The sequence below is a fragment of the Myiozetetes cayanensis genome, unplaced genomic scaffold, assembly GCF_022539395.1.
Source record: "Myiozetetes cayanensis isolate MyiCay16 unplaced genomic scaffold, myiCay2020 scf10, whole genome shotgun sequence".
Lineage (NCBI taxonomy): Eukaryota > Metazoa > Chordata > Aves > Passeriformes > Tyrannidae > Myiozetetes > Myiozetetes cayanensis.
Genome location: NW_026086605.1, coordinates 13,854,613 through 13,912,885, shown reverse-complemented (window position 1 = coordinate 13,912,885; position 58,273 = coordinate 13,854,613). Strand labels below are relative to the sequence as shown.

General features: G+C 48.9%; 3 protein-coding genes across 3 annotated transcripts; all 3 read left to right on the top strand.

Annotated features, from left to right (window-relative positions):
* The first annotated feature begins 596 nt into the window (after positions 1-596).
* OGA (O-GlcNAcase) lies at positions 597-22,492 on the top strand. Its single transcript, XM_050338408.1, has 16 exons — positions 597-1,021; positions 4,640-4,691; positions 5,014-5,111; positions 6,303-6,433; positions 7,119-7,290; positions 8,259-8,357; positions 8,516-8,800; positions 9,244-9,402; positions 10,007-10,617; positions 11,009-11,183; positions 14,712-14,797; positions 15,666-15,770; positions 17,376-17,461; positions 18,354-18,546; positions 19,298-19,457; positions 20,212-22,492. Exons 1-16 carry the CDS (start codon positions 832-834, stop codon positions 20,346-20,348), a joined length of 2,739 nt encoding a protein of 912 aa, XP_050194365.1. The 5' UTR covers positions 597-831; the 3' UTR covers positions 20,349-22,492.
* A 1,758-nt stretch (positions 22,493-24,250) lies between these two features.
* Positions 24,251-28,499, top strand: NPM3 (nucleophosmin/nucleoplasmin 3). The gene is made up of 6 exons (XM_050339451.1): positions 24,251-24,332; positions 25,999-26,084; positions 26,800-26,919; positions 27,159-27,252; positions 27,673-27,795; positions 27,912-28,499. Exons 1-5 carry the CDS (start codon positions 24,290-24,292, stop codon positions 27,762-27,764), a joined length of 435 nt encoding a protein of 144 aa, XP_050195408.1. The 5' UTR covers positions 24,251-24,289; the 3' UTR covers positions 27,765-27,795; positions 27,912-28,499.
* Positions 28,500-40,794: 12,295 nt separating this feature from the next.
* FGF8 (fibroblast growth factor 8) lies at positions 40,795-49,023 on the top strand. Its single transcript, XM_050339950.1, has 5 exons — positions 40,795-40,996; positions 41,081-41,117; positions 43,152-43,332; positions 47,593-47,699; positions 48,732-49,023. The coding sequence occupies exons 1-5, from the start codon at positions 40,965-40,967 to the stop codon at positions 49,017-49,019; spliced, it is 645 nt and encodes a 214-aa protein (XP_050195907.1). The 5' UTR covers positions 40,795-40,964; the 3' UTR covers positions 49,020-49,023.
* The last annotated feature ends 9,250 nt before the right edge of the window (positions 49,024-58,273 follow it).

The following is a 58,273-nucleotide window of genomic DNA, read 5'->3' as shown; positions in this document are numbered from 1 at the left end:
AAGGATGACCCCCGCTGGCTTCTTTCCACAGCCACGTGGGAGGTTCACCTCCTCGGCCCTGGGGTCTCCCGGGGGAGACACCCTCTGACCTCACACCCCTTCCTCTGACTGACTGCGATCCGCCTCAGCTTCGCAACCCCTTCTTCCAGCACCCTCGCAAGCCTCTTCCAGGCGCAGAAACACCTCCGACCGTGCTGTGTGTACGGGGGAGGAGGGAGGGGGCGGCCGTGGAGGCTCTCCTTCCCCCCACCCCGCAGCAGCAGCAGCTCGGTCTCCCATCCGCGCCGCGGCCCCGGCGGACCCTGCTGAGCTTCCGCAAGTAGGTCACGCCTCAGGGGTAAACCCGAGCGTACCCCCCCCGCCTCGCCGCCCTCACCCTCGGCCCTGCGCGAGCGCGGGCACGCCCACACGCCGCCGGACGGCGGCGTGTGGGCGTGCCCGCGCGCGCGCAGGGCCGAGCAGCCGCGCCGCCCGCCCCGTCCCCCGGAGGAACCTCCCGCGCCCCCGTCCTGCTGTTTCCCGCTCCGCCGCCGCCGTCCCAGCCGCCCTCCTCCACCCCCCCCTTTTCTCTCCCTCCCTTCCCGCCCAGCCGGGCGCTCTCCCGGCCCTCGCAGCGGACTCCCCTCCCCGGTCGGAGCGCGGCGGCTTTGCGGGCGAGGCGGCGCGGACCGGTTGGGGCCGGTTCGCCGCGCAGGCGCAGCGGCCCGTAAACAGGAAGCGGCGGCGGCGGCCCCGGAGCGGCGCAGACAAAGGGGCTGCGGAGCGGCACGGAGCGGACCCGGTCGGCTCGGCCCGGCCCGGCGAGCGGCGGCGCTGGCGGCGGGCGGCAGGATGGTGCAGAAGGAGGGGCAGGCGGCGCTGGAGGAGCCGCAGGGCAGCCCCAGCCCGGCCGGGGTGCCCGGAGCCCCTCTGGAGCCGCCGGGCGCCGGCCCCGCGGGGCCCGTGCCGGGCGGGGAGGAGACCGACACCGAGACGGAGACGGCGCTGGGATCCCGCCGCTTCCTCTGCGGCGTTGTCGAAGGTGGGAGCTCCGGGAGAGGGGGGTGTCCCCTGGGGGACGGGGGCTGTGGGGGGACGGGGAAGGGGGGGCGGCTCGGTGTCCGCGGGAGGCCGGGGGTGGGCCGGTCCCAGCTGGCGCTGCTGTGCCCGTCTCCTCCCCCGCCCGGAGGAGCCCGCTCGGCGGGGAGGTGCCGCGCGGTTCTTGGCCGGGACTCCGCCGGGAGGGGGGGGGGAGGAGGAGCCGCGGCTCCCGGGCGGGGCTGCTGCCCGCGGGGCTTGTGCCGGAGCGGGGAGCGCCCTTCGACGGCAGCTGCGCGGCGCGGGGAGCGCAGGCCTGGCTCCCCAGCGCGCCCGTGATTCCTCGGAGAGGACGAGGCACTGCCGTGTCTCGCCTGCTGGTCTGAAGGAGGTAGGATTGAGAGAGAGAGAGCACACGCGCGATTATCGCGGCTGTACGTGCTCTTTCTGCGCGTCAGAGGCTCAGAGTCAGTTTCCCGAGTAGGGAATATGTGATTCCACAGGCATCTGCTCTGTAATTAATATTAAATGCCCCTTGTTCTCCAAAGTGTTCTAGCTTGTCATTTTAATTCGGCTGTGGGACAGTCCTCTGACTTTTGACATAGTTGGCATCAGTAAAAGGTTTAAATTGTTGCTGAAGCTGCAGAATAAAGTGATTCTTTTTGCGTTTCTCACTAATGATGGAATTTGTCTGCATTTCTGGCAGGTTGGTTGAGGTAGGTGGTTGAAAGCCAGCAAGAAAAATGGTTTATTCCTAGCATAATAGTTGGTTTGAAATTGTACTCATTCCTATGATCTCTTATTATTTCTGTACCTATAATGGCTTTCCAGTAGAAGAACAAAATGATTAAGGGATGGAATGGAGAGGGAAACAGGCAGTTTATCAAAGTCAGTATCTGCATTGCTTTGCAGAACGTCTTTTGTTTGTATCTTAAAAAGAAAAGACTGTTCGGCTTATGCAAATATTGCTGTGTGAGGTGTATTAGGCCCAGTTAAGCCTTTATTTTTTAGCATCTACTAGGGCTTAAAGACAGTCAGCGTGGACAAAGATGTCTTTACTTGGTTAATAGGTTAAAATTCTGCGAAGATAAAGACTAAATTGAAAGCTTTGGAGACAGGTATCAGTGAAGAGAAACACATGTTGTAACAACACGTTTTCTCATGTTCCTGCTGATACACCTGGATCACCTGTTCATCCAGGTTTATGTTGGAACTACTGAGTATACCACAGTCATTTTTCTGGTGGTGGTAGTTACTTTGTTGGTCACCTCTGCATATTTTTTGTTGCAGGTGTTCTTGAGTTTACTGTACATAAAACAAAGTAAGAAAATGGCCTCTGCCCAATGAAGCCATCAAAAACTGGTTAGGAGTTACCAGTCTAACAATAATCAGTGTACAGGAAAAAAAGGAATAGGGGAGTGTTTAAAAAAAAAAGGCAAACAAAAAACCACCACCGACAGAAAAACAAACCTGTGGTGAATGAGGTTAATGGTAGCGAGTGAAAACGTCGTTAGTGACTCAGGGGAATTATAGGGTTAAGAGTAAAGCAGCAATTAACTTCAGAAGTGTAGGTAAATACTTAAAACACAGAGTAGTGGTTAACACAGACTAGAGGGATGGTGAAGTTAAAGTGCTGAGGTGGAGAATTTGGATCTTTTGTAGAAAAGGCAGAGGAGAATTGGCCAAATACTGGTTGTACACTCTGAGAGTGGGAAGGGCTTATGACAGATATCAAATTCAGAGTTTTGCAGAGTAATAAGATCTAAGATTACTGAGTGCAAAGCTTTCATTCTCAGCCTCTAGGATGTCCTGGCTTTTAGTGATGGAGAGTGTGGTAACTGGGATGAGGTATTTGGCATGATCTGTTGACTTTGTATCAACCTGACACACAGTCCTGATGGAGTAATACAAAACCAGGTCGATTTTCAGTTGGACAGAAAGATCCAAGAGTCATCACCAGCTGGTGACAGTAGTAACCTAAGAAATGTGGAGACAGATGGAAAAGTATCACTTCAGATTAGCCTCTTCTCTTCAGCCTTATTTAATTAGTTTTTGTTAGCTGAATGTCCTTTTGTTATAGTGGTCCCTGCTCTGCTTCAGGCTTGTGGGTCTGAAACAGAAGTATATGTAAAGCAAAAAATGTGCTGAATGAGTTATGAGACATGGGTGGTATTCATTGGGTCCCACAAGTTTTTGTTCCTTTTTTGGGTTCTTGAGCTTCTTCAGGGCAGCATCAGTCAAGATGAGGAAACTGTGGTGAGAATGAGAAATTCGTTCTGGGTTAAATAGACCTGGAGGTTTACAGGCCTCACAACTGCTCTCTTGTTGTTCCCCTGTTTAACTCCTGTGTTTGCCACTGGGCAGTTGTGAGGAGCCGTAGTATCTCAGCTTTGCCACGTCGTGGTGCCAGGCAGTCTGAGATTGCTCTTTGAGAGACTAATTCTTAAAACTTGAACCTGCTTTAAGCTGCTTAAAAAAGCATTGTACACTTAACATGTAACTGAAATACCTGTTAATGTGTAGGAAGTGCTTCAGTTGAGTCAGTTTGGAGTTTTGAAAGGTGATAGGAGGGTGTTTGTGGCCTCAGTGAGACCAAATACTTACGGATTTACAGCAGTGAATAGCTCTGGAAATGAAGATACTGTCTGCCTTTTGAACTGGTGTTCTGTGGGAACTTGTGAGCTTTGTGTTTTAGGAGCATCATTCACCACTGATTGGCCATGCTATATGAAAATAAAAGCTTATTAAATTTCATGTTATTTTAGTCCCTGGTCTTTGCAAGGACTGCCAAGCTGAAGCTTTGTTTTGAAGTGCCCACTTGTGGTTGAACTGTTTGCACATAGGTCTAAGTGAATTGGCTTGACTAAGAGTGCACTGAGGGTGCTTTTTAAAATTGTTTCTAGAATGGGAGGATTAGATTTAAAACCAGAAGCAATTACAATTTCTGTGAAATTCCAAGACTTTCAGTACAATCTGTTCTAAAATGACTTGTGTAGAGGCTTTTATATATGGTTATTCACAGGCATAGTATTAGCTTATAAAATGTGGGAACTGTAAAGATACCAGCTTGCAAGTTAATTTTGACAAGGAGCCTATTAAATGGGATAAAAAAAATGAAATTGTAAGCATTTTGTTGAGTCACTTGCACATATTTTTTTAATTGCACATCATCTCCCCTAGTATGTATTTATATACTCTATGTATATAAATTCTAATCTGTGCCACCAGTTTTGAGCTAGTAAATATTTTCAAGTGTCTTCAGTATTCACCTTACAATTAAATCTATTTTGTAGGTGTCTGGAGTGATAGTTTAATTAGGTTATGACTGTTTGGTCTGCTGCTATAATAACGCTGACTTGACTTGTCAAGGGCATATGCTCAGGAACACAGTTTGTATTCTACTAATTGCTTCACTGGCCAAAACTATATGACCTTAGATCATAAGAAATGAAACAAGTTATAATTGCATTTTAAATTTAGATCAGTTTAGGTTATTACACTTCCCTAATGCTAACTAATTTTTTTTCCTTTCTGCTTTGGGAAGCTTTCTGATGAGTGTAACCGAAGAGTTTCATGGAGCAGGCATAATCTAACTGGATAATTTTAATCTTGTGTCCCATAGGATTTTATGGAAGACCTTGGGTGATGGAGCAGAGGAAAGAACTTTTTAGAAGGCAAGTCATGCTTCCTCTTACTGCAGCACATTCCATCGCAATGAAATCATAATCTTCCACTTAAGCCTGGAAAGAATTATCGTTCTAAGCTAGAGAAACTTTTTGCCTAATATCTGTATTCCTAGGGACTCATATTCACCTTTTCATCTTACATGAACCAAATTTGTCCACTATAATTCCTGCTATAAGTTATCGTGACTTAATAGTATAACACAATGTTCAATAAAGAAAACAATTAGATCAAGTAAAAGAAAAAGATGAAGTGAAACTTAGAATTCCTGAATTTGTAGGCTATTTGAAGGCTTTTTTCCTATGTTTGTAGACTTCAGAAGTGGGGACTGAATACATACCTGTATGCTCCAAAGGATGACTACAAGCACAGGATGTTTTGGCGAGAAATGTACTCTGTGGAGGAAGCAGGTAATTGCCTTTATTTCTCCTCTGTGTTTTCTGTAAAAGACTTTAGAATTAATTGGTTATTGCCGTGTATATTTGTGTGTGTATAATCACAGTAGCCATTCCCAAAGGTAACTGGAGACCTCTTTCTTAATATTCTGCAGGTGTATTTATTGCAGCTTTGGAACAGGCATGGTTTTCTTCTTTTAACTATAACTGCAGATAATTTCTGAAATTGCTTTAAGGCTTTGTCTTAGGAGATTTACTTTTTTTCAAGGGAAATTATTCCTCTGGCTCTTGAACATCTGCACCATATTTGAAGTAGAAATTATTCGCTTCAGAAAAGAGAAAAAAGATTGAGCAAATAGCCTGTCCCTTTATGTAATTCATTAAGCCCTTGTCTCAACGAAGAAAGTATCTATTAGAAAAACAACTCCTGACTAGTTAGTTAGAACATAAGACCTGTTCATGCTGGTATGAGGCTTTTTATCCACCTCTGGCATTTATGAGATCTGTGGTGTTTTATTAGACCGAGGGGATTGTAGTTTTCCTTGGTGGGGGGTAAAATTATACTCTTGAAATTAAATAATCCTTCTTGGAGGCCACTTTGAATCACTGCAGAAACATAATCTAAAGGATACTGCGAGGTAATTGCCAATAACAGCAAAGATTGTTAAATATTCTAAAAATAATTCTCTTTATTCATTGCGTGGAAGATGAAATTTCAAGTTTACTTCTTAAAGCAACTGCTTCTGCACAGTGATGTTAAAACCCACGTTTTCTGTGTGCTCCAGGCTTCAGTGATATGAGTGGTACGTGAGCCACTGTCACACAGGGTGATATTACTGCACTGAGTTGTCTGTTAGTAGGTGTGGGGGAAGTGAGTAATAATTCTAGAACTGTTGGTGTGCATACTGTGGAAACAGACTATATCTATATTTGTCTCACAGTACTGAGATGATCTTAAAAATATTTATAAAAATTTAACATGGAAAATAAGAATACAAGGACAGTTGTTACATTCCTTTTGGCATAATTTCTGAGAACTCTCCCAAATAACTTGGTGTTCCTTGCTGTGTTAGTTTCAAGAAATTTAATCAGTTTTTTAAAAATTATGATAAAAGAGGCATCTGAACTTCATAATTTACTTATAATGATGCCCAAGAATTTTTTAAATTGTTGAATCCCTCTGAAATATTTCAATTTGATTTCCAGAGCAGCTAATGACTCTAATATCAGCTGCACGAGAACACGAAATAGAGTTCATCTATGCAATTTCACCTGGACTTGATATCACTTTCTCCAATCCTAAAGAGGTATCCACATTGAAACGTAAGCTGGACCAGGTAAGCGTGACACAAACAGCACAGCTGCAACATGCTTGGTTTGGAAACTCCAATACCCTGCTTACTCTTTCGGCTTTTCACCAGGTTCAAAAGGTCGAACCTTTTCAACACTGGTGTAGTTTTGGTGCCTTTGAACAATTCCGATGGATGTGTTTGGGTTGCATTGCAGAAGTGGCTGGCGATCACCTAGATTTTTAAAGAAGAACAAGTCTCATATGGGATTCTGAAGGCTATCTTTGTTTTCAGAGTATTTTGGAATCCTGAAACCAAAGATGCATTGCTAAAGCAAGAACTCTTGCCCACAACAAACGCCTTTGCAGGCAGACCTGACATGCACATCTTCTTTGTTCTCTTAATTGACTCCTCTCCTTTCTCCAAGAGCTATTACAGAATTAGCTTTTTTCCCAGCTGTCTGTTCTGTGAGATCAGCTTTGGGTTGTTAAAACTGGAACAGATTGCAGGTCTTTAGAGGTCTAATCTTTGAGAGAAGCAGAGCTATGGGCCAGAGATAGACATTCATTGTGAATAGAAAACAAAGTCTGTCTTGCCTCCACTACCTTCTCTCCTCCATTCCTATAGCTTTCCCTTTAAGATTAAGGTTAGATTTAAAATTTTTAGTTTGATTAAAAAAAAAAATGAAAATAATTTAACAAACTAAATCTTTTGCTCTTGTCTCCTGTATTAGGTTTCCCAGTTTGGCTGCAGATCTTTTGCACTGCTGTTTGATGATATCGATCATAACATGTGTGCAGCAGACAAAGAAGTTTTCAGTTCTTTTGCTCATGCTCAAGTCTCAATCACAAATGAAATTTATCAATACCTAGGAGAACCCGACACATTCCTTTTCTGTCCTACAGGTAAAACTAGAGCAATCATTTGGTTCAGCCTCAGTCTTATTTGCTGCAAAGCCGATTTAGCATTTAGTAACTGCCTTAAGAAGTATTTTGGGGTTGATTGAAGAAATTGACTTACAAAGACAGGTTTGATTATTCAAATATGTGCAAAGTTTTTGCCAAATCTATGCAGCTCTGAAAGGGTTAATGCCAAGCAAAGAAGGCAGCTTGATAGAATGGTTAAAGGAAGTTTTTTGGGTTTTTTTTACTTAAACCAAAATCTTTTTGCCTCTTGAATTGACTGGCTGTTAGTTTCTTAGAATTTTCTTAGAGATACAGCCTGTGCTCACTGCTGTCACTGGTTCCTGTTTTTAGTAAGATTACCCACTTCATTAGTCACGGGGTTGCTTTAGTTATTAAAAAATGACTTGCACTTGGGTCCAGTCATTGCTTTTTGAATTGCAAACTTCCTCTAATACCTGTGAGGTACTGGAGAGAAAATCATTATGTTCAGAGGATGGTTGCAAGGAAGAGTCAATTTAGTAGCAATATTGTTATTGTTAATTAGTTTATCCTCTTACACTGTAGTAGTTTGGTCCTGTTGCAGACTTCCACTTTAAAGAGACATGTATTCCAGTGTTAATATTTTTAGATATTTGCACTTCATAATCAGCCTTGGGGTTTTCCAGTTTTCTTGCATATTGTCTCCTGTAGCCTGGCCTTCTGTTTATGGACTTTATTAGTTTTTTCTAATTTTGACATTTGAGCAATTTTAAATAAATTCTCTACCTTTTGTTTCTGATCTTTATGTGAAGTTATCATTCATAATGTCCCTTTTATTTATACTTTAGACTTTTGTGCCTTAGCTGATTAATTTTATGGATGTTTCTCTTTTCAAATGGTATTCTCTCAGTGTGTTTATGGGACAGTTGGGTATGTTGTCACACCTGTGCATTCTTCTAACAACAGTGACATTCTCTTTTCCTGTGCAGAGTACTGTGGAACCTTCTGTTACCCGAATGTTGCCCAATCACCGTATTTACGAACTGTAGGAGAAAAGCTGCTCCCTGGCATTGAGGTGTTATGGACAGGTAAAAAATGTTCGGTTTGGTGGCTTGTTTCTTTTAATTCACTGTTGTTGTTACAAGAATTTCTCGTAAGTATTAGTATAAAATAAACTTTCCAGCTACTTGAGGATTGAATCTTCAAGTATGTGCAAAGCCCTCTGATTATCCTGTTTCCCTCTTAGGTCCAAAAGTTGTATCCAAAGACATTCCAGTAGAGTCCATAGAAGAAGTTTCTAAAATCATCAGGAGAGCACCAGTTATCTGGGATAACATTCATGCTAATGATTATGATCAGAAGAGGCTTTTTCTCGGGCCTTACAAGGGTCGGTCAACTGAGCTCATCCCTCGACTAAAGGGAGTTCTGACCAATCCAAACTGTGAATTTGAAGCCAATTATGTTGCCATTCACACGCTTGCGACCTGGTACAAGTCTAACATGAATGGAGTGAGGAAAGATGTGGTGATGAGTAAGTATGCATAAGTGTTTGCTCTATCTGTGCTTAACCCTATGAATCATACTGGGTTTTGACTTTAATGACTTCCTGGGACATATCTGTAGCACATATTATCAGAGAATTTCTTAGTCTTGAGAAGTATCTATGGCTCTATAATTAACACTCTCAGCAAGGAGTTTTAGTGCCCAAGTTTGACATGTGTCCATGGATATGATGTCATTGGAGTAGAAGCAGTTCAGAGCAAAAGAAACCTTGAATGCCAGAGTGTCTGGTTCCTGCACACTGTTTCTGTGTCAACATTGACGGTCACTGTAATTTTCCATTTTGGCTAATAATTTGTGCTTCTTTGTAAAGAAGACCTGTCAGAGTTATTGAATGCCCTGTCTGACACAACTTTTTTTTTATTATTGTTTTAAGTTAAACTTGCATGATAACTTTAAAAAATTTGTCTCTAGCTGATACTGAAGACAGTACCGTTTCGATCCAGATTAAGTTGGAAAATGAGGGGAGCGATGAAGATATTGAAACGGATGTTCTCTACAGCCCACAAATGGCCCTGAAGTTGGCCTTAACAGAGTGGTTGCAGGAATTTGGGGTACCTCAGCAATACAGCAGTGAGTATGATTTGGTATCATTCTGGGGTTGATAAAAAAATGGGGTTAGATGATCAGTACTCGCATTTAAATTAAAAATATTTTATAGATCCTGGCAATTCACATACTTTTTAGCTGGGAATATCTTCTACCTTAGTAATTTGGGAAACCTTGATAAAAAAGTAAGAATGCTTGATGTTCTGCAGTGTGCCTGTAGTGCTCTGACTGATCAACAGAAGCAACCTTGATGCATGATCCTTTGGCACTTGTGATGAAAGCAACTTTAACAAGTCAGTTGATGCAGAGGGAAAAGAGTTGACTTTAAGAGCTTTTTATTCTGGTGGCATAGTCAGAAATGCTGCTGGCAGCACATAAATATTAATAATTTTCCTAACTTTTCCCCCATCCTATCTTTGCTTACTGGTTATGTGGGAGGGAAACTTGCAGAAACCAAAACCAGTAGTTAGAATTACAGTGGCAGAAGTGAACAGGCAAAGTACCGACAGGAAGCTGCACTGATTGGATGCTGCAGTAATAAAATCACACGTGATTTGTAGAAGTTGCTGATTTGAATGTTAATTAACAGATATTGAGAACTCTTAAACTTATTTCTTCTTATTTTCAGGTAGGCAAGTGGCTCACAGTGGTGCTAAAACCTCTGTAGGGGATGTAGGGCCACTGGTGGCACCATCCTCTTTAAATGCAGCTACAGTGGTTACCACGGTGTACCAAGAACCCATCATGAGTCAGGGCGCAGCGCTGAACAGCGAGTCACCGGCCTTGGCCAAGGAGGAGGAGAAGAAGCAATCTGATGAGGAACCAATGGACATGGTGGTGGAAAAACAAGATGACTCAGACAAGAATGCTAACCAGATACTGACAGATATTGCCGAAGCCAAGATGGCAGAGGAGCTGAAGCCGATGGATACAGATAAGGAGAGTATAGTTGAGTCAAAGTCTCCAGAGATGTCTATGCAGGAAGACTCCGGTAGTGACATTGCACCTATGCAGACTGATGAGCAAATTAACAAAGAACATTTTGTGCCTGGTCCGAATGAAAAGCCTCTTTACACAGTAGAACCAGTGACTTTGGAGGACTTGCAGCTTCTTGCTGACTTGTTTTACCTTCCTTATGAACATGGGCCCAAAGGTGCACAGATGCTGAGGGAATTCCAGTGGCTCAGAGCAAATAGCAGTGTTGTCAGTGTTAATTGCAAAGGAAAGGATGCTGAAAAAGTAAGTGTGAATCTTATTGCTGTCCTTCTAAATGAAAATCTTGAGCAATTTTATTAGTTGTCTGTAATACAGACTGGTGTTCTAATTCCTAGGACCTGAAGGGTAGTGTATAACCAACCACAGGTCACAGTAATTTTCATTCCTCCAGTGGAATCTACTGTTTTAAGCCCGTAGTGCCATGTTACTGTGAAGGCAGTCTGGTGTCTGCATTTGACCAATGTTCCCGGTACTGGCCTCACTTCTAACAGCCATAGAGGATATCTGTGAGTCATGTGTGGTGTGGTAGTCAATGCTGGTAAAATGAAGTAATGAATTGTATAGTCTTCCTCCATATTTAGAGGACCACTCGTCCCTAGAACCCTGTGTTTGATCCTGTGGATGTTTTTCATAGATAGAAGAATGGCGTAACCGAGCAGCCAAGTTTGAAGAGATGTGCAGCTTGGTGATGGGGATGTTCACTCGCCTCTCCAATTGTGCCAACAGGACAATCCTTTATGACATGTACTCCTACGTCTGGGATATCAAGAGTATTATGTCAATGGTGAAATCTTTTGTGCAGTGGTTAGGTAGGTGCATTGGGAGCCATTATAATCCCAGATAGCATATTTTTTATGTGTGTTTTTAATTAGCCCACGGGGAAAACTGAAGTATTAGGCAAATGTGCCTTCTTGGATGGGGGTCTGGTTTGACCCTGTTTTAAAGGTTTTCCTGTCTTGCTAGTTGAAGCAATGCTTGCAGTGAGTTTGCTTTGCTATTATAAGTGAAGTCTGCTGGATGGTTAAGATTGGAGACCTTGATTTTCTTCTTGGGCTAATGAAACTTGAATCTCATCTGACACGTAAGTGTTGACTTTAACTTACTCTTGACTGAATGCACACTGGACTATGCCGTTACCTCCTTGGATACCCCACTCTATGATTGGAAATGACACTACGAAATGTGACCACATCAGCCATCTGCTGTTTGCTCTGTCTTTATAACATTATTGCTGTCTTCAACAGACCTTTGTGGGCCTGGCCATGAGGAAGCTGATCCTCCCAGCCCTGTGCGCATGCGAGCTTTAGCATAAGGCTATTCTGGTGCAAAATAATTTCTTTTAAACACTTTACAAATTACTGATTTTTTTTTTTTTTTTTTGTAATGGGTGGAAATTGTGGAGCTCTCTAGACAGATTTAGTCTGAGACTTAAAATGATCTTGAAATATTTCTTCCTTTTCTTTTTTCGTTTGTTTTGGTTTTTTTTTTTTTCTTTTTTTTTTTTTTTGTGTGTGGCCCTTTCTTGTTTGGTTGTTTTGGTTTTTTTTCCTGAAAAATTTTTGGGGGATCCTAAATTGGCAGATAGCACCAGCATGGCCTGGGTAATTCTAGTGACCTCATTTCACTTTCAGGTTTCAGTGCAACTATAACGAATATGCTGTGGAGTTTCTTGAGATGCACAGCAGACAGCAAAGCTGATGATCTTAAGTCACACTTTCTGTAACTGTCACAAACCTCACAGTGGTTGACCATTACACAACCTTGGTCTAGTCCTAGTGTTTGGATTGTCTTTAAATTATATTCTTAAACACTGGCAGGTTCAAGTTTGGACAGAGAAGAGCTGTTAAATCATCAAGTCAGTCCATGCCCAACAACTTACTGTGTTTTGTGCTTATTGAATATCTGATCCCAATATGTATCTCTGTAAAAGAAGAAGCTGAAAAAAGAAGAGAGCTTTTAAGACTGCATTCTGCGAAGTACAGAGAAGAAAACTAGCATAGGTGGAGAACTCAGCAGCACTGTAGTATGCTAATATTTCTCTAACAACCTCATGCTGTTTAAAAGGTTTAGTTTGTGAATTTTAAGTGTAACACAACTCCCCCAACTTTACTATTCTTGCTATGTGTTGACCTTTAGCTAGACAGAATGCTCTCTTCTTGATAGCTTAATCAGCTTAAAACTCCAGGCCAAAGCTCTATAAAGAGAACAGTGATTTTTGTAATCTCTTAATGTTTAGGACCCAGGTTAAGACCGCATTTTGGAAGTATCAGACTATCTACTGATTTCATCTGAAGTTGTCTTCAGTTTTCAATGTCCCTGTAAAGTTGGGTTCAAGTCTCTAAATGCATCAAATATTTGGAGCAGTTCACAGTAGATACCAGCTCTAACACATACTCTGTTAACTTTGTCACTGTTCTGTTCCAGTACTCACACTATTATTAGATAGTTGAAAAATTCAGGTTTTTTCACATTTACAGATTAATACTCTAATGCTAGCAGTGCTTCTGTGAGAGAGGCCATTTTTGTCTTCGGCTTATGTTTTTATCACTAATGTAGATACGTGCAGAGCAAAGGTCTTTGATAAAATAGATCAAGTACACTACAAATCGAAACAAGTTAGTTTTCACAATGGTGTGCTCAATGGTCCACTGGTTGTTCACTTTCTTCACCACTCCTCCCAAGTCCAGCTAGCATTCAGTCCCTTAAATTAGTGTGGCTGTACAGTACTATGGATTACTAATGACTTCTATTGTCTTCTTCCCCATTGTGTACAGATGGGAGAATCCTCAGCACAAGTTTCTACTGCTATTGGATGGACAGCGCCAGATGTTCACAGCGCGTCGTCATTAATTAATTAAAATGGAAAGGTTTTGTCTGTGAGGCAGCTCAGATAGATTAGATATGCAACAGGCATGAACTGAAGTCACATTTGCGCAGCGACTAAGGCATTAACTATTGTTTTTCATTTATACAGCTCTTCATTCACGCAGCTCTTTACTGTAATAATTGGAAGTGCTAGTTAAGTTGTAGTCTCAAAGGAGAGACAGATACTGTCTTCCAAGTTATTGACTAAATCTCCTTGTGAAGGATATTTTCTTAAGTGAGAATTCTAAAATCTGGGAGTAAACCAAATTTGAATTCTGGTGCTTGGATTGTTTCTGAAATTTGCCATACTTAGGGTAGTTTTTATTTAATCTATCTTCCTAAACTCTCATAAATGTCAAACTTGGCACACTTTGGGACTCTCTGACTAGCACAACATACTTGTGTGTACTGATCTGAGACTGTTACTTGAACAGGAGGTAGATTGCTGTCCACAAAAGGAAAAGAGTGTTTGCGCTGCTCATCTTGTCAGAAAACTAGGCGGGTAATTGAGATCTCCACTCCAGATACCACTTGCTTTGCTTCTCTCTCCGGAGTTGTTACTTGTGTTAGTTGGTGAAGGCTGCAGTGCTGTGCTGGCGGAACAATGTTAAAATTCAAACAGCCAATGTAAAATTCTTTTCTAAAGCAAGCACAAACTAAAGCTGAGCACTGCAGTGGGCCGGCTGTGGCTGGTTGAGCAGCGGAGTCCCTGGTGCATCCGATATGCTTGTGAAGGAAAAAAGTCAAGATACTAAAAAGCAAAGCTAGTAATGACCAACAGAGCATACTAGTTAAATTGTGAGTTAATTCCAGTTAACACTACTTAGCTTTTTAATGTGCCAGCAGCACTGTGATTATACGACCTGGATTATATAAATCTGCGTAGTCTCTTGCAAGAGTGCAGTTCTGTACAACTGTTCTGGCTGCCTGAACTGTTCCAGACTGTTTGCATATGTTGCCAGTCCTAGTTTTCTGACAAGATTAGAAACAATCAGTACTAAAATGTGACTTCAGAAAGGTCCATTTTTTTTCAAAGGGCTGTGATAATGGCATTTGATCTAAAATTTACGATAGTAGCTATTGAGCCACATAGCTTCCAAGATGTCATCTTTTCATAGATGAAATTAATGTGCAAATATGCAAAAAAAAGGTACAAAATGTCTGGGAGGTTTACACAGTTGTACATGGCACCATTCTTGTGCCTCCTGGTCTAGAATGAAGTGTGTAGCTGAATTGCCTCACCTGTTCTTAGACCTGGCTGTTATAGGTAACCATAAGTTTGAAATCCTACAGCTAGTGCGCAAGCACAAAATCTTTGTAAGTCATACATTATTACAGCCCTCCCCCAAGCCCCGGTTTCTAGCTCAGTTAGAGAGCTTTTTCCACAAGTGTATGTTAGCTTTTTGGACATGTAAGACACCCAGGAAATCCCCCTTCTCGTAACATTCTCCGCTTGGATCTGATCTCAACAGGGTGTCGTAGTCAATCTTCAGCACAGTTCTTAAGTGGAGACCAAGAACCCTGGGCCTTTAGAGGTGGTCTAGCAGGAGAGTTCCAGGTATCAATATGACTTCACAACTGAATGACATTTTCTTTGTTTTATGAGAAACCTTTTGTTGCACATCAGAGGTCTGGAAGGATTGGTCTGCCGAAGGCTTTCTGGTCCAAAGCCCATTAGCCTTACAGCTTGGTTTAAAATAATTTTCCTCCCCTTTCTACAGTAATTTCTCAAGGAGATGCTGCCTGTCCCACGCGCATGCGAAGCGCAGCGGCTTTAGTTGTACATTTCACATTGTTTCTTTGCAGGTCGCACAGCATTTTTATCTGCGCCCGCAATTGCACAATGCGCGCATGCTTGTCTGCCGATGGGAATTCCATGAGCAAAAAGGGATAGTCATCCAAATTTTGGTTCCTCTATAAATAATGCTGTAACGCGCTCTGTTGCGAGGAATGCAATTGGCAAATATTCTTAAATCGCTGTTTATACCATGTTCAGATTTGTTCATGGATTTTTCTGGCGCTATACTTTTCCCCCCTCACAGGTGCTCTGCGCGCAGCAAATTGAATCAGCGCATTGCTTTTGGGATAAAGCGTCTCCTCTGGCCAGTTAACCCTCTTCAGACCAAACCTTTCCTCCTGACATTCTATGTTCTTATACAGAGACAGTGTAGATATGATTGGTAAAAAGTATTTTAAAGCAGTTAAGATTAAGAGACTCTTAATGTGCTGTTTCAATTGCATATTTTAGAACACCAATTGGATATTTTCTATTCAAATATGGTCTTTGCATTTGTAAAGCATACCAACCCCACCTTCTTCTGGGGTGCCTGCAAGTAGCAATTGTTAATTTGGGAGTCTGCAGTGCACACCCAAGAGTGATGGGTTTTGTTGTTCATACAATCATATTAAGTATTTTGTTTTCACAGCGCTTGCTGCCTATTGATGGAGCAAATGACCTGTTTTTTCAACCACCTCCATTAACACCCACTTCCAAAGTGTACACCATACGACCCTACTTTCCTAAAGATGAGGTAACTGCTTTTGACACTTGTCACTGCTGTTGGTAGTGATGGGCTTGGTTTTGTGGCAAGAGAGTTTACTGCTTGGTCCCTTCTTCCCCTAATTAAGCAGATGTCCTGATATCTTGCATGAGGCACAAATGCAAGCTCACAGGAAAACTGAGGTTAAGTGACTTGCCTGTGGTTCGGCAACATGCTGTGCAACAGTACGTGTACACCCACATCCTGATTCCCAGCCTCTCACCTCCCCCCACCTTTTTAAATCTGTGAGTGCCTTCCCTGCTTATGAAAGGCAAGTGAAATTTTTTCACAGCTGGTAGAGGAATTCTTGCAGCAGGGAGACATGCAGTGGATTAAACTTAGAGGGTGGGTATGTGTACCTGTTCACTCAGTAACTATTGTGGCACTTGCAGAGTGGTATAGGCAGAATGTTGATACTGTATCTCAAAATGGAGCTGCAAAATGTGATCATGGCTCAGCTGTTCTTACAGTTTTAAGTACAGTTATAAACTTTTTGGTCTGGTTTTGAAAGAATTGTTGTCAAATCTTTTTTGGAGTGTTTGACACTTTAAAATCAAGAATTTTTTATTACTCGTTATTGATTAGCGCTTTTTTTCCCTTTTTTTTTTTTCCTTTCTGAATACATCTGTAGAGTAGTTTCATTTCCATTGGCTTAGCAAAGAGAATACTTGAAACTGATGTAGCAACCAGTAGTTAGCTAACACTGTATGGATGGAGTTTATACAGTGTAAGGATTAATGCAACTTGAACTTTTGCCTTTGTAGGTACACTGAGGTGAAACATGAGTATCTAGGTTGTTTGCAGTAGTTAAATGAGTCCTGACTTTGAAGCCAGTCAGACAGGACTGGCACGTGAAGACTCCTTTACCTGCCACTTTTAGGGAAGCTCTGTCCTGTGCTATTCTCAGGAGCAGAGAAGCAGTCTTTTCCATACCTTAGTGCAGGACTGTATATATCTAAACTGATTTGTTCCTTTGTGGAGAATGGAATTGATATTTCTAAGCCATCTTAGCAATTGGAGATGCAGCTAAGCATGCAGTTTTAAACAGTATTTCTTCTGAGGAGTTATTTTTTAATGAAAGGGCAGAGAAGTGTCAAATGAAAAGCCTTTTTGGTTTTTTTTTCAAAAAAAAAATAGGGGTATAAAGTTTCTTATTTAAAGTGCGACTGATACAAAAGTTTACTCTGAGATTCAGCTGAAAGCCTTTTAACATGCTGGGTGTGTCTGTCCTTCCCAGAGGTTACGTTGCTGTACTGAAACATTGGAGGTTTTGTAAAGGGACTCTATATCAAGGATGTTGATCTTTACCCTCACGATTTATCTTGTGCTGTTACAACTGCAGGAGGTTGACCTCCAGCTCTGCCTTCCCAGTCATTCAACTTCACCACAATGTTTCTGAAGGCAACTTTGAGTTACTTTCGGGCAGGAGGTGTGGGGGGAAGACACATCCTTTCTCATAGATGGATACTTTTGATCTGTGTTGACTTAAACACCTCTCAGTACGAGGTTACAGTGTGGCTGTTAATGACATAGCTCTGAAACGAAGTTGTTAGCTTTTGAATGTGATTGATGAGTTGAAATCTTCTCTCCTCTTAGGCATCTGTGTATAAGATCTGCAGAGAAATGTATGCTGATGGAGCTGATCAACCCTTCCATAGTTTACCAGATTTAATTGGAGACAAGTATGTATTGGGAACGAATGACCTACAGAGGTGGTTCTGAAAGATAAAGTTCTGACATTGTATTTAATTTGAATTTTTAAAATTGTGGGAAGAATGCAAAGAACATTTGATATATATAAAACAAATAAAACTTACCTTCAGGAAATTGGGGTTTTGGTCTCCTAAAGATACCATTGGCAGTTACGTTTCAGTTTGTGCACTGGTCACCTGTTGTGAGCTGCTAGAAAATAGACTTGGCTGAAACCTGTGTGTCACAGTGCCTTTTTCAGATTTGTGAAAGTAAATCATGGGAGTGTCCATAGTCTGTAGTTACTCTCTGGTATTTTTTCCAATCTTTTGTAGTTCTTAAGATAATTGATGGGTTTTTGAGGACCAGTCTCCCAGCCAAGTGCCTCCAGCTTTTCTGAAGTACATGTACAAACTTCTAGGCAGTGACAGATGAAGTTTAAAAAAAAAAAAGGGCATTAAATCTGAGTTGTAAAATGAGCTACTGTGAGAATTTTTTTGGTCTCAGTTTAGATAGAATTTTATAGAGAGTCTGCTCTGAGTGACAGGAAGGCAGTTAAGAAGGGATGTGTAACTGGTATCAAAAAATACCCAAAGGAGAAGATAGAAGAACATGGAAGTAATGGCAGCAGAGCAACTGAGGGCAAAAGGATAAGAGCAGTGTATATGGAATTAAATTTTGGGATCCTGAGGTGCAGATGTTGCTTGCAGCTGAGTTTTGACAGCTGATCAGTCAATTAACGCTTTGTAGGAACTAATTCCACGAGTGGAGAACTCTGTCACTTCTTTAGTTGACCCTAGAGTCTTCTCCAGGGTACCTGAAGGGGTATACTTTATCCAAGTGACCTTCTTTTGATTGAATTTGGACACTTTTTTTTTCCTGCAGGTTAGTAGGAGGTCTGCTCACCCTCAGCCTGGATTACTGCTTTGTCTTAGAAGATGAGGATGGCATATGTGGCTATGCTTTGGGAACAGTTGATGTGACTCCCTTCATTAAAAAATGCAAAATGTCTTGGATCCCTTTCATGCAAGAAAAATACACAAAACCAAATAGTGACAAGGAGCTGTCTGAGGCAGAGGTTGGTATAACCTGTGAGATCAGAATTGTGTGCTGAAGTCTTTCCTTTCTAAAGCGGGTCTTTTTGTCTTGCATTTTGAGCTCACGGTGAAATTCAGTTTTGTTCCTTTCTGAAGACTTGAGCATAGTATCTGATGTATTAGAAGGTGACAGTAAAATTGTTCACTACTAATCAGTTACAGCTGTGTTTTGTAATACACCCTTGAGGTGTACTTTAGTAGTAATCAGTGCAGTAAATGTAAGGCCCCTTACTCTAGAGAAAATTACATTTTGAAAATAAAGGATTGCTTCTGATGTGTTCTACTACTAAATGCAGTAATGATTTCTCCTTGCTACAGGTAGGGCACTGGTAGTCATATCAGTTTAAGTTGGGAAAACAAATTGAAGAGCACTTGGTTTTGGTGTGAAAATATGACTGCCTGTGGAAAAATAAAAGAAACGAAAAGGAATGACTCTGCACAAACTGTTGGTTATGGGTTGAATGGTATTTTTTTCACTTGAAGTGTGGGTCACTGAGAAGGAGCTTTACATGCCTCCTTTGACACTCTGAGAAGCTTTTCTAGGCTGCCTTTTTATCTGGAGTACAAATGGAAGTTGAGCAGGTAAAGAACTAAGTGGCCATCAGAGGTGTAGCAGAAAAGCCTGCTGGTTTGGAGGTATGCTCCATGAGCAAAGCAGTCTCCCCTGATAAAGATGAGTGAAAATGAAAAGCTGTATAATGAGTAAATACCTGTTTCCCGTATTGTTTTCAGAAAATAATGCTGAGCTTCCATGAAGAACAAGAGGTATTGCCAGAATCGTTCCTTGCCAACTTCCCATCATTGATAAAGATTGATATCCACAAAAAAGTGACAGATCCAAGCGTGGCCAAAAGTATGATGGCCTGTCTGCTCTCTTCTCTAAAGGCTAATGGTAAGTTTCTCAGAATTCTTGTTTCCTAACTACATGTCAGTTCTAGGATGCAAGGCAAACTTGGGAGGGTTACGTGAACATACTATATTTGCATGTCAGCCTGAGATGTTTGATTCCTGCCATAGCTGACACTCTAGATTTGGGTAAATAATTACAAAAGCATTCAGATAGCTGACTTTTGCTGCTGTCTTGGTAAAAGGTAGCTTTTCACTTCAGCCATTACCCTGCAAATTAGAAAATAGGCAGAACTGAGGGAGCAATTTGGCGATGAGAGCATGCATTTTTACATCTTGAACAGTGCACAAACGTTTATATTTTCCCTGCTGGCATTGGTAATGATGCTTTTTTTCACACGCAGCAGTGTGCACTGGTGGGTAATTACCAAACCCTTCAGTGTGGGAAGTGCTTGGCTGCCTGCCTTACTGCACACCCGGCGTTCACAGTTCCTTTGCGCCGCTTGGTGCCCTCTTGTAGTGCTATTTTTGGAGCCAGTGTTGGCGTTTCAGGATGTTTGTATGTGCAATGAAAGGTGTGCAGAGGGTTTGTTCAGACTGATGTCTGCAGTGCACAGTTCCTTTAGGGGATGGTCAGCTATGTTGCCATAAATCTGGACTTTCTTAGCCACTGTGCTCCATGGGGAGTTGGATCACTGATTTAAATGTTAAAGCAGGTGTTAAAGCAGTAATATTTGATGTCTGCGCTTTTTACAGCAACTCTTCTCCTACAGCGTTTTGTTTCTTTCTTCCTTCTTCAGGCTCCCGTGGGGCTTTCTGTGAAGTGAGACCAGATGATAAAAGAATCCTGGAATTTTACAGCAAGCTGGGTTGTTTTGAAATTGCTAAAATGGAAGGATTTCCAAAGGATGTTGTTATCCTTGGAAGAAGCCTGTGATGTGTTTGACAGCGAACTGTTCCAGTACTGTAGACCCGTAACAGCTGGGCAGGTAGTGGTGGGGATCTTCATATGGTCTAGCTGCACAAAGCCAGCAATAAGCCAGCTTGGTAGAAAGGGCTGTGCGAAAATCACCCATCACACATTCAGACTGTAATTTGTTGGAAGGGGATAATGCTGCTGAAAACACTGTTTTAACAAAGAGAAACCTTGTCCTCTCCTGGTCCTGTGTGAAGTGCCAAGGAATCTTGCATGGGCTATAGCTCCTTGGAGGAATCCCTCTCAGTCGGTGCTGTGGTTGACGACAGTTCTCTGCATTCATGTGTCAACAGAAAAGTGGTCTCTGGCAGAAGTACTTATAAAGATGCAGGTTTTTTTCTCTGTCATAGAGCAGGATGTGCAACTGGAAGTTGCAGAAATGGGAGGGATTGCTTGTGTCAATCAGCAATTTTAGAGATAAGTAGTTACAGTTCTATTTTTTACTACTTTTGCGCTTGTTGATAAAGCAATGACCTGTTGTCAATTCTAATGACCATTGGTTCAAGCTTTGTGTTTTGTTAGGGACAAATGTGCAGTGGTCTGTGGCAGAAGTCACTTAATGACAAACCTGTAAATTTCAGTGTATATAAACTTAGCTGTATGCTGACTAACTTTTTGTTTACCAGTTTTTGTAACTTTTTCTTTTGAAAAGTGAAATGGTATAGGTCCAAGATGGCACTTTTGAATAACCTAAAACCACAATCGAGAACAAGTCTGTCCTCAGCACTGACCTTTCTTATTGTGCCTCATATCCAGGGCTAGGAACTGACCATCTCGGGAAAGGGGAGCAGATCCCAACCAACCCTTCCTTCAGATAGCAGTTTGTCGCTGCTTGAGTGTATCATTCTCCTGGGACTGAAACAGCAATTCACAGGGTGCTCTGCTGAACCTGTTAATTTTGGTAATGTTTGCAAGGGATTGTGGGTGAAAGATGGTGAGGGAGAGAGAGCTGGCCCACAACTGGGATTTGTCCTTGAAACACTCACCATGTTTCAAAGCCTGTTCATACTAGTTTGATTAAATCAGGGTCTTCAAGTCCTGCACATTTGTATCAAATAACTTTTCTACAAGAAATACCACAATAAGCACATTTTTACACATTATTTAAATGGTTACCTACTTTTAAATGTTCCAGAAGTTTAATGTTTTTACCCAGGGTGGACATGCTTGGTTATGGGATGGAACCCGTGTAGTATGGGACCTGGTAGTCAGGTAGTTGCATCATTTATGAAAATGGTATTTCACAGAAGTCCCAGTGTCCCAGGCAGGTGATTGGCCAATGGTATGCACCTTGCAGTACCTTGCTTTCACCTGCTGCCATCAGCTGTCTATATCTTCTGTTTAAATTTTCCTGGTTTTTTTTCAGTGGTACACAAAGGAAATTCAGTTCCTCTTAAAAGCCTCCAGCTACATAGAAGTTGTTATGCAACCTGTAATGAATGGCATTAAGACTGCAGTGATGCTGTCTGTGACCTGTAAGGAGATGCTGCATTTGGCCTTCTGGTGCAGTCACATGCAGGATGTCTTTTTTTTTTTTTTTTTTTTTCCTTTGCAGAATGTGAATGATTTCTAATGCGGTAGTGAAGTATTTCAGTTGAAACAAGGTCATTTCATTTTTAGAGAGAGGTACGGGGTTGTGCTGTGGGATTTCATGTAAGTCAGAGCTGAATGCCACTAGTTTATATACAGCTTTGAGTGCATGTTGAGTAGCTGATACCTTGATTTACCAGGTGGGAGAATTTTGTTTCTTCATGGATACCAGAGTCAACTTACTTTATCTGGATGCATAACATTACAGTATAGGATGCTTGTGGCCTTATTTCTTGGCTTTTAAGGAGTTGCCACATTTTCTCTTCCTATAAATTTGTTATTATTATAGAGGTTAATTGTCTAAGCCTATGGAATGTCAGGCCAATACCATCATTCTAGAATTGTAAAGTGATATGTTGACATATCTTTCATGGTTATGAATTTTCATTAAGGTTGGAATGCCACTTTCATTAATCTGTTTTAGATCAACAGTATCTGTAGCAGAAGACCTGTAAAACTGTATTTGAAGACCATGCGAGAAATAGAATAAAAATTGAGAATTGAATGTAAATAAATGTGTGTTTTGTGTGTGTGAGGTTCCAGAACTAGAAATGGTTCAGCAACATATGTTAGTTACATCATACCGTAAGTGTTGGATGCCCTTGGAATCAGCTGTCAGTCTTGTCTCTGGTTTTGGTGGCAGCAGTGTGTTGTCTGGTAGACAACTTACTGTGTTGATTGCTTGTCAGAGGCAGGTATTCTGTGACCCTGTGGAGGTCTCACCCTGAAGACTTCTGGAGTGGCAGTGCCTTTCTTGTTGGCCTGTCTGTGAGTTGTGCCTGTTGAACTTTACCTGTTCTGTAAAAAATCAGTTCTTTCACAGGTGGTCACTGGTGCCTGGCAAAGCCAGGATAAGCAGGGTTCCCTCACCCTTTCAGACACTGTTTCTTCCCTTGCTGGCTGCTCAGCATAGAGGTTTCTGAAACCCCACCAAGCTGCCAGCACAGACAAGGTGTGAGATGAAGTAACTTGGGTGTCCCACTGTGTACAGTGAGCAAACATCATAGCTGCATAATCTGGCCAGAGTTGTACATCCTTGAGGTTTAACTTGGGAAGCTAAACACTGAGGTAGCTGAAGCAAAGGGACGGGCAAAGAGTATGAAAAGCTGCTTTTTCCGCAAAATCATTTAGCAAAAATTCGTCCACCTGCTGTACAAGTGCACTGGTGGTGCAGTTCAGAAGCTGTTTCGTGTAGAGAACAGGATAACACACAAACTATGCAGGGAAGTTAGCAGTTAAAAACTTTTCTCCTGGCCCATGTAAAAGTGATAGTTTTCTTCACCAAATGGTACTGTGTTAAATATAGGCAACTTTGTTTCCTTGAAGCCTGTTTCATGAAGTTATGACAGAGTTGCCTCTCTGCAATACGTCTCGCCCTGAGAGACAGGTTTGGGTTCTGATGTTGCATCAGACTCTTTAAAGGAACATAACACAGAAATGTGCTCGTGCCTCCAGTTGCTCCAGGGTGGTGGCTGCAGACAGGTCATGTAGGGTCAGGTGGCTGTGGAGAGCAGCTGCTGAGAAGCACATGTCTGTGCTTGTGTAACCATTGCTGAGTGAGTGCTTGCCTTTTTCTGAGACCAGGTTCTGCTTTTCAAACCTCTTCAGTTGTGTTTTTCTTGAACCCAGTCCAGCTGGAGCAGAGCAAGTGGTGGGCTGGCAGAGGTCTCTGCGGTGGGAGCAGAGCCAGGTTCTGTCCCAGAATGTGATGTGAGCTCATCATTAGCGGAGTTTGTTTCAATTTAGCTGCTCCCCTTCACCCCTGCAGCATCAACCAGGCTGCTTCCCTTTCTGGTTTGAAAGGCCAGTCCCGCCCTCTGCTCCCTGCCATGGATTTTGAAGTAGGATTTTGCCTTCTGCGCTAAAGGGCTCTGATGCCACAGTCCCCAGGGTCAGGTCATGCTGCTCTAAAGGGATAGAGATGAGCAGGTCCCTCTCTCTGTGCCCCTGCCTGAGTCCTTGTCACTTTCCTGTCCCCCATACCCCTCTTTATGCCCTCCTGGCTCTGTGGGTGCCCTGTGCCTTCTCCCGAGTGCTGGGAAGGCTGATGGTGCAGGCTGCGATGGTGCCCGGGAGAAGGGCGGTGGGTGGGCAGCCGGCAGTAAAGGGCCATTTTTCCCGTGTGGCATTTCCACAGCTGGCCGTGGCGTCAGTAAGCGCTGAAGGCCCAGGACGGCCCCGAGCTGAAGGATGGGGGGCGATGCCGCAGGGCCTTTTGGTTTGGGCACGGGGGCGGGCACGGGGCGGGGCGGCTCGGCTCGGCACTGCACGGCCCGCCCCGCGGCCAGACCCGCTCCCAGCGCCGCCGCCTCATGGAGCCGCACGGGCCCGCCTGCCCCGGCAGCGTCTTCTTCGGTAAGCGGCACCGGGGGCCGGGAGGGCAGGGGGGACAGGGCGAGGGGGGAAGAGTGACACATGGGGGGTCGTAGATGGTAGAGGAGGTGAGACACGGCGCGGGGTAATAGACCGTGGGCAGGAGTTGGGGGACGACGGCAAGAGAGAGGAGTGGGTGGGTTAGAGAGCTGGGGGGCAGGAAAGACACGTTGGAGCAATGAACGGGGGGCCGGGAGAGAGACGGGCCAGAGGGAGACTGAGGAGTAATGGGGACGGCGTGGAGGCTGGAAAGACACGTGGGTAGGGAATGGGGGAGGGGGAACACGTGTGGGGGCAGTAGTGACGGTGGGGCGGCCGAAGAGGGACCTGGAGGCAGCGTAGACACACTGAGGAGGGGGCGAGAGGGCAAGAGAGATACGTGGGTCTGAAGAGACACGTGGAGGGCATTAACGTGCCGGCGGGGAGGAGAAGTGGGGAGAGACACGTATATGGCCGGGCTTGGGAGGGAACGGCCACGTGGTGGGCGTCCTGAGGCGGTCTGGGGGGGGGAACCGCGTGGGGTCATGGTGTTCTAGCGAGTGTAGAAGGTTGGGAATAATGGGGCAAGGGGTTGGCAGCCCCGGCTCCCGCTCCTCCGGTTAATCCCCCGCGCCTCCCACGTCAGCGTTTCGTGGGCGCCTGTCGCAGGGCGGAGGAGCCTTGTCCCTCCTCTCTGGGAGGGATTTCGGCTGGGCTGTGGAACCCCCCGCACACGTGGCCCTACGCTGCTCACAAACGTGTGCGGGCTGCGCAAAGCCCGTGGCGCGGCCCGAGCAGCGCAGCTCGGCACACGCCTGCACTGGGCAGGGAAACGGAGCAGCCCCCCGGGCTTTTTGTGAACCCGGGATTTGGTCCTCGCCCCAGCGAGCTGAGTATATAAGCACGGGCAGGAAGAGGTCCTGCCCCGGGCTGCCTTTTCAAGTGCTGACTCTGGTATGCAGGGCTCAGCGCTGTGTTTTTCCGATGGGTCTCCTATCGGTGAATCATCCTGCACGAAGCAAATACACCCAGGGCACTTTCCTCCCTCCCTTTCGTTGGCCGAATCCTGATCGTAAGAACTAAGGACGTAACTGTGTGTCTCCCTTGTTTTTGTAACTGAGAAGTATGTAATAAAATATGTCTCAAAACTTCTCTTGAGGGACTGCAGCTCCCTGCAGCCTGGCCCAGCATCCTCCCTTTGGGTTGTGCCTCCTCACTGAGGTCTTGCACTCTGTGTCTGTCTCTGCTTTCAGACTCTCACCCAAGAAAACATTCTGCTGGTGATGGCAAGAGCAGAGTCACCCTTCTGCCTGCTCCCTCCCCTCTTTTCTGCAGTGGTGCACCCTGGCTCTTCTGCTCTCTAGAGGGGAAGAGCCTTGCCCTGTCAGTGCTCCAGGACCTTGGGTGCCCCTGGGCATTGAGATTCAGGGCAGCCCATTGTGGGGACACCAGGTTTTGTCCCTGCATGGTGCTGAGGCAAGTGCACACACAGCTCTTGGGAACACACAGCCCTGGCCTGAGGCTGAGTGAGGCTCCTGAACATGAGAATATAAAGAGTTTTAGGGATGCCATGTGCATGCCTGACCAGAGCTTGCCCTGGGAACCCTTTGCCTGTGGTGCCTTGTGCTGTGTTATGCTTGCTACAGCTTTTTTGATCTCCTCCTTCCAGGCTGTGAGCTGACTGCCAGTACCAAATCCTACACATTTCAGGTGGATGAGGAAGATGACTCTGACCACATTTTGGCACTGTCTGTGGTAAGGGAAATGCAAATTAACTGTGCTTGCCCTCTTCTCTCCTCACCCATGCCCTTACCCCATATTTCCAGGCTCACCCCACCTTGCTTGGCTGGGCCAGAAAAGGGAACTCCCTTGGCTGAGGTCCTGACTCTGTCTGCTCTCAGGGCAGGGTGTCATGAGGGTGTCATGTTTAACCCATTGTACAGAGGTGCTTGTGCAAAGCCAGTGATCGCAGGAGACTGCTCAGCAAAGAAATACTCCAGGCATGGGGTGAAGGAAGGTATTTATTCCTTGTATTTGACCTTGCTGGAGCCTCACACTTAAATCCACACCAGCTGGGTCTGTGGCTTGTTGCTCTCCAAGCCCAGGTAGATGTAGGGCTTCATTCCTGGCTCTCCCTCGGGATATTTTCTGTCCTGGGAGCACAGGACCTGCCAGCGTGGATCAGATCAGCAAAAAACACAGCCCAGGTGCCATCCCTTGAGACGGTTGCAATAACAGCTGTCCCAGCTGGGAAAGGCACAGAACCCCTCCCTGAGGCAGTCAGGGGACAAGTGCTGTGAGGAGTCCTTGCTCTCCCTGCTTTGTGGAACAGCGTCCTCATATCTTGCCTGACATCTGGGCCTGTGGTATTGCTGTGGGAGAGCTTTTTTTCCATTTCCATGGAGAGCCCTGGCTGTCCCTGACGTGTTCCCTGGGAGAGCAGTAGTTTACAGTCTTCTCTCCCACCCAGGTCTGCCTCTCAGATGGTGCCAAGGACGAGTGCAACGTAGTGGAAGTTGTTGGGCGAAACCATGAGAACCAGGAGATTGCTGTGCCTGTGGCAAATCTGAAGTTGTCATGCCAGCCCTTGGTAAGAGGCTGTTTTGAAGATTCAGGGGGGGATGGCTGCAGGGAACTGGACAGAGCTGGATGTTTGTGGATCCTTACCTAGAACCTGCAGCTCTTGAGAGAATGCCCTGGGCAGCCTTGGCCTGACTGCAGGTGCCCTCAGAGGGACATGTTTAACTGGGCCAGGTGCTGTGCTGGGGACTGCAGGGTATTCTGCTTTTTGCCTCTGCCTCTAACTCAGCTCCACTCTGCTCTTTGCAGCTGAGTCTGGACAACTTCAAGCTGCAGCCTCCGGTGACCTTCCGCCTGGCAGCAGGCTCTGGCCCAGTGCACCTCAGTGGCTGGCACAGGATCAGTAAGCACTTGAGGATGGGGAAGGGCTTGGGAGAAGTAAGGGGTATGGAGGGTTCCCACGAGTGTGAACACTGGTCGGGGAACCTCTGGGAGATGCACAGGGTGCTGCCCAGCATGTGTGCTCAGTGCCTCCTTTGTGTTGGTTTCCCAGGGTCTCTCTCTATCAGGGATTCATTCCTGCCATAAACCCTTGCATGGGAAAAGGGGTCTGGATGTCCCACACTGTCCCTTTTTCCCCATGGCTGGCTGTCACCATTCCCCACTGAGACATCCCTCCAGCTGGGGTATAGCTTATTACCCACAAGCTGCTCTTGAAACTGCTTCAGTGCTCCTTGAGCTTCTCTGCTCCTGGGGTGTCTCAGGGGCCTGTTGTATTTGCACAGATGTAAGCTGGTGAGTAACAGTTCTTTGTGTGTCCCAGTGCACAGGGAAGATGCTTCCTTTGAGGTGGACGATGACCTGTCTGATGAAGATGAGGAGGAGCTTCCTCCTATTATGCCAGCCAAGAAGTAGAGGAGGAAGCAGTAACTTGTCTCCAGGCAAGGTGAGGGGCCAGGTAGCATCAGAGGAAGGGTCCAGGTGGCTGTGATATTGAAGTGGCAAGTGTGGGTGGGAGGTGCTGCTGGAGACTGCTGTTCTCAATCTGGTTCTTCCTCTTAGGTACTCGCTGGGACTTCTCTCCCTGGATGGCTTTTACCTCAGAGACCTCTTGCCAGGACCTCAACGTTTGCTATTTTGGTTTTATTTTTATTCTGTTGTAACTTTCTGGGGACCAGGGGCCGCTCCCAGCACTGGGGCGTCTCCTTTCACACAGCCCTGGGAGGTTGATCCTAAAACTGGATGGATGCTGCTGGTATATCCCCTCTCCCCCATCTCTGTTCTGGGAGTTGAGGAGGGAGGAGGTGATCCTTACCCTGTGCCTTCTTACTGTCCTGGACCTCTGCTCTGTGCACCCCCTTTCCCTAGCTGTGAAACACCCAGTCCTGGCCCCTTCCCCAGCACATGGATGTAAAGTCAGGTGTGGGACAGGCACTTTCACTGACTCTAGTGTGTTTGCTTTTATTTACTCACAATTTGATAGTTTTTATACACTTGGAATTATGAAACTGGGGCCTAGGCTCTGTCCTTGACTGCAGTTATGATGGGGCGGGAGCTCACAGCCTGCCTGTGATTTGGAGGGAAGTTCTGGGTCAATGTGTTTTGTAAAGAATTGCTCTTACATTCTAAATAAAGGTCTCTCAGACATGAGGTCTGGAGAGGGGTCACTGCTGGCTGGCAGGTTCCTCCCATGCACACTGCAGTGGGGCAAGTTTGAGCTCTGACCTTTGTTGAGGAGTCATGTCACCCCACACCTGGGTACCTGGAGAGGGTTTGATCCTTTCTGTGCTTCAGTCAGGTGGCACTTCTCACCCACATGTGCTGGTTCTGCCCTTAAATGTTTCTCTGGTGATTTCCCTGCAACCAATCTTGCATCCTTGGCCCATGTGTCGATGCCTGTCCCAGCCCTTCTTGCTTGAGACACTGGCTGTTGTCTCTGAGAAGCACCATGGACTTTTTCTGCTGTGCTGGCTCTGTTGATGCCATGGGACAGCAAGTTTCTCAGTTGCCTGGATTTATGTAGGAAATCCAGGGTGGATCCTCAGCTCAGTCTCCATTCTAGATTATGTTTCTCTCCTCTGGGACCTGTGCAGCTCCTCTCCACCTACCCACTGTTTCCTTTGGCCCCAAACATCCCTTGCTCAGGTCCCAGAGGGAGGCTGCAATGCCCCTTGCAGCAAGGGAAAAAGGATTGATCAAGAGAAGGTTCTGGGGAGACCTTGCTGCGGCCTTTCAGTACTTAAAGGGGCTTATAAGACAGATGGGGCCACACTTTTTAGCAGTACCTGTTGTGATAGGACAAGGGGTAATAATTATAAACCAAAAGAGGGTCAATTTAGATTGGATATAAGGAAGGGTTTTTTTACAATGAGCTTGCTGAAACACTGGCAGGGGTTGCCCAGAGAGCTGGTAAATGACCTGCCCCAGAAAACATTCAAGATCGGGTTGGACCAGGCTCTGAGCAACCTGATCTAGTGGAAGATGTCCCTACCCAGGGCAGAGGGGTTGGACTAGACGGCCTCAAAGTCCCTTCTAACCGGACCAATTCCATGACTCTTTAGACTGCTGGCATCCCAGCCCCAGGGTAGGTGACTGCGCCTGCCTGGGGGGCACAAAGCCGGTCCGGGGGAGATGAAGCCCATGTTTTGTGCACGACCCCGTAGCAGCGAGGGGAGAGGATAGGGACGGGCCTGGAGAGGCGGCGGCACTACCCCGGTACCGGGGGCGGGCGCGGCACCGCCAGGGGGCAGGCGGGCTCTGCGGCCCCGCTCCCGGCCCGCCCGGGGCACCGGGAGCCGCCAGACCCGGCTGCAAACAGCATCCCGCTCTGCTCCTCCTCCTGCGGGAGGGCGGGGGCCGGCCGGCAGAGGTCCTGTCTCCGGGAAGATGCTTTTCCTCCCACTGTCCCGTGTGTTCGGGACTGGCGGTCGGTGCCCGTACCCACGGGCGCTGTCAGATCTCCCGGCAAATCCCGTTGCCTGGAGAAGTTCGTGGCACTCCGCAGCTGAGCCGGGTGAAGGGCACTGGTGTGCTGATGGTGCGAGTGGGGATTCCAGGGCTGCGGGTGGCGCTGTGGCTGTGCTGGTACCGCGACAGTGCCCGGCCCCTACCAGGGCTGGCACCCCCAGCACCTCGCAGATCTCCCTGGCTGTGTGCACCTGGAAGTGGTCAGGGACTAATCTATCTGCTGGACCCTGATCCTTCTTGCGCTTCCCCAGCATTGCAGCTTGGCTCCAGGGAGACAAGAGCCAGTAGATCCTTTTTAACCAGGTGTTCTTAGAAGAGAGGGTTAGGGGAGGCAGCTGGCTCAGAACCTGGTGGGGAGTGATGAGTGGAGGGAGTGGGCACAGCTTGGCCCTTGTAGGGTGGTACATTTGCTTCCCACGGGGTGGGAGAGGCAGTGCTAGCTAATATGAAGGAGCATTTGGCCTCTTCAATGGTAGAAGGAAATGGTTTCAGGGTACTGGTTTCTTTAGGGGTGTCTGGACAGCTGGGACAGTCCTGTCAGGGGCAAAGGTGGCACCGTGGGGGACATGGTGAAGGTGGCAGAAGGCTTGAGGAGACCAAGCATGTCCAACTCACTGTGGGACCAGCCCAACCCAATACTTTATTGTGAGTGCTACCTGGTCCCCAATACTGCTGCAGGGCAATGCCCAGGGACAAGGGATGCCCCAAACCGAGAGGGGGTAATGGAGGGGTTAGGGGGTGTTGGCACTGCCAAGCCCCCGTCTGAGTGACTTGGGGAGGTTTGCTCCCTACTCCCTAGCAATGTCACAGCCTTGATATGCTCAGCCTGGGGAGGGGGAGATAAATGCTGAGGTGGCAGGAGGCTGGGAGGGGGATGCGCTCACACAGCACTTAACGGGGAAGGATGGGATTACAGGGGTCACGCTAGGTGAGCAGCTTCCTTCGTGGAGCTGATGGTATCAAAGCAGGTGCCCCCGGCTGCAAATACCTTGGGCAAACAAACAGGGCTGTCTAAGAGCAGGTGAGCTTGGGCATGGCCGGGCTGGGGAGTACTCGATGGTGGGGGGCAGGAGGCTCTCTGTGCACACGGAGTGAAGTGAGGTGCTCCTGGTGTGAGGGCTACCTTGTTTGGCATGGGATGAGGGTGCAATTGAGTTGTTGTGTTTCTAGGTACATATGTGAGCTTCCCATACTGGAGAACCCTTTAAGGGTGTGGAGGTGCCAATACAGAGAGCCAAATGATACCCCAGTCCTGGTGATGTCTCTGGAGTTGCTCTGGGAATTGATTTCCTCTGAGCATCCCACCTTACTGCTGCTTCAGTGCTCTGTGGGCTGATAGGGCTGGCAATGGATCCCTCCCTACCCTGGCAGCAGCAGGAAACACTGAACCCTGGTTGAGCCATGCAGCAGAGAAACATGGTATGGGGCTCACCATGCATGAGCACCATGGCTATGCACCCACGCTGCTGCACACTCCATACCCCTTCCAATCCAGCCTGCTGCACACAGTGAAAGTCTTGGGCTGCTCACTGCAGGGTCTGGCTCAGGTGCAGCCTCACTGGGCTGGAGAGCTTGGCTGCCTCCTCCAGCCTGGTGGCTGGGCCAGGCCGTCAGCTCCCAGAGGATGCTCTGGTTTCAGAGGTCACGTTTGAGTTGCATTTTCAGGGATTGAGGAGAAGGATGGGGAGCTGCTCTGCTGAGCATGGCCAGACAATGGTTTTTCTTGTGATGTCCCAGGTTGGTCCTGCCCCAATAGAGTTCTGGCTGGGTTTCAACTCTTTGTGGCTTAGACCTCGTCCCCGGGGCGGCTGAGAGGCACAGCTGTGACTGTGCTGTAGGTGGGGCTGGTCTCCTGCTCCATGAGCTCTCTCTTGCTGGTTCCCACGCTGATCTGGGGTAAAGCTGCTGTTCTCTGAGTCTTGGCTTCCTGGGCTTTGGCGGAAGAAGAGGGACACCCCGGCAGACACAGCCTCCCCCTTATCCCAGGGTTCAACAGCTCTGTGAGGTGGCCCAGAGAGCTGTGTGGCATGTGGCACCTCAGTGGCAGCGGTGACAGGAAAACCACCAGCAGAGCCACCCTTAACTGGGACAACCCTGATGGTGGGTGTGACAAGTGTCCCGTTCTCTGCAGTGTTAGCTGACTGTGCTGTCTATCCTAGTTCCATCCTGCCGGGCAGTGGGCACAAGTACCACTGCTATTGCCTCAGGGAACCACTGGGGCAGGGCAGACAGACTGCAACCAAGAGAGACAGCAGCAGGATCTGGAAAGGCCAGGCTGCCAGTAATTCCCATCAATATGCCTTGCAAAGGGAAATGGTGCTGATGCACTGTGTGGGAACGGCCCTGTCTGATGCAGAAGCTGAAACTCAGGTCTGGGGTCATGTGCTGGTGCTCAGTCGTGTGCTGGGTCCTCCCCAGGGAGCCTCAAGTTTGTTGGGAGCCTGGATGTGTGAGTTTTCACCCACTAGCTACTCTGTGGTAGGAGAAGAGGCTCCTCCAGCTCCCAGTTCCACAGGAGATGCCTGGCTGGGGAGTTTGCCCATGGCCTGGCTGTGCTCTGGGCATTCACAGGCTGTGATAGCTGCCCAGTGTGCCTGCTTGCAGTGTGGATTCATGTCCCCAGCCCTATAGTGCTGCCCAGAATACAAGAGGGGACTGTTTCCATGAAGGTGCTGCTCAGGCAGCTGTGGCTTTATGCTTTGCAGTGGGGGCACAGCTGGAGAAGTACTGGGTACTGTTGGAGCAGGGGTTGTGTGGATTTAAACTCACAGTCACATAAAGCAGGTGCTAAAAGTGAACATGGTTGGGCTGTGGTAGACAGCCCCCTGCAAGACAGCCTGGGTTGAGGCTCCAGCACAGCTGTCCCATGCTGTCCCCTCCTGCATCCCCAGCACAGCTGCTTCACGACGGGGCAGTGTTGGCAGCTCCGCGCTCAGCACCCGCAGCCCAGATACATGGAGGTCACAGGTGCCCTGCCCTTTGACCTCTCTGAGGCACAAATCTAATCACTCTGGGCTGGGCTGTCCCTGATGCTGGCTGAACTGTCACTACCGGCCACACGCCCTGGCCAGGGCTGGTGGCATCTGGGGGAACAGGGCCTGCCCAGAGCAGCTGGGCTGGGTCCCAAGGGGGTTAGGATCTCTCAGAGGTATCCTCGCAGGGTCATACTTCACTGCAGTGACCTTGTGGTCCTCCGCTTCCAGCCCCATCAGTGACAGAGCCCTAGGTCAGATAGTCAGGATTTGGCTTTGTGGTATCCTTGCTGGTGATGGCACTGCACAGGGCCTGTTGGGCATCACATACCACTCCATGCCTCCAATCCCTGCTCCTCCAGTGGGCTCTTAGGCAGGTGGAGACCCCTGAGCTGCAGTTCATGGGGTTTTTGGGACTGGATAGGAAAAGCTGTTGCTGATGGGCAGAGCAGAGGATGAGGAGAGCAGAGAGGACAGGGATCTTGTCTGTGGCAGCTCTGCCCTGCTAGACCTCCTGGTGCTCAGCTCACAGGGGAAGGTGATGTGGTCTAGCAGTGGGGCTTGGCCCTTCAGAGGTAGGATTTTGGCTCCTGGGAAAAAAGTGGAATTAGAATATTTGGAGAGCTCTCAAACTCCATATGAACTCCCTGGTTTTTTGTTGGTTGTTTGCTCCTTTGCCTAGGCCAGGTCTCTGCAAACCTGACCCATCCCTGCACAGCTTGGAGATGGTGTCTGCACCATGATGGGAGCTTGGGTATCTTGTTCATGCCATGGCCACACTCTAGGACAGCATATCCCCTACCTACCTAGGGCAAAAATCCCCTATCACAGCTGGTGTTGGGGAGAAACCAGTTATAGGCTGTCTTCAGGCTCTGGTTGTGGCTTTACCTGTGATCATATGTTTCCCACCTTCCCAAAACAGAAGTCTTTAGGGTGGCACAGAGACCACACATGGCCTTGGGCATGCAGGGAGAGGGGCACAGTTGCCATGCTGGTCCCCATGCCAGCATGGAGTAGGGGCTGTAGGGCTGACAGAAGATGAAGGGCTGGGCTTGGATAAAGACTAGCAGGGGATTTGGAGCAGTTCCATGGAGCTGGTGGTCCACAACAAGGTGGGGGGCTGCAGCCAAGACTGGGGAGGAGCAGGGGAGATGGGATGTGTGTCCACCTTGACATTTCTTTGGGGTTCAGTCTTGTTGGCCCCATGGCCTTCCCCCAAAGCCCCAGCCCTTACAGGGCCATGCAGGGTGCCCTGGGGCCTGGCTCTCCGGGTCCAGGGTCAGGATAAGCTTTGGCTCTGCCGGGCTGGGATGTCAAAGGGGCCACAACCCTGGTGTTTTGCAAACTCCTGGGGTCAGCAGTTCAGCTGCCACTAACACAGGAGCCCAGAGACACACAGGGGCATTTTGGGTGGATGCTGTAAGCAAACAAATGAAGGTAGAGTTACAGCCCCCCTGGGCCACTGCTGTTAGTTTTAGGTTTAACCCCCCCGTGGGCTGGGTGCAGAAGTCCTGTTCCTAAGAGGATCCAAGCCAAAGCTGAATTGCCTGGCCTGTCTGGCTAGGAAGCAAGGCAGGAAAGGAACAGCATTTTGCATCTCTGTCTCAGCTACTCGTGGCCCTGAAGAAGCCTCTGAGCCTGTCCCACAGAGAGGACAGTGATCCCTGGCATTGAGTGATGGCTTCTACCTTCCTGGGTGGCCAGCAGAGCCCCTTCCCACCCAGCCTGGCTTTGACACCCCCACTTCCCAGGCCTGCCTGATGGTGCGTGTCTGAAGACCCCAAGTAGGATGCTGCTGCTTGGGCTGGGGCTACGATGTTGATGAAGTTATACCAGCTAGGAATGTCTTGAGACCAGGTCCTGGAGGTGCTGTTTGTCTGTGCAATGGGGTCAGGAACGGAGTGGAGCTGCCTAAAATGCCATGAGTGCACATATCCTCATACACGTGTCTGTGTGTGTCACCCCTTCCCCATGCACATGCATCATGGCCATTCCCAGCCAGGCTGCTTGTTTGCTGACCCTTGTTTGAAGCAGAGCAGAATTGCATGAAAATGCTCAACCTTGGGTTTAAATCATATAGGGCTAGGTATGCCACCTTCTGCCTGAGCTGATCCCACATCAGCTGTCCTTGCTGGGAGCCTTTGGTCTTTGTTTCTGGCTTGCCTAGCTCAAGCCCAGCTGTATGGACCCCTTCCTGAGCTGGGTAGCTGCAGAGCCATCCCAGTTCTCTCTCCTTGTAGATGGATGTGGCCTGGTGTGTATCTCCCCTTCAGTGCCCTCCACAAGGCTCTTGGCCTCACTCAGCTCTGCCTGGCTCACATCTGAGCACACCCATACTCTGTGTGGGAATGCCAGAGATGAGAATAGCACTGGTCTCATCAGAGCCAAATGTAGCCATGCAGGGGATGCTTAACACCATTGCAAAATCCATCTGTGCATCCATGGACTGTTCTGAATAAGCTTCTGCTGTGCCTGGGGACCAGGAGTGAAGCTGCCACATGCTGACCCACCCAAGGCTGCCCCTGCCAGGCTGGCAGCCCTGCTGTTGTAAGTGTTGAGCTCTCCTCCTTATCAGCTAGCCTGGATGGAAAGCAGAGCCTAGCTTTGTCTCCCCTGAACTGCAGGAGCATCACTGCCACAGAAAGATGATGAAGCCGATACTGACACCAGCACTTCCAGAAGCACAGAGTGAAATGATGGAAGCAAAGGTCACATTTCTAGAAAGCAGTTGGGCAGGAGGGACAGGAAGTGACCAAAGGAAGAGGAGTCAGCCCAGTTCCCTGAAACAAAGCTGTGAGAGTGGACTGCTGAAGAGGGACCTGACAGGGCCATGTCCCAAGCTTGGTCCCGCACAGGAGTGGGCACAGCTCCAGGGGACTGTGACCAGAACACAGGAGTAGTCTCCCAGCCTGGTGTTCCCACCGCCCACGAAACATGCCTCAGCCCTGCTGCTAGTAATTGAATAGAGAGAATTAATTGTGAGTGGGCTGTGTCTCCCCTTCCCGCTCCTCGTTTGCCCTGGGGCTGTCTTGGTGCTGTGGGTAGTGAAGACAAGGTCATTCCCATGTAACACATCCCAGTGGGGTTTGGCCAAGTTCCTTCCCTTTGGGGGGTGGGGGCAGGTTAATGGCGAGCAGCGGGATTGCCCCAGGCTGCTCTGTGCTGCTCAGCCATGGAGGAGCTGCTGTTGCCTCTGAAACGCCCCATTAAAGCTGTGGTGAAGGATCAGCAGGTAGGGCTGGGGGCACTGGGCTGCAGGGCTGGGAAGGGTGAGGGTGGAATGGACTAGCATCCCTCCGGCTCTGCTGGGAAGCCTCTGTGTGTTTATCTTGGGGTGGCAAAAGCTGGTTTATGGCTAAGCATCCTCCAGGAAAGTATGTAAAGCATCACAGGATCCTGGGTGTTGTGCACTTTGGCTCTCCTTCCTATGGTGTTGGAGCACAGGGAGATGCTTGGGTGCAGGGCAGTGCTGCCCGCACTTCAGTGTCCTCACCTTTGTGTGCCTCAGCCTTTGGCTAACCCTCAGCCCCGTGCCAGCCACCCCACTGCCGGCACTGTCTGTCCTCCTTCAAAGGCAACTGCTGTGCAGACCGTCCAAGCCCTCTGCACCTGCAGAGAGGAGCTCTCCTCACCCTCCAGCCAGCTCAGACTACTACTAGTGCTGCTCTCCTGCATCAGGTGAGATTAGTGCTCTGGTCCTGTCTATGTCCATGGCCTGGCAGGAGCAGGGAACTGTGCTTGTTGGCCCTTCTCTGGGAGTGACAGCAATGTCCCGGTTCCTTCTCCAACAGATAGTTTTGCCTGAAACTGTCTGCTGATAGTCCCCCTAAAAGAGGTGTTAAAGGCAAAACTAATACGGGTGTCTTGCTGGCTTCCACTCACCCCAAATTCTCCCAGCCTCCTCTTATGATGTGAACTCCCAATTTGCTAGGAGCCCTTGTCTCCACTCAGCCCTGTTTGGACTGGTTGCCCCTAAAGCTGTGGTTGGTGTTGTTTTTCTTGGCTCTGCCTTTCTGAAATAAGGGATGCTTGTGGGGAGGTTTCAGGCTGAAGCTCAGGGAAGAGCTGATAACAGGTATACCTTGCTGGCTTTGATATCCTGTGGGGAACAGCATCTTATGCTGCCATCCCTCACTCTGCACAAGGAGAAGGGTGTCAGTGGACCAATTCTGACCTGGACTGGGCCAGATGAGGATGATGAAGAAGCAGGCTGGAAGCTGAAGCTGGAACCCAGTTGTATCCTACAGATGTACAAAGGGACATCCTGGGAGAGAGCAGGGATGGTGCTGGGGTGGCCCTGGACTAGGGGGCTCAGTGCTGAGCATCACTGGGGGAACAAGGAGAGCCTCCCACAACACCCCCTGTGCTCTCTTCAGTCACTGCTGTACAGGGGCACAGACTACTCCAGAGTCTCACAGTCACTCACCTGCTGCCCCTTCCATCCCAAGTCCTCTCCTGGTCAGCTTACTGCCTTACTGCAGTCTAGGTTGCTCCAGGAGCTGCCTTCACACTTCCCAACTGCCAGGAGGCTCTATGTGGGGTACAAAGGGGAGAGAGAAGGAAAAGTTTGAGAGCAAGCCTGGACCCCAGCCAGGCTGGGACAGACATCTCCATGTCCTGGTTCCTCTCTCTGCTCCTTCTTGGTGTTGTAGCCCTGCAGCTGCATCTTGGTACCCTCAGCTTTGCGGGAAAAGGGATGGGAGGGCTGCAGCTAATGTCTCTGTTATCTGGTGCTTCATCTGCAGCATTTAGCATCCCTGAAGAACATTACGTACATGAGCTTTCTCTGAAGAAAATAATTCCTGTGCCTGACCAGCCTAAACACGGTCCCAGTTCTGCAGATCAGGACAGTGGAGCAGTGGGACAGCAGGATAGGATCTGATGGGACCATGCTAGTAGCCTCCCACAGGGACCACAGCCCACTGGCTGCTGGAGCACTTGGGGGCACAGCAGGTCCCCAGGTCTTTCTTGGGGACAAAGAAGGACTTTCTTCCACAGGCTCCACAGCAGTTTGACCTGAGGCCCAGCTGGTCTCAGGAGCAGAGGGCATAGTTTCTCTTCTCCACAGGAGAGCCAGACAAGCCATTTAGCTTCAGTGCCTGGGAATGGAGGGGACCCTCACCCTGGGGACCAGGGGTCTTATCTCAGATGGCCTGTGAAGGAGCTGACAGGCAGACTGATTTCCCTTGTGCTGCCTGGCACAGGAGAGCGCCTATCTAAAAAGGTTTGTTTTTTCTTAAAAAACAAAAGCAGAGGTGTGTGTCACTCTTGATGCAAGCATGGGTGGGCTGTGAAGCCCAAGGGAAGAAGGCAAATGCCTATCTGAAGGCAGCCAACTTCCCTGCAAGGAGCAGATTGTGGCCACGAGCTGAGACAGCAGGAGAGGTGGGATGAGCCCAGCAGCTGTGATGTTACCTGTCTCTGGCTGCTGTCACCAACCTGCTCGTGTCTTTTCCATTCCCAAAGGTAGGGTAGGATAGGGGCTGTGGAGGCTTTGGCTGTGGGCCTGAGGATGGCTGGCAGGAGTGTCGTCAGTCATCCGCTGTCAGACGAAGTGTGGCCACCCCTGGGTGATCCCACACCAGCTTGATTTTACAGCCATGACTGGCACTTGAGCCTGTTTGCTGAGGGCAGGGGGCACGCGGGACTGTCAGCTTGCGGCTGCCTCTGACCCTGTACACGGACACCATAAATCTCCCCATTTAAGGCAGCCTGGGCTGTTCTGGACACGGTGCTATTGAGTAGAGTGTGGTGTGCAGGGTGACGTGTGGCTTGAAACTGTGCCCACCAGGGGTAAAGCAGAGGTGGCCACTCGTGAGGAAGAACAACATCCTCAAAATAGACAATGCCTAAATCCCTTGAATTTTTAATATATTAAAAAATTAGGATTGTCTGAATGTAGAGATTTAGAGTATGAGGAGTATCTAGTGCTTCCTGCTCTGGTTTTGCCTGGTTTTCCTTAGGCAGCCTGAAGAGGTGGATATGTACCACCTGTGCTGGAGTACATCAGCTATTCACACAGCTCAACATGGAGGGTTTTTTTCTGACCATGTACTGGACTGAAAATCTGTGTTTGCTGCCCTTGAAAACCATCTTCTGCTTCAGCCTTCAGTGCCCATCCTGCCCATTTCTGTGGTGCCCCTAAATGTTTCCAGTTAAACACAGACTTTGCCTGTTTTCTACATGTAGACCCCCTCCCCCCCTCCCAAAACATCCTTATGACCTTTTGCACAGAAAAAAAAAAAAAAGGAAGGAAAATGAAAATGAACAAGGGGCTGATTTTGTAGGAAATTTTGGCCAGCACAAGGCATTTGCTGGCCCTGTGCTGTGCTGGGACTGATGATACTGATGTAGGGCCTGTTTTTCTCCTTGAACCCTGTGGGGTCAGCCCAGGGATGGGGTACTGCTCAGACTCCCCTGCTTGCCTTCTGCACCCCTCAGAGTTGGGGATGCTGGACAAGATCAGGTGAGACCTGTGGGAGATCCATTCCCAGAGGTGCCATTAGGCAGTGTTTTGGGGTAACACATTAACTGTGTGGTGGGGAGAGCTGGGAGTGCACTTCTGTCTAGAGTTTCTGGGTGCCTGAGCAAGGGGTAAAGCACATAAGTAGGGTACCAGTGTCTGCACGTGAGAGAGAGAAATGTTCCATGGCTGCAGCTGGGGTGTGTGTGTATGTGTGTGTGTGAGGCGTAGCGGTATATTTTGGGGGTACGGGTAAGCAAAGAGGAGCGTATGTGTCTGTGCTGGGGGTGCATGGTGTGTGAGGGGTGTGGGAAGGAGGGTTCCTCATGGGAAAGGCTGCACACGTGTGTGAGCTGTGCACGCGTGAAAGGGACTGCAGAGAATGCGTGTGTGTGTGCGAGGGTTGTGTGCATGGATGTGCGTGTGCAGGAGGGCTGCACAGGCGTGTGCAGGACTGTGTGCGTGTGCAGGCGGGCCGTGCACGGTGTGTGTGCTTGTGCGGCGGGGCAGCCGCCGCGCTGTCACTCAGGGGCGGCTGACAGGAGCTGCCTCTCCAACGGCGGCAGATAGCGCTGATTGCTGATTCGAGGAAGCAAAATAGCAATTGTAATTATGGGCTCTGATAAGATAAAGGAGGGCGCGGGGAGCGCGGGGACCGGCAGCGGGGCACGGCCGGCAAATTAGCAGCTGTCACTCAGCGCCGAGCAGGCGGCGCCGGCCCCGGCCCCGGCCAGGTACCGGCCCCGGGGGCCGCCCGCCGCAGCCCCGCCGCAGCCCCCGCCCCGGTACGCAACAGGTGGCGGGGCCGGGAGGGTCGGGGCTCGCCGGAACAATGCAGCCCTCGGCGGCCCTGCCCGGGCTGCGGGGCTGAGCCCCGTCCCGCCGCCGCCTGGCCCCATGGCCCCGCACCGCCGGCCCTGAGGGCACCCGCCCGCTCCACAAGGTAAGCGCCCGGCAGGGATGCTCGGGAAGAAGCAGGGGGTGTCCTGCTCCTCTCTTCCCACCCCAGCTGCGGTATTTGCTCAGCCTCACTCCTTCTCGAAACTCCGGCCCCCTCCATCCCCCTCCCCCGGTAATCCTTTTAATGTCTGGCACGTCCCGGGAGGGCTCGCTCGTCCTCTCCCAATCCACAATGCGCTCGCGGAGCGGCGAACCCCCAGCGGGACCAACCGCGTCCGCGTCCCACCCTCCCAGCCCTTAAACTCCGTTTTACGGATGGGGAAACTGAGGCGCAGAGTGGGGAGGGAGTCTTGCCGGCGACTGACCGCGGAGCCCGGCCCTTAGTGGCAGCTCCGAGCCAGCCCCGGCCACACCTGGCCCGCAGCCCGTGGGTACCGCCTCGGCAGGTACCGCCGGGCCGGGGAGGGGAGCGGGGGTCCCGCTGGGCTTCCCCCGCGGCGGCTGCCGCCCCCCGGCCGCTCCCGCCCCCGCCGTCGGGGCTGCGGGTCGGCTTGGCCGGCTCCCGGGGCCGCGGAGCGGAGCGGGCGGGGGGCGCCCCGCGGCAGCGGCCGCCGGCCGAGCGCCCCGGGGGTTGGGCGGGCGGGAGGGCCGGCGGGGCCTTTCCCCTCTGTAGCCGCTTGTGCCCTCCTTTCCTCGGGGCGAGGACGTGCCGGCAGGGCGAGAGGAACCGAGGAGCTGAGGCAGCGCCGCGCCCCCGCGGGCGCTCCCCGCCGCCGCCGGGCCCCGGGCCCCCGGCTCCGCATCGCCGCCGCGATGGACCCCTGCTCCTCGCTCTTCAGCTACGTGTGAGTACCGGCAGACCCAGCCCTCCCGCTCCGCGCCCGCAGCCCCCGCGGCTCACACCTCTCTCCCGCTTTTCCCCCTCCCAGGTTAATGCACTTGTTCGTCCTCTGCCTGCAAGCCCAGGTAAGTGCCCGCTGGGCTGCCCGGCTTTGTTCGCTCCGCGGGGATGGGGGGTGCCCCGCCGCCGCCGAGCGGCTCGGCAGGGAGGGAGACAGGAAAGAGGAACAGTTTAGAACCCAGGAGACAAAAGTCGCTTGGCCGTAAAAAGCTGTGGTTGAGGGGGAACACCCCCTTGCCCGGGCCACAAAATAAGGTGCTGGGGACTCGGGCTGCGAGGCAGGGAGTACTGGGATTTCAAGGAAATGCGCAGGGTTATCTTTAAGTAGCTTTAAATCCCGTCCCCCCGACTTCTAAATTACACTGTGGATATCCCCGTTCTTCTTGTCTGTTTTTTTCCCCTGCGCTACTTTATCCAAAAATTAAAGCAGAGTTAAAAGGGGGAAAAGAAACCCCACCAAAACTTTAGTAAAAAGCACAGGTTTTGGTTCAGTTTAAAATCGTCAGACTTTAACATCGCTGGTTTGTATTGCCAGAGACAGAAGTGACACGAATAGATTAAACAGCAGAGCCTGTGCAACACCCGCATACCAGCAGGCACATGTCGCTGGGAGAGGTGCACCTCCAAACTGGGGTGAAGCCCCCCTTCCCCCTGAGATCACAGGTGCAGAAGCTTCGTTTAAAATGCCCTTTAAGCTACTTTTTTATTATTATTATTTTCCTGGAAGCTTGGGGGGGAAAAAATTGAGTTTCCAGCTGAAAAGTGAAGGGAATGAAGCACTGGGAGTGTGCAGTTGTATAAAAACATAGCTGTAATATTTTGAAGTATGAGATGGAGACCAAATAGCAGCATGGCTAATGACCTCTCCTCCACATGGTACCCTCATCAGAGCTGGGGAGAGAATCCTGCTGCATTATCCAAAACCCGTCTATAGGAAACACACATGCACAGGCAGAAGCAGAGGGAGAGAGATGACATTGTCAAGGGGAGATATCTCTATAAAGCCAGCTTTGGGAGAGCAGCGGCTTTTGCTTTTATTGTGGTTTTCTGTTGTTGTTTAAGACAGGAGGAAATCTTCCCATTTGACGTGGGGGTGGTGGGGGGTAGTCCCAGCCTTCTGATGTTGAAAGGAGCTATCTCCTAACATTTGCTCAGAATACATCTTTATAAATGTCAGGGAGCAGCGAAACTTTCCAGACTTAAAAGAGGGATTTGAGACGAGGGGGGAAAAAGAATTCTGTGCCAGCTCGTGATCCAGTGCTGAGGGGGGAGCAGGTTTGGCTGCTCATGAAAATCATTTAAAGCTAGGAGCAGCAGTGTCGGGTTTGGAGGGGATGGGCTCAGCTGCGGCTCCAGGGCTAGCGGGTTTGGTGTACTGGGGCTGGAGACATCCCTGCTGCTGGCACCAAACAGCTGACTGTGGATGAGGGATGTGTTCGCATGGGTAGCATGTTAGTATCCTTGGGCTGTTATATCACTGAATACCTGGGCTGGGGTATGGTTTTCTTGTAATTCTTATACCTCATAACTCTACCTTCTCTGCGGATTTTGCATTTGAAGAGCTTAATAAGTGTGGTGTTTGGGAGCAAATAAAGAGCCTGGGACCCAGAGGAAAGGCAGCTGTTGAAACTGATGGGGCAGTGGCTGGGGTATGTGCCCAGGGCAGCTGGAGCAGTAGTATGCTCCTGCAGAGGTGAGAGAGGTGTGGATGCAAACATCAGCCCCTTGGGGTTGTGCCATCCTGCGTGCCCCCCCTGCAATCCCTCTAGCTCTGAGCCTTGATGCCCATCTTGGGTACCTCAGTGCCAGGGACCCACTGAGAGCTGGGGGGGCCCTCTGGGGTCACCAAGCTCTGTCGTACTCCTGAGTCACCTTAGGGCATGTCTGGAGTGGGCACAGCTCTGTAAAGGGTTATTGTGTCCCAGAGCTGAACACTCCTCCTAGAGAGGCTTTGATGGCACAGGAGGCACCACCGCGGTCCCGGCTGCCTGCCTCCCCGTAACGCTCAGCTGGAGGCCGGTGATCTCGGCTCAGCCCATTTGCCCCGCTGAGGAGTAGAGATTATAATGGTGTGTTGTATATTTTTTAATTTCCTAAAGGTAACTGTTCAGTCCCCACCTAATTTTACACAGCATGTGAGGGAGCAGAGCCTGGTGACGGATCAGCTCAGCCGGCGGCTCGTCCGTACCTACCAGCTGTACAGCCGGACCAGTGGGAAACATGTGCAGATCTTGGACAACAAGAAAATCAATGCGATGGCAGAGGATGGGGATGTGCACGGTAAGGACACATGATGTGGGCAGGCAAGAGGGGGGAGCTGGGGAGGTGTTTGCAGCCCAGTGTGGCGATTGATGATTTCCGTCCTGTTTGTTAGCCAGAAATCGTTAAAATCATTCGGCTTGTGGGGGCTTGTAAAGGGAGAACATAGGGGTCAGCGATCAGCAGCTGCGTGATTCAAGGTGAGGGCAGGTTCCCTATGCTGAGGGAGGGGACTGGTGCTGCCAGGATGGACTCTGCTCCTTTCCTTTTTATTCTTGGTTTGCACCTGACTCGGAGGGCTCAGTGCTGCAGCATCCTGAGTGTCATCAGTCATTTCATCCCAGCTCTTAGCAGGGATGGGAATCCCCGAGACTTCAGAAGTAAAGTTGAAAAAGAAGAGGCAGAAAGGAGAAAGGGGGAATGGCTACTGTGGAAGCCTTCCCTAAACTAGGACTGTTTGAAGTGGCATTTTCCCTCTGTAGCCCCATCCCTCCCTTCTCAAAACAAATGTGAAACAGGGTCAGGGAGGCAGTCAGCTGCGGGCGATGATCCTGTGGCATCTCCAGAAACAAAGCAGGCACTCCACAAGTGTGAGAGCCTGCACTCTGCCACAGCCCTTCTGCCGTTACCCTGGCACCCTCTCTCCAAAACCTCCAACTTCTCCAGGACAGGGGGACCGATCACTCCACTGAGGACACTCAAAGCCCAAATACTCTGATGGTGTGTGCTCTAATGACACATTAGGACAGTCCAGCGCAGAGTTCAGTGGGGCCAGCGAGCCCCGGCGCTCTGCGGGGCCGGCTGCAGGAGGTCTGATCCTGCGCCTGGGTCAGGGAAGTGCCTGTGTTCCTGTGTGCTGTATGTAGGGATCACAAGTGGTTTTCTTTGGTATTAGCTGCAATTTCCTTTTCTTGCTTTGGGACATTAGTAGAAACAGTTTTCTTCTTTACCCTTCTGTTTTGAATATTGTTCTTTTTTGTTTTTTCTTCATTTTGCTTTGGCTGAAAATTTCATACTGGACGTTAGCAGTGCAAGCACAGTGCAGATTCCATCTATGTGATATTCCATACATCCAGCATTAATCTTCCAAATGAATTATTCCCACCCCAGAGCAGCTCTAGCTTGAAAGGGCAGTAGTTAATTTCCCAAGAAAAGAAAAAAATCCCATCTTGTTTTAGACGTCTAATGCCTGGATTTTAAAAAACAGTTAGTGCATATTTAAATAACGACCAGGTTTAAATAAGGCCAGAAGGAGGGGACTTGTGGTGGCTTGAAAAACTCTATTAAAATGCAATAAAAAAAGGTTAAGCATTTGAAGAGCTAAGGAGGAAAATGAAGACTGATCTAAACCAGAAAGAGAACAAGCAGTTTTTCAGATGTAAAGTTTTAAAAGAGTTGCAAGTCTGTAAATGTTAAAATAGAGGTTCAGGATTGTTCTGTATGAATCTCTAGGGAGGCCCCCATGTCTGGAAGAACTATTAAAACGCTTCTTACTTTCACCTTTTTTAACATTTCCTGAATACTTTCTCCTCTTCGCAGTCCAGTTGGGGGATCAAGTGTGTCTCGCTGCATTTTTTCAGCATTTACGTAGCCACTTTCCCTTCAAAGTTTGAGCATGAAACATAATTTTACTGGGATAAATCTGTCACTTAAATGAAAGAATAGAGTTGAAAACGTTAAGCTTCCCCCACCAACACCTCAAAAAAGGGGGGAAAAAAAAGACTCCCCCCAAATGTTATTTAGAAATCTACTTTTGCAGCAAAGTTCTTCCTTCCCCAAGCCTTTCCTTCTGCTTTTTTTTTTGTCTCATTTTTGGGGGTGGGCGTGTAAAGGGGGTTGATTTATTTTTGCAGATGACCCCTTTCCCCACGCTGACATTTTTACAGCCGACTTAACATCGAGTCCGGCGTTTTCAGTTATTTGTCTTAATTGTCAATATTTGATTGACTTTTTTTAATTCTAAGGGAAGGCAGGCAGCCGGTGCAGCCCAGCTCATCCCTCCTGGGCCATGCCTGCCATCGAGAAAACTGCTGCCAGCTGCAGCCTGGACTCGACCCCATGAGTGGCTGGGGATGCCAGCACAGCTCCCTGCCCACTTGCTGGTTTCTGTCTGTGCCCAGGGTATTCTGCTGGTTGGGGTTGGAATTTGCAGGGTTCATGAGTTGCCTGCAAGGGTCTAGGGGTGCATGGCCCTGGGGCCAGGTTGTCTTCATCCTCTGAGGGATGATGGGGCCAGAGCAACACACTGGCAGGGCAGCAAACCCGTCTGGTGGCTGTAAATCACAGCTGCCCTTTGGGGAAAAAAAGAAAACCACACCAAAAAAAAAAAACCCAAAAAGGAAAAAGTCCAAAAGAGAAGCAATCTTTAAAGCAGTGTTTTGTGCTCGCTGGGGCCAAGGCCTCCCCACTCCCTCCCTCCCTTCTTCGTCCCCCCTCCCTCCCACCTCTTTCTATCTCTGAGAGAGAAAAATCAATTCTCCTCAAACCTTTTACTGCCTCTGAGATCAATTCCCCCCCTTTCCCCAATATGGATAAATAGGGGGTCACTGTTTCAGTGCTGCGTTTGCAGAGTGCCATGGCTCCTGGGGCTGGTTTTGGGGATGCTAGGTGCTTTCCAGGCCCTGGGCATTGGTGCTGGCACAGCCTGGAGTTCACTCTTCCAGGCTCTGAGTTCAGTCTGTGGCTGGCAGGGAGTAGGGGGATATGGGTGCAGGGTAGTTTGGAGACAAGAGATGCTGCAGGGTGATGTTGACAGGAGGGAGTGCATGGAGGGGGTACCTGCGTGCATGTCAAGCCTGGCCTGCCTGACAGCACCAAATCAGTTGGCCCCAGCAAATCTGGGGATGATCTTTTCATTGGTCAATTCAGCTGAGGCCAGCACTGACTGCTGTTCCCACCCTCAGTGCCATTGACCTCAACAGTGTCCATGATGTGAGGTGTGCAGGACCAAGGCATTGTAGAGTGACATGACACAGAGACAGAGGAAATTTGCTCCTAGCCCAGAGTGTGATTTAGGCTTGCTTTAGCTTGTGTGTGTACCCACATCCTCCTTCTGCCATTCAAAATATCCTGCTGCAGAGCCTCCCGCTCCGGAGCCACATCGCTGCTCTCAGTGGGGCTTGCTGGAGGCTGAGCATCCTGGGGTAAGGGTGTGCAAGCTGTGGTGCACTGCAGTCCTGAGGAACTGAGCAGCCCTTGTGCAGAGATTACAGAGGATAAATAAGGCACCAACGGACTCAAACCTGTAATAAGTCTGTAGACTTGGACACTTTGTGGCCTGCACTCTGATCACCTTGTCGAATAGCGTTTGTGGCACTAGGAGCTGATGCTGGGCAAGAGGTGATGGTGTTGAGGCGGGACAGTCCCAAGTGGCTTTTCAGCACCATGGGGAATTCTTTGATGCTTGGCACACTGCAGACCTTTTGAGGTGCAAACAGGTAACCACTGTCTTCACTGGGGCTTGCTCTGGGGATAGCAGCTGCAGGACCGGGGAGAAGGATGTCCTGTCCCCATCCTCCTCTTTCCCTGGGGATGGATGGGCTTCAGGGCATGGGTTCCCAGGGTGAAGGCAGGGAGAGAAGGTGACAGGTCTATTTATAGGCGGCCCATCGACCCGGCGATTTGCATAGCTCCTTCGGAAGTCGATCGATGCCTCCATTAAAAAACTGAGACCAAATCAATACGCCCTCTCGACTCGTGCAAAGGTGAAAGGCATTAAAAGGATGGCCGTACCCTTCACGCCTCCCCTGCCAGCTGCAAAGTCACTGCTCCTCCTGCAGTCCTGACCTGGCAGAGAGACATGGAGCAGTGTCCCCTGGGCTGGGGACAGCTGGCAGCACACTGTGAACTTCCAGAAGGTGCTTGCCTGGAGCCTGCCTGCAGGCCCACCCAGACCTGCCTCGGTTTGCAGGGCAGCTGGTTTGTTCTCTGCCAACCAGTGCGTACCCTGCTTGCTGCCCTGCCCCTGTCTGGGACACCTCTGTGGTACCTGCACCACTGAGCCCTGTGGAGCCGGGTAAAGCAGAGCTACTCTCCATCCAGCACAGCTCAGGGTGGCAAAGGGACGTGACCAAGGTCCTGCAGGAACACAGTGGCAGGGTAAGGGGGGGTTAAGGCTGTATCTTAACCTTGTGTCCTGATTTTAGTGCTCTTTCTGGCCAGTTGCCAGAGTGCATGTGCCCCCAGTGCCCAGCATCAGGGTGCATTGCTGAGGTCTCCATACCTGTGCCTGCCCTATACCAGAGCCCCTCTGACATCCCTCCTTCTCTCTGCTCTCCCCAGCCAAGCTTATCGTGGAGACAGACACCTTTGGGAGCCGTGTGCGCATCAAGGGGGCAGCCACAGGTTTCTACATCTGCATGAACAAGAAGGGGAAGCTGATTGGCAAGGTAGGATGCAAGGGCATGGGCAAGGCAGGGAACTGCTGGGAATGTGGAGCTGGGGCTGCTAGGAGAGGAGCTCTGACCTGATACAGAGCTCACCTGTGTGGGTGGGGAGGTGAGACCGGAGTCGCAAGCTTCAGTCAGCACTCCCCATGTAGGGGCAGGGAGACAAGCTGTCCTGCAGCCTGGAGGGAAGGAGGGGAGCAAAGAAGGCAGGCAGGTGTCGCGTGGGGCACATTCCTTCTATCTCCCCGAACAAATAGGCGGATTGCTGGTCTATTCTCCACGATTACATGGTACAAGTGCCAGGAATGTTAAGATGCTCCATGGGGCTGGCCCCAAGGCTGGGCCCCACTGCCTGCTGGTTTGTCATGCTCCTTCAGTGCCTCAATGCCCCTTTCTGGGGGCGGGGGACTGGGTGTGTAAAATCTCACCAGGACAGTGATTTTCTGCAAGGATTTTCCATGGCAGCTCCTTGCTGGGGCTGCCTGATGTGGGTCCCTCCCTAGTCCTACTACTGCTCATAATGGGGAGAGCTCAGTTCCCAGCTGCCCCATGCTCCCTCTGCCACCTGCATCTGTGGGCACTGTCACCACTGACCCCACATCACTTCTCCTGCCGCTCAGTGCCCCTCCTATATTAAAGGCCCCAGGGGAATAGGCAAACTGAGATGGAGAATTTGGTTATGGTCATGTCCAGCCCATGGCACAGATGGAGACAAAAATTCCTTTATGGGTGTGGTGGAAGTGAAGGTGGAGACCAGCTGCATCGGGACTTGCTGCTGGCATCACACTAAGGTTACAAGCTGCAGTGAGCTGCGTTTGCCTGTGCCACAGTGCCTGCTCCCTGCAGCTTTTTAAGGAAAAGCAGATTTTGGGCAATTCTGACTGTGGGAGAAGTGGGAAAAAGTGAGCTCTTGGTTGCCCACAAGCACTGCAACCCTGCTGCCACACCAGCCAGTCCAGGGTGGGGTAGTGGGAAGCAGCCCTCTGAGCAAGTATCTGTTACTTAAATCTCCCTTCCTGTTGCTTCCTTCAGAGCAACGGCAAAGGCAAGGACTGCGTCTTCACGGAGATTGTCCTGGAGAACAACTACACGGCGCTGCAGAATGCCAAGTACGAGGGCTGGTACATGGCCTTCACCCGCAAGGGCCGCCCGCGCAAGGGCTCCAAGACCCGGCAGCACCAGCGGGAGGTGCATTTCATGAAGAGGCTTCCCAAGGGCCACCAGACCACCGAGCCCCACAGACGCTTTGAGTTCCTCAACTATCCCTTCAACCGGAGAAGTAAAAGGACTAGAAACTCCAGCTCCAGGGCGAGCCCTTGATGTGCCTGCCCCTGCCCGCCTACCTGCATCTCTCCTGGAGGATGCTCCTTTGAGCTCGGTGGACTATATGTAGAGACTTTCCCATTCGGGTATTAAACAAAACACAAAAAAAAAAAAAAAAAAAAGGGAGGGGGAGGATAAAAAAAAAAATTACCTGCTCTAGTTGTTCATACTTTTGGGGGGGTGTTTGGTTTTTAAAAAAAAAAAAAAAAAAAAAATGAGAGAGGCTCTATTTTTGTACTCCAGCTTTAAAAGTAATGAAACATGCAAAGACTGGTGAAGGGGAAGAGCCCTTCACTTAGAAATGTTCTAGTCTGTTTGGGGTCGTACTTTATTTTGTAATTATTTTTTTTTGTAGCTCTAGGAGAAAAGGAGTTTAAAAATCATGTTTAAAACAAACAAGTGAAAAAACATGGAAATCCAAATCTGGAAGTGATGTGCTACTTAAATGAACTGAACTAATGCTTACTGGAGAAGATGAAGAGGCTGGAAAATAACTAAGGGGAGGGGATTTATTTTGGAGGTGGTTGGAGGCCTCCTGGGTGTTGTGTGGGCACTGCCCATGGGAGCTGACTCTGACATCTGGGGTGAGGACCATGGATGCCTTCTTTCCTCAGGTGTACCTATTTCTCCGGCTGAGCAAGGGGTTGCTGGAAGCCACTTGCATCCTTCTGAGAGCACTGATGGCTTCGCAACTCCCCACTTACTTTTTTATCTCAGGAGGGGACAGGGGTGATGAATGCCCCAGAGAAAGTCCTGAACTGACTTGGTACCTCTTACCCACAGGAGCATCTTTGGCATTTGGTTTGTTTTAAAGTACTAAGGTATGACTTGCCATAGAGCAGGCTGGTAACTGGTATTATTTTTTTTCCCATGTGGAAAATGTGAACTTCTCACCAAAAACTGATATTTTTTTTTTCTGTCTATATTTTTTTATCAGATAGAAGTTTTCATCCATAAAATTAAAAAAAGTTTACAAATTATCGTGGAACCATTTTGGGCTGTTTTGTCATAATGTTAAATATTTTTGTCATAATAGTTGGTGCTTCCATTGCCAACTGTCTCTTCCAGGTTTGCTCTTTGATAAGAAATACTGATGTCCTTGTCCCTCTACGAAAGGAGAGGGTTTCTTTCAAAATTTCTGTGTTGACAGAAGCCCAATTGTCTATTTAGAAAAAAAAAGGAAAACCAACCCCAAAGGAAACATTAAATCTCTTGAGTGAAGATCCCCAGCCAGCCCCGCTCTGCACATGCTGCCCTGGGACTGTGACTCTCTCCAAAGGGTTAAAGCAATTATTCTTCACGGGGAGGGCAAACAAAGACACTGGATAGGAGCCAGAACAAGGGGTGACTTTTCATCCAATCTTTTTTGATTGTTTGGGTTTTTTCTGTTTCCTTTAGGATTTTTGTTCTGTTTCGGTTGTGTACAAATTGAATATGAAATGATTGAAATATTTATTTAATATGTGCATTAAAAGTTTGTATTAGTCTAACTGAGCCTGATGCTTTCCGGGGTGGGGGGTTGGGGCTGGAGAGGTAAGTTGGAAAGGAGTGAAGAAGTGTGGCGGTGAGGTGCAGGATGGGGCTGAAGCTACCAGTTGGCAAAATTTCCTTCCCAAGGGAAGAACTATGGGAAGTGGGAGGCTGTCCCAAGCTCTTGGATTCATGTGAGTCTTGTGGAAATCATGGTTTTACAATTTTCAGGTTTGCAACAAATTTCAGGTTTAATATACAGATGCCACCTCCTTTCCATGTGGGAACAAGGCCCATTGCGGGCTGAATGGGGATATAGTGCAATGGAGCCTTGACCAGTGGAGCATGTGCAGAGCATGTTTTCAAGCATGGAATGAAGCTTTTCAAGAGAGAAAGCTGGTACTTGCTCCTCTCTGGGCTGGGAGAGCTTGGTGTCTGTGCAAAATGGGTTGTTGGATCCCCTCCTTTGGTGAATACTTGACCCTTCTGAGGTGCTGGGTCTTGCTTACAGGAGCTGAACAGGAATTCATATATGGATTGATCTCAGATATGGAAACAAGCAAGAATAAAATTGTGAAATATGTTAAAATCCCATAAATGCAGCAAACTTGCAAGGTGAGTCTTGTCATTGCTGGTGCCAGCCTGGGTGGTGTTGCCATCCCAAGGGCTGCCTGTGCCCTGGCTGGTGCTCAGGCTGAGCCTTGTCTGTGGGTGTGAGGATAAGCCTTTCCCTGGCTGACACAGCAGCCGGAGCTGAGGTGGCAATATACATCAGTGACTTCAAGGAGAGAAACCTACTGGGGGCTGAGTGCTCGGCCATGCTCTGCACCTGAGCATCGCCACTACATCATGGAGATCACGGATGTTGCTTGGGCCACAGGACAGCACAGATTGCATTTGTCTAGCTGTTTCAGGAGGGACTCAAGTACTGCAGAAGCCTGAAGATGACAGAGCTGAGGCAAGCTCATGTTGCAGTTTACAGACTAAAGGAACTAAAAGTGAATGGGTCCTGGCCTTTCCCCAGGCAGAGACTGGTGTTTGATAGTCCTTAACAGGTGCTTTTCTTTCATTAGTTTGTCTAATTGCTTTTCCTAATGGCTTTGTGAATCTGAGGCTCCATGTTTCCTGCCTTGTTATGTGTCCCCCAGTGATGCCAGGGAAGGGCAGGGCATGGGTGCTCAATCTCTAGTAAGCTTTCCCCCAACCCTGTCATCCTGGAATGCAGCCAAGGGCTGGTGCAGGGAGCACCCAGCACCCTGGGGTTTGAGCTGGCTATGGACACCCCTGTGAACCTGCACAGCTCTTTACCACACACCACCCCTAACTCCTGTGATCTGCTCTGCCACACTGAGGAGACCTAGGCTGGCTCCGGGGAGGGGAGCCCCTGTTTCCCCAGCTCAGTTGGTCTGTACTTAATTAGCCACCATTCATTAAAGGGCTTTTGGGCAGCCATGCTGCCTAGGAGCACTACAGCTTGGGACTTTGTTTATTGCTTGAATTTGCCCAGCTTCAGCTTTCAGCTTGTGAAGGTTGTTCCACGATTGCTTGAAAGATTAAAGAGATCACTACTAGTTAGTTAATGAGTAAGTGAATTAATTAATGGTTCCTCATACCCTGTCTCTGCACTGATACCACTTAGTCCCCGATATGGCTGGAGGAGCTCATGCTCTTCCTGGAGACCTGTGCCCTGCGTGGTCCTAAGCACATGGTCCTCAGGGATGGTAGCTCCCACCACCCATGCAGGGAGGTGGGGACAGTCCCTGGTGGTACATGCTGTTCCTCCCAGGTTGCAGAAACCTTGTCTGATGGTAGAATACATAGGGTCAATCATCAGCCCAGGAATGTGGGACTTTTCCCTCCTCTCTCATCATCAGCAGGTGTGTGGATCAAGCTTAGGAATCACAGCCATCCGAAGACTCTGGAGACTGCAGGATGCTGAGGCAGGACTGGACGCAGGAGAGTGCTGGGGATGGGAGGCTTTGGAGGTGGGTGCTTACTTCTGTTAACTCATACTGTTAGTGTGGGTGTTCTGGCAAAAACCCTGCTCCGAGCTAGCAAAGTCCTTGTGGTGGGTATGTTTCCATTCCTAATGCTGTTCCACCTGGAGGGAGATGGCAGATGAAGCAGGAGAGGAGCCTTGCGGCTCTGACTGTCAGTGAAAGGATGACTGCCCCTTCCCAAGCTCCAGGCAGTGGTGCATGGATGTCCCTCCCCATATAGGGCTTCACCATGTGATGCCATCTGGACACAGTGACAAGGCTGAAGCTGAGCAACATTTGGGAAAGTCTGTCTCATGAGATCACTGAGAAGCCTCTCTGGTTCAGCCAAACAACACGGGGTAAGAAGTAAATGTGGGATGAACACATCAGGTCGACATCAGGCAGGATAAAGAGCTATTTTCAGGTTAAGTCCTGCTTTGGTTGCCTAGAGCAGTTGTGAATGCCCCATTCCTGGAAGTGTTCAAGGCCAGGTTTGATGGGACTTTGAGCAACTTGATCTAATGGAAGGTGTCCCTGCCCATGGCAGAGGGGTGGGAACTAGATGATCTTTAAGGTCCCTTCTAACCCAAACCTTTATATGATCCTATAGCTGAGAAACAGTAGATGGGCAGGAATAAACTGAAGTGGCAAGAAAAGGGGCCTGTGCTGTCCGAGCAGGGGCTGCACCAGGGCTTGATCCACCAAGCCCCAAACCTTTCAGCACATGCTGCCTCGGCTTCCAGCCCTTCCAACTTTTGCTGAATGCCCACTGAGTGGGGTGGGCTGTGAGATACTGTGGCAGGGCTGGGGCTTGCCCAGGCTCCCTTGGGCATACTCTGGCTTGGGAAGGATGACTGGGGTGTTTGTTTATTGCATCAGGCTCAGCTTTCAAACATTTCCCTGCCATCCCCCTCCCCCTCCTTTAATTAATTCTGGGTAAGAAGTTCTGGCTTTATTGTGCCACCGAACTGAGGGCTCCCTGTGGGAAAAGTCACACCTTCTGAACAGCTTCTGATACCATGCAAATGAAGGACAAGTCCAGGAAACGCTTTCATCTCAGACCTGTCCAGCCCCCTGCCCATTAATTACACACATTTCATTTGTGTGAGAGCAATTCTTCTTGGGGAGGGGGCGGGGGATGGCTGTGGCTTGTGGGTCATCTCAGCCCTGCTCTCTAAAGACTCCTCCTTGGAAGGGGGGTTTATAGCCAGAAATGGGGATGCTCAGGGTCTCAGCAGGGGATCTCATATTTCTGCTCTCACATGACCATTCCAAATCAAACTGGCTTGTTGGTGGGCTGCATCCTGCCAGTGTGGAGGGCTCAGCACTGGCCCATGCCCTGCTCAGTACCACCAAGCCCTGGCTGTGGATCCGAGTGCCACAGGAGCATCCTAGAGGGAGACACAAGATGGAGCAGAAATGAGCACTGTGTTTCCCAAGGGAATGATCCTCCAGGGCCAGAAGCTCATGAAAGGTATTATTTTGGGCAGGGTGGCCACAAAATGAATCTCAGGTAGGAAAACCTTCTTGCACACTGCAACAGAATTGCCTGTGTTGGGGGACACCATTGCACTGGGACAGGGCACAAAATCTTGGCCACAGGTGGACCAGAACCAATGCTCCTGTTGAGCCTTGCTCTCTCTCTCCTCCTCTCCTTTCCACACAGCCCCTCTGACCACAGTGTCCCCAGCATGGCTGCAGTCAAAGGCACCTCCAGGCCGGTTCCTGTTTTCCCAAGTCTGGAGAAGGCTCAGAATAAGGGAATGTGGAGTACAGTGGGTTTTCACAGCCAATTTCCTGGCCATGATAATAACACTTAGCACTTCTGTAGCACCTGGGATGCTCCAAGCACCTACACATATGCCCCTCATTACCACTCTTGCTTCCCATTTGCAGTGTTTCTGCCCCCTCCCCATGCATGCCTATAGTAGTATCAGTTCTCCCCTAGAACTGGGGCCATCCCCCAACTGCTGTGGCTTTGCTGTAGAAGAGCTTTGATGGCTAAGTTTGCTGTTTGCCTTCTTCCTAGACAAGAATGCGCTGTGACCTCTGGTGTTGACAAGCCAGGGATCTGGGGAGCCGTGGCAGCTGCTTGGGACACCAGAGGAACTCTTGGGAGATGCTGGAGGGATATTTGGAACTTGGTTGATGGGAACCTGCAGCCTTTCTGGGTCAAAGCTGGCATGAAATTGATGCCAGGCTCCAGCAAACTTCTTGTCCACCCGCTGGCCCTCTGTGTTACCTTAGCTGGAGGATGAGAAAGGACTCATGTGTGGGTTGGCTGAAGATTACAGCTGTTACTCCAGGTTGCTTGACTAATGGCCCAGGCTGCTCTGCAATGAAATGCACTTCAGATTTCCTCTACTGGGAGCAGAGTGGATGTTCTTGAGCTTTGTGTGACTTACAGCATCTCCTCTATGTTCACAGTAACTGTATCACCAGAATGTCTTTCCAGGCTGTATGGTGTCCAAGATATAATCTGAGGCTATAAAGTCCTGCATCAGAGGCTGGGAGAGGCTTGACTGTGTCGGGAAGAACCACTCCAGCCATGCCGAGGTATTACCACTTTGCTGAGTTTGTGCTGTTGGTTGTTGTGGAGTGGAAATGGGATGGTGATGGCTGGCAGAGCCTCCTCAGTTTGGTGAGTGCCCGATCTGTGCCCCTGCCCCTGTTCAAGCCCTCTGTTCAGCCACGGATAGCCCCTTTTGACTGTGATCATGGCACTGCAAAGGATCCTTGCTTCCTGGGCTGGCCTCTCCTGCCAATATGGCCAATAGTTTTTTCTAATTTTTTTCCTCTTGAAAACTTATAGCGGAGGAGAAGGAAAAACTGAGCCTCACTCTTGCTGTTGATTACTTTGCCAACTATTTCTGCTGTAGTAGGACATCTTGATGGCTGGGTTCTCCTTTTTTATGAGCTGCTCCCAGAGTAAGCAGCAGCCTTTGTCCCAAAGACATGATGTTTCATATGGTTGGCTGAGGCAGGTGCCATCAGCTGGCATGAGAGACCTAACCACAGGTCTAGTTGCTACTGCAGCAAAAGAGAGTCCTGGGAAGAGATTTGAAAGAGGGCTGGAAGGTGTCCCTGTGGAAGTTCATAGGAAACATTAGAAAAACTCCCATCACAACATTCAAAAAACCCCTGAAAGAGGCTACTGGAGTAGCTGAAGTGCAGAATGATGAGACCCAGGCTATGCATCAATAGGAGAATTTTGACTGTTGAGAAATGAAGCAGGACCTTGGGTGCTGGCTATGCCTGCTCAGGCCCTGGGATGTAGCTGTGCTCCCCATGCCCCGTGAGAAGCAGATGCCCAGCTGGGAGCTAACCCTTTGGTAATGGCCTGCGAATTTCCCTCCTCTCTGTTAATTGCAGCCTGGCTGCTAGTTACAACTCCAAGTCAATTGCTGAGAGTGTTGGGCCCTGCAAAACAACCCCTTGAAATCAGTTGTTAGCCCAATTAACAACCAGTTTGGCTTCGGTTCAGGCTGTTAACTATCAAACAACTAACTGCTGCTAATGATTGATTTCTTACCAGTTGGGGCTGCAGTGGAGGAGCCAACTTGTGTCACAAAATGCCATTAAAGCCAAGACTTTGTGAATGCATCTGGCTCAGACAAACATTTGAGTTGTCCCACACCAGTGGAACTGGCAAGGGGATGGCCAGAATTTCTATCCATTTTGATTAAAATAGGGGTCATTGGGTTGTGTTAGGATGAACTGGCAGCCAGCAGGACAGTGATGCCAATACACCACACTCCAAGAATGTAGCCACGACTGTTTATAGGCAACTACTGATACTCATAGAGCATCATGGCATTCAAGACCTCCATGGATGGGATCTGCTCATTGTCCAGCTCTCTTACATAGTTACTGTTCCAGCCAGAAAACCTGCACAGATTAGTTTAACTAGTTTGAATGTTCAGATGTTTCCACAAATGACCCAGTGGCCCGTTTCCTTCTGCACAACCAGCTGGGAGCTTGTACAGCTACAGCAGTTTCTATCATCATATGGAGGCCTAGGGATTATCTCTGCAGCAGCCTGGAAGACTGTCCTCAGTGGAAGGTAAGACTCCTCTGCAGGTGTGAGTATCTCTATGAAAACTATAAAATACTCTTTGAGTGCAGGGTTCAGGTAGAGATTTGTTTAAGACTAGTGGTCAGGTTGTCATCCATTTCCCTCTGCTGTTTCAGGACCTGGTTCTCCTCTGTACACTGGCAGGCTGGTTCAAACACATCAAGAGCTTTTTCCCCCGGGATATTTTCCCCCTGATCAAAGTGTCTGATTCAAGCTGCAGCGTGTAAGGGGAGGAGAGAAAAATAGCCACCTGTTAGGGAAAGACTTTGAAAATGCAGAGGACGCGCTGCAGAGGTCGACCTTCTGAAATGTAAACTCCGATGGTGCCGAGTAGCAGGGTGGTGAGGAGTGAGAACCTTGATGAACAACACTATTTGACTTGTGCTTTTGGGGATACTGCCAGGGCCTCAGCACTGAAGCCTGAGCTCTCTTTCTGAAACTGGATGTGTGCTCCTGAAATCCATGTAGATGTTTCAAAGATCTTCCCTCAGGGTTCCTCCAAGTGCAGATCTGGTTCCCCCCAGTGTCATGCTTTTGCTGTCCTTTCACAGCAAGTATGGTCGTCCCAGATTCCCACCAGTATAAATCCCATTATGGTGCATGTTTTCTGTAATCAGCTGTATTAGATATTCCTTGTGCTGACAGGACGAAATTGCTTATTTCATCAAATACCTACTAAAAGAAGCTCTGCTCTCTCCCACATTGGGATTACCTTGCCACCCATATTGAGGAGGGTTGCAGCTGGGACTGCCCCTCATTTTAGGCAGTCCATGTGCAGTGAGTTTCTGCATTCTGAGGATCACTCAGGGTTTCCCCCTCCGGTCCATACGAGGAGAAGCTAGTTCTCACAAAATGAAAAATGAGGAGTTTGGGGTAAGCAGACAACCCAGTTTTCTCCCTCACTGGGTCTGTGAGCAAATGTTTTATTTGCAGCTTGTGTATCTAACTGGGCTGAATACAGCAATTCCAGTCTGTGCATCTTCTGGGTGTTCACTTTGCCTGCTCAGACTCTTTGTATAACAGAGAAGGTCAGTTATAAACAGAAACAACTGGTTTTGTTGGGGGCTCTTTTTAGACATCAAAAATGCTCCATCATCACCAGGCTGGCTTAGCTTTCAGCAGCCAACACAAACAGAGCCAAACCCTCAGCAGAGAATTCAGCAAGAGAAGAGGCACAGACTTTCCAGAGCTCTTTTGCCAAAGTGTCACATCCTCATTCCTCCTTGTACTCGTGCCACAGCAGTTGATGCTGTTCTGGGCTCTGCACTGACACAGGGTGAGCCCAGAGGAGCTCCCAGCTGGAGCTGAAAGCAAGTGGCATAGCCTCATTTTAGAGAAGGTGTGGGGGAAATCAATGCACAGAGAGATTAAGACCTGAAAGAAACTCTGGCAAAGCCACAAATTAGCTGGATCAATCTGCAAGAGGCCAAGAAAAGGTATGGCAGTTGTCCAATGGGAGAAGCAATGCATATATGCAATAACCTGAGCTATAAATGAGGTACAAAACCACAAACCTGGTTTTTTTTTCTAAACCTCATGTCCGATTCCCCAGCTTTGACTGAATATTGGACTCTATCCCATATGCTGACTGGAAGGAGCCTGTATTTATATGTCAGCAGATTTCAAGGTCATGGGGATTACTCTGAATGTCCATCCCAGTCTTCTGCCACACTTGGATAAGAAGATCCTGCTCAGTGCCTTCTGAGTGAAAGTTGTAGTCCTTGTTT

Coding starts and splice junctions, on each gene's coding strand:
- NPM3 (XM_050339451.1), top strand. CDS start 24,290: ATGGAGCCGCACGGGCCCGCCTGCCCCGGCAGCGTCTTCTTCG. Junction 26,085..26,799: donor ACATTTTGGCACTGTCTGTG/GTAAGGGAAATG, acceptor TCTCCCACCCAG/GTCTGCCTCTCAGATGGTGC. Junction 27,253..27,672: donor CAGTGGCTGGCACAGGATCA/GTAAGCACTTGA, acceptor TGTGTGTCCCAG/TGCACAGGGAAGATGCTTCC.
- OGA (XM_050338408.1), top strand. CDS start 832: ATGGTGCAGAAGGAGGGGCAGGCGGCGCTGGAGGAGCCGCAGGGCAGC. Junction 7,291..8,258: donor ATTCCTTTTCTGTCCTACAG/GTAAAACTAGAG, acceptor TTTCCTGTGCAG/AGTACTGTGGAACCTTCTGT. Junction 18,547..19,297: donor AGGAGCTGTCTGAGGCAGAG/GTTGGTATAACC, acceptor TATTGTTTTCAG/AAAATAATGCTGAGCTTCCA.
- FGF8 (XM_050339950.1), top strand. CDS start 40,965: ATGGACCCCTGCTCCTCGCTCTTCAGCTACGT. Junction 40,997..41,080: donor TCCTCGCTCTTCAGCTACGT/GTGAGTACCGGC, acceptor TCCCCCTCCCAG/GTTAATGCACTTGTTCGTCC. Junction 47,700..48,731: donor AGGGGAAGCTGATTGGCAAG/GTAGGATGCAAG, acceptor TGCTTCCTTCAG/AGCAACGGCAAAGGCAAGGA.